Genomic DNA, 72089 nt, shown 5'->3' with positions numbered 1-72089 from the left:
GCAAATCACATTAAAGATGGAGGAAATCTATTTAATGTTGGAAACAAAGTTAGTAAAAAGTGCACAGAATGTGAAAAATAACTTCCAGTTCGCGGCATGACATTAGTTTTTTATTGTTACAATTAGGCATGTTACGTGCTTAATTAGCACTACAAAATTATCACCGGTTGCTATTTACGCCGACTGTAAATTCTAACATTCATTATTAATTTAGCGCCTTTTTCTTAAATGTAGGGCTAGGAATTAGGTTTTCGCATTTCGGGACATGTATAAGGCATTCATGGAACCCTAAAACTAGTGCACGTGTTCCCAAGAGGTCAGAGGTGTTAAAGAACCCCTTTTGTAGTTTTATTTATACGCGTAGATGTTTCTGTAAATATACTTGCGTTGCAGGTTTATTTCAGCCTGAACGGGGCATCGTACACTCTCATGTCCTATGGAAAGTCTTATACGTAAGTGGACTTCTTCATTTTATTTATTTCGTCCAGCCTTCATTTATGAACCAGGGCAAGCGGACTCGGGACTCGAGTAAGACTACCTGAGTTCTCAGTCCGACGTGTGCGCATGCGCAGTACCAAATTTCGAAACTGATAAGGTACCAAACTGTAAATTGTAAAGGTGCAATAACATGTATGGTGTCGTCTTTACCAACCACGTGTTGTGGCTGGATGACATATATGGCAACCCTATAAGTGGAATGCTGAAAATCCATTGTATTTTAGTTACCTAAATTGGTTGAATATGTGCTGCAAAGTCGAAGCAGGAGTCGGATCTTGGGAGTTGGACTCGGGTTTATTGTTAACCGACTCCGCAGCTGTGGCATAAACGAAATCATTTCTATCATTTTTTCCAGCTGCTTCATTTTATATGCTGGTGCATTTTGTTTTACAATTACTATGATTTGTTTTTAGAGATTCTATGACTTACCACATCAGCAGTCTTGCCATGCAACCGTTCGTCACTCTCGCTTCAATTAACACCGTGTATAGACGCCCATCTTCATTCAAGTTAAAAGTAAGGTTTTCCACACATAGCGAGAAACACCAAACAGGTACTTTACTTACCCATTTAAAAAGTCAAGCCACAAATGTATTTTAAACAAACAGATTGGCAGGCTAATGCAACTTTTACTATTTATTTAAAAAGGTTATCTTCTATCAATGTCAAAGTTACTCCTTACAAATAAACCCCAAGATTAAGAAACACTACGTTAAGTGTTTGCGGAACGCAGACCTTTTATCGACAAAAACGTTCAGATCTGAAACACAAAAAAAAACAGTTTAATTACCTCATTTAAAAGTTAAGCTACAACAAATTAATCAAAACGAATCAAAAGTAAAACTTTGAAAAATGTTGGACTGCTGCTTTTTCTTTGTCTAAGTACCTCACCCAATATGTCTAAACTTCTACTGAAATTACCTCTAACTACTTTACTGGTGTCCAGGTTGAGTCAACACTTTCATCAAACGTTAGTGGATTGTACCATAATGTGTACGCAAGTTCCACGTACAAAGAGGTATATTACTACGCACGTGGATATCAAGTTTACAACCAACCATCGCCCCACCCAACAGTGTGCCTTGTTATGTTTAGTATCGCGCCTAACAAGGTAAGTGGGATATTTACAACGTTTTGGGCTGATTTACCCGAACAATAACCGAATCTGAACCGTTCTTGACTTGTCAGGATGAACCAAAACTAAACAAAAAATATTTCGGTTCGACTTCTTGAATAAAAAACTTTCCGTACGTTATATCTTTATATTAGTTTTTTAAGCTTTGCGAAATATTGCTTGCAATGGAGTTTGAGGCTTTTTTAATTTTGAATGCAAATGACCAGTTTGGACCTGTTTTTTAAACTGATTTTTTAATGACTTTACTAAGAACTCTTTGTTTTAGTAAACTGTTCACGTTGAACATGTTGCGTTTCCTGATCGCATTGAAATGTTACGCAATTATACCTTAAACAGGCAATTTGGATAGTTTGTAAAACTTTATGTTCTCATTATATGTTTTGTTCGCAGATTTGGAATTCAGCTTCTGTGGGCTACTCTCTAACAAGAAATTACAATTCACCAAACATCACGTTTGAAATGACTGTGAACAGTCAAACAAAGAATGGCCTAGTGGGATACACCCTTTTAACCAAGTATGTTTACATATATTCCTCTTGCTCTACAACTCCGGCTCTCTAACAAATGTTGTTTTTAAATATTATGTAAAATATCAGTCGGATTTCTTTGTAAGGGAACAAATTAGTTTATTAAATTAGGTTATTTCTTTAACTCTAATATAATACTGATTATCAGATAAAAAAGGTACTTTTTGTTCGCAGACAAAACGGATATTCCTTTACGACGACTGATTTGGATAACTTTGTGAAAGCAATCGTGGATACAATAGGTTTGTTAAAAGCTAACTGAATTAATATAAAGCTAGCCAAGCAATAACCCGTGCTATTTTAGGTTACAATCTAAACCTAAGGGTGAGGTTATGGTTTAAGAAATATGAATTTTAAAATTAAAATAGCACCAAAATAACCTCAGTCGATTATGCCCGTAACTTCAATTCTACGAAGTACCCTACTGCAACATTTAAACACAAGTATGTACAACTGCCATCCGACCCAGAAGTTGTACTGACCAACGATACCGACATGCATATCGTAGTAGGGGAGATGTGGGACTGAGTGGATCATTCGACTCTTTTTTTGCCCTTTTCATTTAAAATAGATATTTGGCTTTTTTCCCCTTTCCATTTAAAATAGTAATTTGGCTTTTTTCCCCTTTCCATTTAAAATAGATATTTGGCTTTTTTCCCCTTTCCATTTAAAATAGATATTTGGCTTTTTTCCCCTTTTCATTTAAAATAGATATTTGGCTTTTTTCCCCTTTCCATTTAAAATAGATATTTGGCTTTTTTCCCCTTTCCATTTAAAATAGATATTTGGCTTTTTTCCCTTTTCCATTTAAAATAGATATTTGGCTTTTTTCCCCTTTCCATTTAAAATAGATATTTGGCTTTTTTCCCCTTTCCATTTAAAATAGATATTTGGCTTTTTTCCCTTTTCCATTTAAAATAGATATTTGGCTTTTTTCCCCTTTCCATTTAAAATAGATATTTGAAATTTTGGCTGTGGTATCAAAATAAAACCCCATCTTTGTCAACGAGTTTTCGAACACGACGGAAATAAGTGTAAGATTTGAGACAATAAAACAAATTTAGAGGCAAGAAAGTAAAGTTTTCACATAATAGAACTTGCATTTTGTTCTAGAGCAAAGTGCTTATGGAATGTGGTTTAATAGGAACAATTCACCTAGAATTTAGTTAGGTAATGGTAAATAGTACACCTGAAAATCTAGTCTAAGTTTCAACTCAGGCCAAGGTTTTTTCAACTTCGCCTACCAAGTAAACAAATCACAGAGAAAAGCAAATTTTCTACGGCATCTCTAAACTTTAAAGTTGGTGGTAGCCTTAAACGTATTAACTGACACACAGACGAAAGTGATGATGTCAAAATCGTTTTTTAAGGGACATAACAAGGAAATATGAATTACAAGACCATGTATATAGGCCTAGTAATAAATATAAATTAGCGAATATTGCAGATAAAAATTGCAATTGTAATGGAAGGTGTTTGAGTTCTTTTTCAACAAGATGTTCTAAAATTAATGGTCCCCAACCCTTGAACCAATAGTCCCCACGGGTAGGGACCAATGGTTCACTTGAGTAGCATTTTTTGCATGCAAAATAACTTTACTGTTCTTACATTTTAAGTTAAATGTTGTGATATGTTAAAGGTTAGATTAAAGTTCATGTTAAGACTTTTAAATCCCATTTTACGGGGCAAATAAATCCTACAGATGCAAAAAACATTCAAAAATTAGCCCACTGGTCCCACATCTTCCCTACACATGGAACCTTCATAGGAGTAGGCCTACCTGAAATCAGCTGGGTGCAGCATGCAATGTTGCTATGGTAATTTTAAAATTACTTTCCTCTTAGCATGTGTAAAGCTTACTTGGTGAGCCTATAGAGCGACGATGCCGGTATGCCTAAGGTCGTGAGTTTAAACATCATCTCAGGTTAGATTTGCAAACAGCATGCAGTAGACAATGATGCTATGGTTTTTATCGACTTGCTCTCCTTTGAGCCTGTGTAGCTCAGTTAGTAGGGCGATGGTCCATCTTAAATTTTTCCGCCTATCATGATATGTGCGTCGTTATCGTTGGTCAGTTCGATTTTTTCAATGATCACTACTGCTGAACATTTAGGCTGTAAGTTGCATCCACATAAAAAATACCACGCAAAAGGCATAAAATGTCGTAAAAACACAATAAAACATCTAAACATTATCTAAGCAGATCACTCAGACATGAAGGACCTTCGGAACTTCCACAAACCACCGCCATCTTTACTCACCCCCGTCAACATAATAAAGGGGAACATCTCCTACTCTCATCATAGCGGAGTCACCCCTGGTTATATACAGTTTCGAGCATATGACACTCTTGGGTATCCCTATGCAATGTGCCCTGGCATTAAGTAAGTTAAGAACCGCATTGTTTTGTGTATAGTTTGGTGTATATTCATTGTTGTAAGTATTGGTTGCATAACCTTTATCATATACGTGATTTGATAGAAATTAATATTACGCTAATAAAAGCTCCTCTTCTAGGCAAGTGGTGCACTACGATTTAATTGGCGTGCATCTCTTTGACCTTTTTTGCCAGGTTTTGACCTGTTTTGTAATGCCCGGCCTAATCCATCACAATTTTGAGTTTACCTTACACACAATTCAAATATCCTACGCTCGTGCCCTCCGAAGACGTATTTTGCCCCCTAGGGGGGCTACAGGGCCACCATTATAAAACCCTGTAATAGCAATTGATGACTTTGGAAACTCAGGTTTATCTTTTATCTTATTTAACTCCTGGTATAGTTATAATTGATATATTTTCCAGATATAGCAAATCCTATTTTTGGATTTACATTTTACAAATATGCTTTACTGGTTTGGTGCAGGATTGTAATTTAGCCTGAACATGAATAGCACACAAGTTATTAGTTTATACAAAGAGACATCGAGTCCATTACGCAACAAATATAATTACGTCACATGCTAAAACGTCGCAATGATGTGGTTTAACTGCAGCAAGTTATTACTTTGATGAAAAACAAACACTATTTCTTCGCGATTTATTCAGCACAATATGATAAAGCACAAGGAAATATACATTTAAAATCGACGTCCGTTTTTTCAGTTTTAAATTAAATAAATCACGTGGGTGTTGTACACAAATGTTAACGCGAAATGTTAATAAACGTGATTCAAAATGACGATTTTACATTTTTGTTTAGAATTGACGCAAAAGTTGACCCTTCAAAATTCTGTATTGGATCTGCCAATATTCAACATTACAACAACGAACGCTGTGGCGATTTTTCTGGTAAGTGTCATTGGCCAACCCTTTAAAATATTAAGCGACAGTTTGGATTACCTTTTTGTTTGATTCATGTTGAAAATAGCTATGGTAAAGGTAGACAATCTTGGTGATTCTAAACTTGCTTCATAAAGCGGTAATTTTACCATTATTTTCAACGGTGCAGCATGGGATAGTTTGGACGACCACGTGTTCATTGACCGACTTCCGAATCAAAAAAGATTCGTCAATGATCTCAACACTGCGATTCTAATCTTCACCAGGAACGACGACGATTTAAACAAGACACAAAGCAACCATTAATAAATACAAACTCAACAAGCTTCAAACAAATTTAAGAAAAATGCATCGAATAGCATAAATCTTGTTTTTTTTGCCTTTTCCAAAGACACGGATTTAAAGTTTAAAACATATCGAAAAAATAGAATAAAGGAAGTGACCTAAACAAAAACACTACAAAACGTTTTTAGTATTTTGTGAGCATATTTTCTGCATTTTTTGTGACAGTTTTAAATATTTAAATGAAAATCATATACACAAAAAGGAAAACCGCGGTGTACCAGATTAAAATAAATTGTATAAATGTGAAGCTCGCATTACATTTCCTAACAAAATAATAAAAAACTGTTCTTAAAAACGCGGCTAGATCTAGTCCATAGTAGCTTTGACAAGCTCAAATATAACGTTTTATTGATGTATATTTTGAACTAAAAGTGTTGTGTTTTTATTAGTGCTGTCGAAAGTAACATTAAGATGTTTTTTAATTCTATTATAAACTAATATTTCCAACGTACAATATCAGTGATTCTCAAACTGGCGGAGGCCTTAGGGATTAGTGAAGAAATTTTAAAACAACTCATCTTTTCTTAAATTGAATTCCTAAAACAAATGCACCAGGTCGCACCAGTTTCATAAATTTAAAACCTAGAGCAATTATTGTGTACCGCATGTATTATTGTTTTTTTATTTTCATTATAAACTGTTTTTTTCACTCGTTGTAAAATTATTGAGCTCTTTAAAACCTTCGCAAAGTTGCTCACCCTGGTGAAATCATTTAAGAAACAAAATTGACTTATAACCCAATATTAGAACTGCTTCACGTAATGATTTTTTTTTGCCCAGAAAGTTATTAGATTTTTCAATTTTTGTATAATTAGATTATTTCTTGGATTGTTATTAATTGTTGTATTTTAATCCACTCTTAACATGATATCCTCTTTCATAAAATTAAAAATAGTAAATATTGTTTTTTAAAATATTTTTATTTGATAAAACTCTAAACACATTGGATAGTAAACAACATGGTTTCATTTTAGACTACAGGACTCACTGTGTATTATATTGCTATTATAACATGTTCTATGTTATGTTTTTTGCTCTGAAATCAAAATACTTTTAAAACGCAAACTTTTATATTAACTAAACGTTTATGCAAAATTAGATTTTAAGTTTTTGTCAGACCCATACCGGACATTGCTTTGAAACATGAACCAAATGGTAAATTTACTATGTTCAGACCATAATTGCTTGCCTGACTTAATTCTGCTGCGTCTTAAGTTTTTGCTATTTAATCTTTTAAAATTGCAATACTTTGTGTAAATAATATGTTATGTTAAATCACCAAAAATGTACTTAAACCTAAATAAATTTGTGTTTAAAAATAGCTATTTAGGCCTATTTGAACAAGTTAACAAGTATTTTTCTTTGCCAATAATGACTTAGTTATTTCCCCAAAAGTAATAAGTAAGACAGATTGCATGTATTCTCGTCGAACTTTATAACAATAGAAAAAACAAAACTAATTCAATAACAATAGAAAAAAAAGAACAAAAACAGGCGATGAACAAAAATTAAACATATGCTTGAAAGACTTTTTAGTTTCCCCCCAAAAAAACAATATTTTTTCAGCTATGCTCCAAACGAAAAAAAGAAAAAAAACACCAAACAATTTTTTATTTAAAATAGCATTTGACAAAAGTATGTGTAGTGAACACGTAACTGTTGCCATAAAAAGTGTTTGCATTTGTTGCTAGACTCAAGTATGAAACATTGATGGCAAGATAAACAATTACGACCGCTAGTTACACTAAACAAATACAAATTGCTACGTAACCCTTTATACACGTGCACTTGTGTACCAGTTTTAAAGCAGTCAGTTAAAAAAATTAAACGTACACGGAACACAATAATCTGTTTTTATTCACTCCGCAGATGTTGTACATTAATCACCGCAGAACAAGACGCACCTTTGACAGGACAAACGGAAACGTTTGTATTTCTGTAGTGTTAGGTCCTGTTTCATGTAGCCTTCTATTTTGGAATTCGTCCTTGTTTTCAAAAAATAAAATAAAACGGTCCACGAAGATACTAAAAATTCCAATTACTATTGGATATTTTGCGTTTTCTTCAATGACATTTGGATATTTTTGCGTTTGTATGTTTTTAACCAAATTACAATTCTGTCTAACGTTTCATAATGATACCCATGGCTCTTCGGCGACAGTATGAGGTGTAATATTTTTTTCCTATTATTCGTTCATGTTGAAATAAGTTAAGAAAATTAGCGAACCATCAAATGTTTATGGTCTAGATATGGCAAAAAAATTTTTTGAGGTTCAGTTACGGTTAAGGTTCTTTAAAAACTGTCGGTTAAGTTCCAGCTTGGTTCCTTAAAATTTTACGAAAACGGTTTACGATCGGTTACGGCTCGGAAAAGGTTACCACTAAACCTGTTCATGAATAACCAATTCTGGTTCGATTAAACTCTCTGTACAATAGTAACTATTTAAACGTGATTTCTTTTTACGTTTCCTTATTGTAAAGTTAATGGGTTTGTGGTTGCGAACCACAATGAAATGATATTTATTGCGAATGAACAAACAGTAAAACAATGCTTACAGGATTACTTACGGTAGGTTTAATAATTTCACCTCTGTAATGTTCTACGACCAAAACTTTACGATTGAACAGCATACGGATTTTGGCATAAAATGGCATCACTGAAATTACACATTCCAGATGGTTTTTGCGTTAGTTTTGCGTGTCACTACGTGTTTAACACAAAATACACAACAGGAAATTTTGGACAATGAAGAGGCACGGCCAGCAATATGCTGATAGCCTAAGCAACACACATAGGAAAGGCGTCTTGACGTCATAGCCGGCCATGCTGTTCCAACCGAAATTACCGGGTTTGACCGGATCATAATTCCAAGCCGTTACAGGATAATATCGGATCGGGAACGATAATAGCACTTTGCATCGGGTATCGGCTTCGATACGATATTATCGGACATACCTAGTTGGGCATAACGTTGCCGTTGTTTGTAAACTTAGCAACCACAAGGGTTCCGATAATAAGTGACGTCATTACTAAGGTAAACGAGAAAAAAAGGTGAAATTAAACCGTTGAGGTTTTTTTACTACGACCCAAAACTGAAATCAAAGACTTCCAAATCGGATAGACATCTAGCAGTTGTTGACAACAAAGTAATAAACATTCAGGAAACGGATCGGGAAATGATGAAAAGACTTCCAATCGGATAGACATCTAGACATAGAGGGAAAGTTCGTTAAGACGGATAAAATCATTCCGTTTTCCCTTGTATCCTGTGACGGTATAACGTTCTAATCACTGCTTTGTAATGTACTTGGTAAAATAGTAATTGAACAAAAGTGCACAAAAAAGTTTAGGTGGTCGCGGACTCACCTAGAACCTTTAACGGACTCAATTGAGTCCGTGGACTTGTGGTTCAAAAACACTGGAATATGCCTACATGATATTCTATCAAACGCCGATGTTGATAAACGGGACGGATGTGAGTAACATCCATTGTAAAATTGTTCTTCCGGCAAATAAACATACATTTTTTACCATGATTGTCCTGATAAAGATTTTCCGTATAAGTAATTGAACGCCGGTACATTTAATAAAAAAAATATTTCCTTAGGGAACAACTTTACAATTGAATTGATGCCTGGCAGAAACAGTACATTCATAAATTATATCTGTTTATAAACTGAAATTTGTAGCTTCAGGTTTCGCCAGGAAACAAAGTGCCAACGCCTTCTGATGAAATCATCTACGTGTTTACCACAAGGATTATAAGTAGGTTCATCTCCCCGACACCACTGTGATTTTTATATCTTGCATAGCTCGCCCCTTCAAAGATGGGCTTCCAACAGCGCAACTAAAATAGCTGGAATGTCGCAATATAGCGTAGGCAAGTTCTTTATAAACAGTCGAAATTCTCAAGACATTTATACCGCTATGTTTCACAGCGTAACTTGGTTCCAGGTTTCTTAACAGGGCGGGACGCAAAAATTTTTGCGGTTGAAGTTAAACGGTATCTTTAAACTTCAAGTAGGGTTGGCGGCACAAGCATGTCTCGTCCGAGTAACCCTTATACTCTCAAAGATGACCCCAGCGTTGGACCAAGTTACAACAACCCATCAATGGCGTACGATATGTCTCAAATACAGCAAAAGCCTACTAACGGAACTGACCCGGAACGGCAGAAAACTGACAAAGGTAAAATCTTGTATTTTTATATAAACTGTAGCTCCTCTGGTAATTACTAATGTTTAAGCCACCTATAAGACGCCTTTTCAGACCATAAAGGCGTTGATCGAAATGTTGGATAACAATCATACATGGCAGATGAGCTATTTTAAATCAGGGCTGCAAAGTCGGTTAAAAATAACCCGAGTCCGACTCCGACCAAAAAAATAAACCCGAGTCCCGAGTCCGACTCCGGTCAAATGTGCGATTTCGTCGAGTGACGAGTCCGGCCCGGACTCTACAGCCTGTATTCCGCCAATTTACGTAACTAAAATAACGTGGATTCAGTAATTCACGTATAGGGGTGTCAAATAATTCATTCACTCACAATACATGGTTGGAAAATATTCCACTTGGCGGCCATATCAGTTAAAAAAACTGGTACTGCGCAGGCGCACGTCGGACTCGGGACTCAGGACTCGGGTAGTTTTACGTGATATTCCTCGAGTCCCGAGTCCGACTCCGCAGCCCTGGTTTAAATAGGCATGATCTTATGAGTAATTATAACTTTGTAAGGGGGCACAAAATTATGCTGTGTGTGTTAGTTCTTAGTAGGGATGTCCGATAATAACGAATCGATTTTTTTATGAATTCAAAACTCTATTTTCGCTAACATTAACTATATATAGCCTATAATACTGTCTTGCGCTATGGTCTGTTTAGGCACCGTACAACCCGCCCCCTTGTAAGTTAACATTTATTAAATTTTAATAGTTTACTGAATGTATTCTAGTAAGCCACCTTAATTTGAGTCAATTTGTTTGCGTAAATAACTTAAGTCCAAGTCCAGGTCCTTCAGTTAAATTCATGTTTTGCCAAAAAGACTTAAGTCAGGTCATTTGAAAACAAAACTTAAGCCAAAGTTATTGAATGGTATTTCGGTATGAGTCCTGGGCACATACAAATCAAACTTTCAAGCTGTTAGAAAACGAAGTTTGGGCAACACGCGATTACTTGGCAAACTTATAAAAGCAAACCCCAACCAGCATTTGTTTCATTCTTAGATGGGAAAAAGGGCTTCCCTTTTACATCTATCTTCGCCGGATTCGCGATATTCCTCTTACTACTTGTTGTTCTTCTCTCCATCTTCATCTACGTGGTAAGTGTTCGCTTACCCATTTGCGTTAGGGGAGTCCGAGTCTTTTTATTTTAGCAAAAAAGCAACTTCGCAACTAATATCATCAAGCATCAAATTCGATCAAATTAAAACGTTTAAACCTATTTTTTCCAAAGTCGTTTAGCAAAAACCCTTATTTTTTTAAAACCTTTAAACTTAAAAAATCCAACGTCTCGGACTAATAAACAGGTCCTTATCTACAAACTATTCAGCAAAAAGTAACTTCAACTTTACTTGAATTTTAATAGCAAACACATAATTTTACTGCACTATCCTTATATCAACATTCCCTAAACACATTTTCTCCCCTCCCTGGTTTGTGCGAAATCGAGTTTGCATGACTTTTGGCCACAAACGTTTTTCTATGACATTCTTTGTTCAGCAAACAAATATTGACGCTGGTATTTTCGTTAACGAGAAAAGTATAAGGGGTCTGTTTTGCCCAGCTTTTCCTTACTGAAATTACTTTCCATTAGTTTAAAAAATGAGAAGCAATATATAAAAATGTCGAAAAGGAAATGCAATTTACAAACAAAAAGTAACCACGAGATAATACGTTATGTCCTATTTGTACTTAGATGTGCAACTAAAATCCATTATACCTATATACGTTTAACAAAGATGGTTTAGAAATACTTTCAGAGCAATATTTAGCCGTTTATTTTGAATAGGCCAAAATGTTTTAAAATGTACGGCTGTTACGCGTCCCATAACTACAAGATAAAACTTTTCGTTAAAAAGTTGTTAAAAGGTTCACAATTAGCCCGAGGCCCACGCCGACATTGGTTTAACCCAATAATTTTATTACTTGAGTAAATGTAATTTTCAAGCTATGTCTTGGCTACGGAATGTCAGCTAAAGCAAACAATATCATTACCTTTGAACGATTTAATAAAAAGATCGCTTATTTGACCTCAGTGATGACGTAACTGGATCAGACTGCCGATTTTTAGTCAAAATATCGGTTTATCGATACAATGTTAGGTATCACCCCTATACTCAAAACGCCGGGATTTCTTGCACTATTTAGAATACAGCATAGTTCACTTGGATGCATGAAACATTATCAAAACAAGTCTTGCGTTAAAGCGGCTATAGGATGTTGTTTGCACACGGAAACAGGAAGTAACTCTTAACCCACCATTAAAACGATGGAATTGTTTTGCCACTTCTTATATTACTCATTTTTTTATTTAAACTGTGCATGAAGCAAGGGCGAATCCAGAATTTTTTTACGTATTTTTTTTTCTTTTCTTTTTTTTTGTCACTTCATCGCTTATCTTACGCTGTTTCTTTTTCTCTTTCTACCTTTTTGTTCTTTTGACCAGCTTTTCACTTTATTTCCATGGCTTCCGCCATTATTGCACGTAACAAACATTTGTTCGAAATAAATTTAAAAAAATGTCACACGATAAAGAAAATGCTGTAGTTTTTGGTCACTGCTTTGCTTAAGGCGGATTGTAAGGTTATTTTTTCTAGTTCTTTCTTATTTTTTCTAACGCTCAATATCTTCTTATTTTCCTCTTTATACTCGCATCCCCTCTCTCACTTCTTTGAACATATTATCTTTGAAATTATTGCGCAGAAACCAAATGCGACAAGTGATGCTGTCACTTCACAAGCTGGAACACCTTCAGAAAGTAAGTATTACAAAGTGACAACGTTTTTTTTTATTTAATAATGAAAACAAACTTAGGCTACAGATAATTATGTAAGTCAGCATTTCACTGTACAGTGAATCAATTTTTTTTGTGGTACCACAGTTTTCAGACAATTAGTTACATTTGATTATAACTAGCACTATATTGAAAGTAATTCTCCCACATCGCTGATGCTTGATGTAAAGAGTATTATCGAGAGTATTTCGTTAATTCGGTTGTAGGCTATAAGTATTGACACGCCAGTCATGCTTTTAGATTCAACACGCAATTTTGTTCAATGTAGATTTTTTTAGGAAAATGTTAATTAAAGTTAACTCATAGTATTAGCCTACTGTTGAGTCACATTTTGGCCTCGTACCGTAAAAAAATTGTTTTCTTAATTTATTGGAGTAATAAAATTAAATATATCGGTCCGAGTACATGTTTTGCCTAAAATATCTTGGTTTGGAATATAAATTTTAATAATTGGATAACCTCTTACTACTAAGAACAGCAGGGTTTCTTAGAATATTTCTGACGCTGACTCCTAAGAAAAGTTGTTTAGCGTCGACCAGGATGAACATCAGGTTATTCATAGTGGAGTAGACCTAATAAACCTGCTGTTTCCGGTCGCACTTGTTTACAAACGTTAAATTAAATCGCATTAAATATAATTACAGAAAAGACAAAGCGTTGATTTTTATTATTCTCTTTTCTAACGAAAAAATCATTCACTTTTGAGTTATACACTGAGATTTCATTAAAATTTCATGAACCTCTAGAAACCATTCAACGTACCCCTAAGGGGTCCATAAACCCCAGTTTAAGAACCCCTTGTTTTCCTAATGCTCGATATAAACCTAAAAATGTTACGCAGACAGAGTCGAGGAGAAAGTCCACAGTTTATGTTTGGACTTAAAGAATGGAGAGCATAACGTCTCTGGAATCTACAAGATCACCATATCTTCACTGACAGAAGTCGAAGTTAGTAGCTTTTATTATTTTAAAGTGTATAGCAGTGGTCATCAAACGTTTTTATAAAAAGCCGGGGGCTGGCTAACTGAAAAGATTAACGATGGCGGGCCGGGTATATAATTTTTTTTCAAAATCTGTGCAACAAAACTGTAGTGAGCTTTATTAAAATTTCATTAAAACTTAGTTTGTACTCGCATATTCGGCAACATTTCAACTGTATTTTGGCTTTATTTAGGAAATAAGCCGCTTGACGTAGTTTGGTGGCGCCTGGTTCATGAATTAGTTTGCCTTATTTTCCTATTCGTTGCATACAATAGAGTCTTATATCAACATCCCCAAACACTTTTTCTCCCCTCACTAGTTTGTGTACAATCAAATCTGCCAGCAATTTGGCCACAAACCTTTTTTCGACGACAGTCACTGTTCAGTAAATAAATATTGACGCTGGCAATTTTCGTTAACGAGAAAAGTAAAGGGTCCGTTTTACCCCGCCTTTCCCAACCGAAATTACTTCACACTAGTTTTAGAAATACGATAAGCAATATAGAAAAGATGTCGAGAAAATGAAATTCATGTAATACAAACTAACCATGAGAAACATAATGTTGTGTCGTACTTTTTTTTAGATGTGCAACTAAAATCGAGTATACCTTCATACGTTAAACATCAGCTAAGGCAAACTTTATCTTAACGAACTGGTGAACATTACCTTTGAACAGTTTATAAAAAAAAAAGCAGGAAGAGACTGATCAACCTACATTTCAAACACGCTGGCTATGTTTTGTCACTTCCTATATTAGTCAATTCTTTAGTTAAACTGCGTATGACATAAGGCAAGGGCGGATGGAGGATTTTTTTTATAGTTTGTTTTTTATTTTGGGTGATGGGGGTATAGACCACTGCTTCTTAAACTTTTTTAGTTTCGCCCTTATTCACCCTTTTTGGTTGGTTCACCCCTGCAAAAATTTTATTCACCCTGGGGTGAACCATTCACCACTTTAAGAAACACTGGTATAGAAGACGGTATAGTATTTATTTCAAAGAGATGTGAGCATACTGACACGTTATGGGTCAACATAATATGAAAGAGTGATACAGGGAAACAGGAAACATTTAATGGCCAACCGAAAACGATTTGGCACTGGGATTATATTTGTTTTAAGTATCACGCCAATCGAATATTTTCCGCCTTCACATAGGCCGTTTCAAAGTGCTACCACTTAAAGTTTTACGTTTGCAAGCAGTTCTGGACCGATAAATGCCACGGGTTTTCGTCACCTAATAGTTGTGACACGCTTAGTCAAGTGTTGTGTGATACAGTGGAGTATTGTGCCGTACCATTACAAAAACAACACACAACGCTGCACTTTGTTTGCATGTCAAACTGTCACAATATTTGTTAAACCATCGGCTGTAACATGCGGCTTAAGCAAACTTTTGTACCACGCCAGTCGAGAAATCATTGAGTACCCTTCTAGTCACAATCATTGGTCAATAGTCAAGGGACAATTATAGCCTTTTCTGTTTTACAATTTACGTTACATGTTCTCCGATCACAGCGGAATAATACACATCAAATATATTATGAAATTCATATTTATAGTCTTATTGGAAAGCATTAAGTGAAACCGTTTGAGACACAATCAGCGGCAAACAGTCAAGGAACGACCAACGCCTTTGATGTTTTACAATAGGCTACACGTAAACGCAAAAAAACATCACGTGTTCTGAAATTTATTATTACCGATGTAGTGCAACGTTCCAAGTAACGTAATCAATTTATATTCTAAACGGGTTACGGGTTTGTCTGACGTTGGTTTAGTATGGAGTTTAGTGCAGAGGTTTAGCAATTTTCACTTTTAAACACGACAAGGATTTTTTCTTGCGAATGACGTACACGTCATTTGAAACCGGGATTGCGTGGTTGCTTGAATATTACACAAGTCAAACAAAACTGCTACTACACAAGAAGAGCGATTTTCATCTATTGATATGTTGGCTGGTGAAGCTAACACTAGTTTCTATTTTAATTTTTAAATCAGGGTGGTCCAAACCCAGGCCCACGGGCCACATGTGGCCCTCGACATCATTGTTTATGGCCCGCGAAGCACTTAGAATTATTGTAATGCGTATAGTTAAGTTTTATCAAAGAAATATAAGTGACCGGCGATCAGCAAGCATACTGCAATTGTTTGGTTATGATTACATTTTTCCGGTTACACTATTAAAGAAACCAGATTACTATCGCTTATCAAGTTCGAATCCAGAGGGTGACAAAGAACGCCTAATTTTTGTGATGTATTAGACCGGTTTGAAAGTCGCACTACGTCCTATATGGGACTTTTTAAAGTGGCTGTTTTGCGAACTTATATAAGTTATATTTGCTTTTCGTTTTCCGTCTTTAATATGAGCATAACATAAAAATACAGCCCAATATAAATTACTATTTCTGCCACTTCAAAGTAAATAAACGATAAAATATGCCGCGCTTCTGGAAAGTATTGTTTTACAGCAGTGGTTCTTAACCGGGGAGCCCTGGCACTCTATAGGTTGCCATTTTTGACGCTCAAGGGTGCCAACATATATTTCAAATTCTTTAGGATTTACATTTTTGCTCTAATAGTAAGCTACTTAAAACAATTTTTTGTGTACGATAAAAATTCCAAAAATGCGTTTTGTCAACCTTGTTGCAAAGGTGCTGTTGCAATCTCGTTTATTGTAACGTTACAATTAACCACTCAGCAAAAATACGAGCAAGGGTGTCGCGAACTATTTAAACTTTCCGTAGTGTGCCGCAAGCCAAAAAAGGTTGCGAAACACTGTTTTACAGGTTTTCACTATGACTAAAAGCTGACGCTCTCCGTGATGCAATTTTAGCCAAATTAATCTACGCTTATAAATGCAGTAAGCTTCTTCTAAATTGAAATTTTATCAAATACGCAATTTTTTTCGCGCTTCGCGCACACGTTTTGCCAGTCTGGTAGTCACTCCATACCATTTGCGCACAAGTTCAACGATAGTAGCAAGTTTGTGGACCTTATATGTCCTTCGACGTCACTTTTTGACGATGCTTTGCGGCGTCATCGTTAAACTTTTCATACCCGACCAAACGAAAATATAGCCTGCTTTATGTGCCCGCCAAGAGTATGCAACAAATATTGTGGCCCGCGATGTTGTCAAACTTGGACCACCCTGATTTAAATCATCGGCCAAATGCCGATGGCTAAATTAGGCTCGTACTAGGCCAATTAGTGTTTAAATAGTCACAGCGCGTTCGCGCCTTTTATGAGTGACCTGTTTCAGGCACAAAACTTATTTTTAGATTATATATTAATTTTGCATTTGCATACACCAGCGGTTCCCAAACTGGGGTCCGCGGACCAAAAGGGGTCCGTATAGCAGTTTCAGAGGGTCCGCAAGGAGAATTAGTCTTTTAAGTTTTTAAACATTAGTCTATGTTTTAAACATCATCTGTCATCTTTAGTGTCTTTAGTTATGCTTTATTATTCGATCATAGAGTGTTTTATGATGTCTATTGTGACATCATAAAGCTTCTATTATGCTGTACTATACCTGCTATTAGAGAATCGTTCGCATTAGTTAGAACAGGGTGGTCCAAACCCATTGGAATTTCAGCCAAATTGATCTGGTTAATTAAACCTTTTGCGCGAAATGATAACGTCTTTGTAATTTAGCGATTGGGGAGTATGCAACATCTTTTTTACGCGAACATTCTACGCTTCTAAAATGCAGTTTTCTAATTAAAATTTTTGTCAAATACGCAAATTTTTCGCGCTTCGCGCACACCAGTTTTCCCAGTCTCATAACATTCGATTTTATTTGCGCACAAGTTCGACGACAGAAGCACGTTTCTGGAGCGTATCGGTCAGGCAAAATTTTTAGAAAAGTTTGGGAACCGCTGGTGTACACGGTTTGAACCAAATGCAAAAATTAATGGGTAGGCTATTAACGGTTACAAATAATTAGATCTTTAGACTACGCAGATAAGTCACATAATAATTCAATACACCATCTATTAATGCCGCCTCCACACAGGCTGTAAGGTGTTACTCTGATTGTGGGAATGCATTAGGTTAACCGATTTCAGTCATACTTATAGTCAAATAGAATATAGGGACGACCAGCGACGTTTTTTACAGTTTAGGCCTAACGCCTTTCGATCTCCGCGTAAAGCATAAAAACAAGCAGGGCAAAAAGTGGTTATATGTTGATTGCCCCTTCAGTTTTCATATGAGGCTGGCAGTTAACTTACACATTATAGGCTATTTAAACAAAAAATATGTTAGAGAAGTAATTTTGTGGGGCTCATAAATAGCAAAGAGCGGTTTTCTCTCTATTTTTTCTCCCTTTTCATCGCTCTCTCGCTTTCTCTCTTTTTTTGCGACATGCTCTTTCTCTATCGATCTTTTCCCTTTCTGTTTTTACTCTCTCGTTCGTTGAATCGGTGATCTTTTTTCTCTTTATATTTTAGGCTTCTTATTACCCCCCTCTCGCTCTCTCTGTTTCTCGTTTTGTTCCTCCGCCCAGCTTTTTACTTTATTTCTACTGCTTTCACATTCCCACCTTATATTTCTCTCATTATCTTATCTTTTTTAACGCCAACTCTTTTATTATTTTACTCTTTCTTCTCACTTTTTTGACAAATAACCTTATTGCGCAGAAACCAAATGAAATCATTCCGCAGAAACGAAATGATACAAGTGCTAACGTTCCTTCACAAGTTGGAACACCTTCAGAAAGTAAGTGTTACAAAGTGACCGTGTGTTTTTCAGGGAGTCGAACCGGAACCGAACCTGAACCGATTTTTGTAAGATTGTAAGGAGTTGAACCGGAATTGAACCTATTAATTTAAAAGAACCTGAACCTTAACCGAACCTGTAAAAAAAGCGGTTTACTCCATCATGACGTCCGAACTTGTATTTTACAGAGTCAAATTACGCCATGTTCGATATTTTATGAAAAAATATGACTATTAATTGAACCAAACGTGTTTTTTTTCCGATATTTTTTAATAATGAATTGCTGTTTTTTTAATATGTCACACAACTTAGATTAAATGACTTACAATCCAAAGTTTATTCTCTACATTTATCGACCCACATTTTGAGATTTAACGCAACTTATATTGTATCCGAACCGGAACTTTATGAACCGGTTTTAAAATAACGATGGTCGAACCGGAGCTAAACCGAAACTTTTAAATTGCTCGAAACCCAAAACCGGAACTGAACCGGATTCCGAAAAAAATCCTTGAACCCGAACCGAACCTGAACCGGAAAAGTCAAACGGTTCGACTCCCTGGTTTTTTTCATAATGAAAATAAACCTACAGAAAATTGTGTAAGTCAACATCATAGTATAAATTATTTTTTTAAGTTGCCTGTACGACAGTTTTGATACAATTAGTAACGTTCGTTTATAATTAGCATTACATTCAAAGCAATCCTCTCCAACATTGGGAGACCTAATAAATGCAAGAATACCTAATAAACCTGCTGTTTCCGGCCATAGTTAAATGTTAAACGTAAAACGCAGCTAAATACTTTAAAGGAAAACACAAGGCGTTGTTTTTTAATAATCTTTTTGCTTTAAAAAATCATTCGATATTAAGTTGTATACAGATTCCATCAAGCCTTCGTGGACCCTCAAAAAACTATTCAACGTACCCCTAAGTGGTCAATGAACTTCGGTTTAAAAACTCCCGTCTTAGTATGGTTGTCCTACTGCACGATAACGACCTTCAAATAATTTGCAGATATGTGCTGCTCAGTAGACAAAATGGAGAAGAAAATTTACAAATCCTGTTTGGACTTGAAGAATGGGGGACATATCGTTTCTGGAATCTACAAGATAAGCATATCTGCATGGAAAGAAATCGAAGTTCGTGTCTTAAAAAAAAAACGAAATCGAAGAGGAAGGGCAAATACCTATTTTACTTTGGGCACCTAGACCTATAATAACATTTTGCGAGCGAAATAATCGCGAAATCTTTTTGGTATAGGAGCAATGAGGCATTTTACCTAAATCGCTCGACGTTAATTACACGGGCCTTATATAATTGCATATCTTGAAGTGCAGTAGTAAAAAGCAGCTCCTAAAAGTAAAAACTGATAAAAATACACGCACTTGGCAACCTGCCGTGGTGCAACAGTATGTAACCGTTTCCTGACATTTGTAGCCTGTTCTATAGTGCCTTCGTTGTGATATCGTAGCAGGTTTATGTTATATTAACTGGAGTGTTTCATTAATTGTATCGTGCAAAGCCTACAGAATTATTGGATGTATCAGAAAAACAAGTCAAACTTTACTAGGATTCAGACTATTGCGTCGTTTTTTAAGTAAAATTAAAAAATAATGTATTTTACAATTTTTGGATTCCAACGAAGCCGCTAAAAAGATAGCTGAGAGTCTTGGTTGAGACGAAACTACGGCCCTCAGGCCACATCCGGCCCGATAGGTCGATTAATCCGGCCCGCGGCTTGTTTCCTTACTGAAAATCAAGTCAAGTTGAAATATCGTGGAACGAAATTTAAAACTAAATTTTAATATCATTTTTAACTGTACGACTATTTATTAAGGCCTAATGCATCAGTTATTGCATAGTTTTTTATATTTCCTTCGCATAACAATAAGCTAGTTAGATCGAGTTCGACAATTTTTTTGGATCGCGGTCTTATATCCCAACAGAAGAAAAGAAAATCAGGTTTTCATGCGACAGGCAGTGTTGGGGCAAAACGGACCCCTCACAAGTTACTCCGTTATTACCAGCGTACAACTGATCTTGAAAGTAAACCGCTTGTTTTATTAATCAGCCTTTCAGTAAGACATTTTGGTACTGGAATAAAATTAGATGTTATATTATTATTTTATAATAGGTTTAGATCAGTTTTGCAGGAAGGCCAAACAATAAGAAATTTCACTAAGATCTGTTGTAAAATACTCGATTGCTGTTTGTTTTAATACTTATGAGTTGGTATACATTAGGAGAAATATAAGGCAGTTTACGTACGGTACGGCCTATTTATAACCATGTAACTTATATATAATTGCAATGCTACTTAGTAAAGTGCTATTTTGTTTGCTTTTTGTATGTTTTGGCTTACTTTTGTAAAATATTTTCAACCCATAAGGCGCCATGTATACCATTAATTAGATTATAACGTCACGTTGTGACGTAACTTGTGACAATATCTCTGGAAATTTTTATGCGCCCCTTAAATACAAATCCTTGATCCGGCATTTTCACACAACAAGGAAATTAAATTATATTTTATTAGTAGGGTCCGTTTTGCCTCGTGTAAAATTCGACAACAAAGGTTAACTTATGCAGAAGGTATGCTTCTTTTAGTTGTTTTTTAGCATCGGAGTAACTTTCAGTAAGACCTTTCAGTTGATTCCCTACTCATCACAAAATATTTTGCGAAACTCGAAATATAACATTTATCCCTTAAGGGGTCCGTTTTGCCCCGCCTTCCCCTACAGTTTTCCAGCCCTTACGAAAAAGTTTGTTGACCCCGAATTAGAAAATAAATTAAAGAACTGTTTTAGGTTTATTGTGACATGATAACTTCAGGAGGTGGTTGGACCTTAGTGGCTTCAATCGTGAACGAAGATCCACAACAAAAATGTTCAAACTACGACAGCTGGTCGCACAATTCATACCACTATTATGGATTTACAAACGGAAAAGGTAAGACTTGTTAATTACTAGTTGTGAGTTCGATTGTTCAGTTGTTCACAAAGTATGGGTCGCCGAGGCCCGATTCGAATACGCCAATAATTGGACTTTTATAAATGTATCTATGAACTTTTTGTTCAAATTAAGTTCGTTGCATCCCAACATAGATTGAATTATTGCGTCAAACCCATTTTCTTAATTTCGTCTTATTGATGTGAATTATTGTATCATGAGCACTATGAGCAGTTTTGGCGGCTAAAGTTCAAGCCAAGTGTGGTTGATTTACGGAACATTAAATAACTTTTACTATTTACATGAAATTAGATACAGTGACATGTTTCACAGTGTAATTTTTAAGATGGGTTATTATATAACTTTTAATGTAACTTTGTGACGTCATCCCTGAACGCTTTTTTATACTTTCAGGAAAAGATAATGAAAAATAATCTAAAACAAATCTCATTTCAAAAAAGGTAAAAATTCTAAAATAAAAAATTGGAAAATGCATTCAAGTGTTTAACGTGGGCGACAATAAAAAAGCGTTGTACATCCTCGACTTGCACAACCAACATAGTGTTGTTGTTTTTAGTTGTAGGAAAAACATTTTGGTTAATATTTTCAAATAACCTACATCTATTTGAAAAATTCGTTCCATTTTTGAACTATACTAGAGTACGTAACTTTCGTCTTCACGGACACCCAAATAATTATTCCACGTACCCCCAAGGGGACCCCGTACCCTGTTCAAAAATCCCTGTTATATTGCAATTTTATTGCAAATTTTTGTTACATTGCCTTTATTGCTTTTTAAAAAAAGGTTTAAGTAGCTGGGAAAGTGTGAGCTCTTTTGGAGATGTTTACACTGCAAAACTTTCGGACTACAAAAGCAGAGCATACAGCGGTTTAAAGGTGATATTCCTAAGTCATGTTTTAGAGCAAATAGATATATGAAAAATAACTATTGAGTTAGAAAATTTAGTGAAAAGCGCCCCAAAAGGCATTCCGGTAAAGTAATTTTGCAGATACTCCGTAGAGATAAACATTTCAAAAATGTTTAGTTATCTCCAACAATTTTCATGCGTTTTGGTCGAAAAATTATTTTACTTTTACCCCTGGTGAGTCGTAATTATGTTAAGAAAATATATCGAACATGAAATGGGTTTAATTCGAGACTTGTAGTAAAATAAGTGGAATATTGGTTTTAAGATTCATGCCAACAACATGCAAATCTGGATAATTATTTAGAGTTCCATTAACCCAGGGGTTCTTAAACTTTTTTTACCGCGGACCCCTAAATTTGTTTTTCCTTTGCATGGACCCCGGTAAACAAGAAATGCTCCAAAATGACGTCGCAAATTGACGTCACAATACAAATAGACTTCATGACTCTGTTATTTCGGTCCGAAAAATCTGAAAGTTAAATGGAGTCTAACTATAAATTCAGTGCAAAACCGTTTAATTTTTAATTAAAGTGTTTTCTTTTAAAAATTCATTACTTTAAGTATACACTAGTTCTTTAATTAGGCCTTCATGGACCCCCTAATATCAGTTTACGGACCCCCAAGGGGTCCATGAACCCCAGTTTAAGAACCCCTGCGATTAACCATAGCATATCTACCACGGAATAAAAAATAAGGTGTTATGGTTGGTGTTGTTATGGGAGTTAGTGATGAAGTTAGGGTGGTGATTGGGTAAAATAAAAAAGGCATGAGCCTTATGCTGGCAGTGTGGGTTATATTTCAACAGTTACAGGTCCTATTCCGATTTAGGCCTTATTCCGGCTATAGGTATTATTTTTGTAGTATCCGAAGTGTGTTTTATTCCGACAGTATGATGTTATTCTATATTTTTATAACTGGAGTCCATTTCAACACAAATATACATTCTTAGGCAACTGATATTATGGTGTCGCATGTGCCGAACTCAGGCCTTATGGACAATCTTGACCAAATCACATTGGAACAATATTACACATCCAACAAATTCCTCAAGAATTACGGATACAAACTGTCATCAATGTTCTTTAACCACGCAAAACTCCAAAGCCTAAGCATTGTCGGTCAGTATATAATTTTTTAAATGCGATTTTTTTAAACAACAAAACATAACTTTAGCAAAATTTACAAAGGGCTGTTCGCGTGATTTGCAAGTTAATGTGTTTTTAGGCATTGACGAGGTCATACTGGAAATACTGCAAAAAAGTCTCTCCATATCTTTGTTGGTGCCCAACTGGGTAGGATATCATTATGACGCTGGAATCAGTGCAAATCACATTAAAGATGGAGGCAATCTTTTTAATGTTGGAAACAAAGTTAGTAGAAGTGCACAGAATCAAAAAAATAGCTTCCAGTTCGTGGCATGACATTTTTAGAGCTGACGTCATGAATTGACGTAATAAAAGTAGTCACAAGAAACCATCTGTTTCCAGGCCAAATAATGTAAAATTTCAAAAGAGGTTAAGTGCATTGAAGGAGAACACGCCATAGCGTTTCTTAATTTAAAAGTTTTTTTACAAATTCATTACGTTTTTTTATTTTTACAATAACATTTTAATTAGGCATTCATGGACCCCTAAAACTAGTCCACGTACATTCAAAAGGTCAATAGTGTTAAAAAAAAACCTTTATAGTTGTATTTATACCCTTAGCTGTATAATTGAAATGTACTAATGTAACAACTGGTTATTTCCGATTGGGTTACCGATGTTTTAGATAAAAAGAAGCGTCGTAACTATGTACAAATAAGCAATAAAATTCCGATATCAATTTGGTATAGGATGGACACTGATGATACTACCTTTGTGTAAGACGAGTACTGATACTACCACTTGGCATCGGGTATCGGCTGCGATCCGATATTATCGGACGAGCACCGATACTACCACTTGGTATCGGGTATCGGCTACGATCCGATATTATCGGAACTTCCTATTAGTGATGTAGGCGATCGTCGTTAAAACTTTCTACAAGATGACAGTTTTGATTCCTGATAACCGTTTTTGCTAAAAGTTGAACGTCATTTACTTCGTAGCTGAATAATGTACGTATTTACGTTGCAGGTATATTTCAGCTTGGACGGGGCATCGTACACTCTCATGTCCTATGGAAAGTCTTATACGTAAGTGGACTTCTTTTGCTTGTTCCTTTAGGTAACCATACACGAATTAGGGCTGCGGAATCGGTTTATTTTGCTAGAGCCGGCTCGGAACTCGAGTAAGACTTCGTAAAAAAATGCCCGCATGCGCAGTACAAAATTTCGAAACTGATAAGGCCGAAAACTGTAAATTGTAAAGGCAGAAAACCACATAGGTTATCATCTTTACCAACCACGTGGCTTGTGTGTGGAGGAAATATATGACGCCCCTATAAGTGGATTGCGAAATATCCACTTTGTTTTAGTTACCGTGGAATACAGGCTGAAAAGTCGGAGCCAGACTTTGGACTGTCTGTTTCACGTTTATTTTCAACCGACTCCGCAGCTCTGGCATAAACGAAATCATTTCTGTGATTTTTTCCAGCTGCTTTAGTTTATGTTCGTGCATTTTGCTTTACAAAAACTTGTTTTTCAGCGACTCTATGTCTTACCACATCAGCAGTCTTGCCATGCAACCGTTCGTCACTCTCGCTTCAATTAACACCGTGTATCAACGTCCATCTACATTCAAGTTAAAAGTAAGGGTACCACACATAGCGAGAAACATCAATCAGGTATAGCCTAATTAACCTTTTTAAATTGTAAAACTAAAATCAATTAAACAAAAAACAATACTAAAAAGTCACCATCTAAGGTATTTTAAACTCTCATATTGGCAGGCTAATACTACTTTTATTATTTATTTAAAAATACTATATTCTATAAATGTCAAAGTTACTCCTTACAAATAAACCCAGAGTTTATGAAACACTACCAAATGTATTCGCGGAACTTAAGACTTTTATCTAAACAAAAATACTTAAAAAGCCTGAAACACCAAACAGGTAAATTGATTACCCCCAATTAAAACTCAAGGTACAATCAATTAATCAAAACGAAAAGTCATAAAAAAAATCAGATCAAAAGTACCGGTACATGAAAACTTTGAAAAATGTTGGGCTGATACTTTATCTATTCGTTTAAGGACCTCATCCAATATGTCGAAATTGTACTGAAATTAATTACATGAATGGTGTTTAGGTTGAGTCAACACTCTCATCAAACGTTAGTGGATATCACTCCACTGTGTACGCAAGTTCCACGTACAAAGAGGTATATTACTACGCACGTGGATTTCAAGTTTACAACCAACCATCGGCCCACCCCTCAGTGTGCCTTGTTATGTTTAGTATCGCGCCTAGAAAGGTAAGTGAAATAGCTCCAACCAGACTACCGAACTGAACCCGAACCGGAACTTTACAAACCAGTTTTGGGATAATTTTACCGAAACCGTAACCGAACCTGAAACGTTTTTGACTTCTGAAGTAAATTTGAACTAAAGCGAATAGTAATTCTGTCCGACTCGATAAATAAAATAGTTTTCATGCTTTGAAACATATGTACACACATATATGTGTGCTTACAACTGAGATCTAGCCCTTCTGAAGCTGCTTTTTTGACCAACGATAACGGCTTACGTATTATTAGTACACCGAAAAGCCATTGCAGACTCACCGAATCTGTCGATCAATGATGCAAGCAGAGCAGACTAGAAAAACAACTAGCCTGCAGTGAGGTTCGAACTCACGACCTCCGGTCAAGCCGGGACCGTCGCTCTACCAACTGAGCTATGCAGGCTCAGAAGGGAACGAGTCGAGAAACAACCATACGCCAATGCTTGCTCAATCTGTTAGTACAAGCAACTTCATAATGAAGGGGATCGCCAGTATCATATCATAATACAATGAAACATATGTACACACATATATGTGTGCTTACAACTGAGATCTAGCCCTTCTGAAACTGCTTTTTTGACCAACGATAACGGCTTACGTATTATTAGTACACCGAAAAGCCATTGCAGACTCACCGAATCTGTCGATCAATGATGCAAGCAGAGCAGACTAGAAAAACAACTAGCCTGCAGTGAGGTTCGAACTCACGACCTCCGGTCAAGCCGGGACCGTCGCTCTACCAACTGAGCTATGCAGGCTCAGAAGGGAACGAGTCGAGAAACAACCATACGCCAATGCTTGCTCAATCTGTTAGTACAAGCAACTTCATAATGAAGGGGATCGCCAGTATCATATCATAATACAATGAAACATATGTACACACATATATGTGTGCTTACAACTGAGATCTAGCCCTTCTGAAGCTGCTTTTTTGACCAACGATAACGGCTTACGTATTATTAGTACACCGAAAAGCCATTTTCATGCTTTATGTTTTTTTAAAGCTTTGCGAAACATTGCTTACAATAAAGTGTGTCGAGGCTTTTTTAATATTACTTGGAATTGTTTTTAATGATCTAAATATGATCACTTTGTTTTAATAAACGGTGCGAGTTCTAGAATCTAGATGTACGCAACTATAATGCCTAAAAGAGACAATTTGGATTATAAGTAAACCTTCATGTTCAGTTGTTCACATTATGCGCTTTGCTCGCAGATTTGGAATTCAGCATCACATGTGAACTTCCAGCGAACAAGCAATTACAAACACCCAAACCTCACGTTTGAAATATCTTTATACAGTGGAACAAAGAACGCCCTAGTGGGATACACCCTTTTAACCAAGTATGTTTACACATATTCCTATCTACTGTACAACTCGGTTCTCAAACTGTGTGTGTTTGCCACAACCTATTTGTGTTAGAAATAGGCATGCGTTACTATCTGTTATATATAACTGCTAAACTTGAGGCACCCATTTACCTTATGGCTTGTTTTAAAGGCGATTGTCAAGTTTTATTTAATGTTTTTGTAGAACCTGTGCCGCGATTTTTTTTGTTTTGTTAGTGTGCCGCAAATACGTTAGCAAAAAAAGATTTATTTGTAAAGTGGAGCAAACTATTGAAATATGACTTATGCAAAAGATGTGTTTACCATATGCTTACAAATTAATTCATTTACTTGGGTAATTTTTTCAACTTATGTATACTGTATACTGACTACCAGGTACTTTTTGTTCGCAGACGAAACGGTTATTCCTTTACGACGACTGATTTGGATAACTTTGTGAAAGCAATCGTGGACACAATAGGTTTGTTAAAAGCTAAATAAATCAATGCAAATATACTATCCAAGCTACAGCCCGTGTTATTTGTGATTAAAATCTTAACATATAAGGGTGAGGTTATGGCCGAACCAATATGAATATTTTAAATTAAAATAGCACCACAATAACCTTAGCCGGCTATGCCGTAACTTCAATTATACGAAATATCCTACTGAAACATTCATACAAAAACATGTACAACTGCAATTTGACCATTAAAAAGTTGTACTGACAAACGATAACAGAACGCATATCGTAGTACACCGGGAGCCTTTGAAGGGGCTGACATAAATCAGTTGGATGCAGCATACAACGGTGCTACGGTCGTTTCTCGACTTGCTCCTCTCTGAGCCTGTGTAGTTGGTAGAGCGACGGTCCCGGTATAACCGAGGTTGTGAGTTCGAACCTCACCACAGGCTAGTTATACCAACAGGATGCCGCAGACAACGGTGCAATTGGTTGTTTCTCGACTTGCTCCCGCTGAGCCTGTGGAGTTGGTAGAGCGACGGTCCCGGTATAACCGAGGTTGTGAGTTCGAACCTCACCACAGGCTAGTTATACCAACAGGATGCCGCAGACAACGGTGCAATTGGTTGTTTCTCGACTTGCTCCCGCTGAGCCTGTGGAGTTGGTAGAGCGACGGTCCCGGTATAACCGAGGTTGTGAGTTCGAACCTTACCACGGCTAGTTTTTATTGCACGAAATCCTCATTTGATTATCTGAAGTCTTCCTGTCTACCATCTCCTACAGTAAACTCAGACATCAAGGACATTCGAAACTTCCGCAAACCATCGCCATCTTTACTCACCCCCGTCAACATAATAAAGGGGAACATCTCCTACTCTCAGCATAGCGGAGTCACCCCTGGTTATATACAGTTCCGAGCATACGACACTCTTGGGTATCCCTATGCAATGTGCCCTGGCATTAAGTAAGTCAAGAACCGCTTAATTTGTGTCTTTTCAATTTGGTGCATATTATTTTTATATTACTCGTGTTGAGGCTCTAAATATTAGTTTTGTTTAAGCTTTAACTTATAAAAGATTGAGAACGATTAACGTGGTTTACTAACGGCAATTATCCTGCTAGCATTTTAACTTTATTTGTGCTTATTAGCGTAACCATTTGCCGAGGTTGTAAGCCCCATCCCCTCCCCTCTGCTTACGAATTGGTGTACGTAAACTAACGTTGCAAAGGATATGTCTTATAAGTAACAATGAAAATCTTAAATTCTGCTTTAACTGGTCAAATCAAAGGGTATATGCTTCTGAGCCCGATTACTTCTCCATGCCCTCCCCCTCCTATGGTATAGGGGTAAATCAACAGTTAACGACCGGTTAGCCCACTTGCAATTTAAGATAAACTTAAACTTTGTAGGATGGCCATTGAAGCACAAAGGCATAATGTAACATTCATTGCATCCAGGTTAGCTCCTTTGGTTAAATGTAACTACAACTGGTAAAGGCAAACCCCATTAGGCCTCAGGTTGGACACGATTTAAATCATTCACAGCGAACTGATTAGGCCTATCTTCCGTAGTTATACAATGTACTATATATATATACATATATATAAACATCCCAACGTTTACCACGCGGATATGGACTGTTTGTTTACATATATTAGATTAAGGCAGCAGTTCCTTAACTGATTTTCTTGCAGCGCCTTCATAAATATTTTGTTAGACTTGCGCATCAACAAGCGATCATATTGTTCATAACATTTTTAATTTTTGTTCGTTTTTAAATAAATCAAAATCAATAGCTGCATTTGTTTTTTACAGCAACGCTTTTAAAGGCATACACCAGGGGTTGATAAAATTTGCCAGCATTTTTTTCCCGCCTTTAAGTTAAAATACGAAATGTTATCTTTGTTCGTCACCCTTTATAAAGTAAAACGAGGCACCATGGCGTTGCGACGCACCGTTTAAGAACCTCAAAAGTTTATTTTCAAACGCGCTGCAAAATACCTGCTAATTTAGATTACTATTGTTTTCAAACCACAGTAAAGTTAACTACACATAGTTTAAATAGCCGTGCCCTTTTTCTTGTTCAGACAAAACAAAAGATTTAAACGCGCTGTACGAAATGTTAATAATATAAACGTGATTTCAGAATTGACGGAAAAGTTGACCCTTCCAAGTTCTGTATTGGATCCGCGACCACAAATTACTACGACAGGGAACGCTGTGGCGATTTTGCTGGTAAGTGTCCTTTAATCAAAAAACTTAATAAAGCGAGTAACAATATGAAGCTTCCCAAATCAATCAACTGATTCGGTTAAGGACTTACCGTGTACTATTATATGTAAGCTGTTATTGTTAATCACTTAAGAGCTAGACAACATAGTTGTACACGTATTTGTATGATTTGAGTAAACTATGCACAGATCTGTAGGCCTAATGTAGCTTAATAATGTACGGCAAACCAAAATGATTGCGTTCCACCTTTTATAAGTAACGCTTTGAGTTACTTATAAGTCAACTTGAATGTGTTGGTGTGCAACAAGTTCGTATCGAAAGGTCTTAATAAAGATGATTTCCATTTAGTCTAGTGCTCCGCAACCTTTTTTACTTGCGGCACACCAACAAAGCTAATACAATTGGGCGCACACCTACGAAACCTATGTCGATCGACACTAGACAACAAAAGCAAAATCCCAGACTGCCTAAACAAAAATGTTCGATTTAGGGTTAAACGCGCCGAAAATTTGACGTTATACATTATTTTATCTTCTGATTTTACGGTCTTACAAAAATATTTTAAGACGGCCAATGGGACTTCCACCAGCCAAAGGGAAGACCGAAAATCGAACACATCAACATTGGAATAAAACACAGTTCGGAATAAAACCAAAACAGGACTATTACCTATAGTCGTATAATAACCCCGACCATTAGCCACCACTAACCCCAAACACGGAAAACAACCCAATGCTAACACAGCGGTGCTCAAGGCGCCGTAATCGCCGATCCAACTAAAATGCGTTAGTTTAACACCAAAACATCCAATGTCAGATGACTCCCGATCATCCCTTACTCTCTCTTTACATTTGGGCATTATTTTGTCCATTTAGGCCTTATTTCCAACAACTTTAGCTCTTACTTCGACCGGTTTAGGTACTTTTAGACGATTCTGTTTACTTCATTAAGCGATAATTTCGCCATTGTCTTTAACTGTGCAGCATGGGATAGTTTGGACGACCACGTGTTCATTGACCGACTTCCGAACCAGAAAAGATTCGTCAATGATCTCAACACCGCAATTCTGATCTTCACAAGAAACGACGACGAAATTAAACAAAACACAAAGTAACCCTTCATAAAGAATACTGGACAAGTATTTGGCTTTACACAAACTCCAAAGACACGAGTTTAAAGTTTAGAACTTCTGAAAAAAAACAAAAATTAATAAAGTTTCCCATACAAAAACACTGTAACCCTTTATAAAGAATACTGGACAAGTATTAGCTGTACACAAACTTACAAAAATTGGAATAAAATAATTTAAATCGTTTTTTTTCTGCCTTTTTCAAAGACACGGGTTTAAAGAACAAAAGTGTCCCAAACAAAAACAGTGCAAAAAAAATCTTTCTATATTTGTGACATTTTAAACGTCCATTTGAAAATCATACACTATACGTCTACACAAAAATGTAAATCGCGCTTAAAAACGGGGTAATATCTAGTTCAAGTCCATAGTAGCTTTGACAAGGAAAAATATAACGAAATATTTTCAACATATTATATCAGTGATTCTCAAGCTGGCGGAGGCCTTGGGGATTAGTGAAGAAATTTTAAAGCAACGCATCTTTTCTTTAATTGATTTCCTAAAAAAATGTACCGACCGGGTAACACAAGTCTCCTAAATTAAAACCTCAGTTCAATTACAGTTTTTTATTTTTTATTTTCTTGGTATAAACAATTTGAGCTCCTTAAAATCTACAGGACGCAAAATGGGTCCGCAAGGTGAAAACGATTTAGAACAACTGTACTTTATTTTGTATTTTTATAACAGTGGTTATCGTATTTTCCATACTATCTTTGAACAAGACCGATTACAATTTACTGGATAGTTTGTGTATCGAAAGAATTGACTTATAACCTAATATAAGAAATACTTCTTCTAATGATTTTTTTTTTCTGTGTAGACAATTATTTGATTTTTTAACTTGTGTCTAATTTGATTGTAACTTTTGATTCACTGTTCAAGTCGTATTAATTGTTTTTTAATTAATTTTTCACTCTTAACCTGATATGCTCTATTATAAAACTTAAAATGATAAATAATCTTTTTTTAAATACATAGATTTTATAAAACTTTAAACAACACAATGGATAGTGAAAATCATGGTTACATTTTAAACTATAGGGTATATTGTGTTTTATTTTTTATAATAACATATTATATATTCTGTTTTTGTTTGTTATGAAATTTAACACTTCTAAAATGCTAAATTACATATTAACTAAACGTGAACGCTAAATTTGATTTTGAGTTTTTCTCAGACCCTTGTATTGGAAAAAACCTAACGGTGAATTTTCTATGTTCAGAACATTTAATATAATCATTAATGCTGGCTTGACGATTCTCTGCTTTTGTGTCCTAAGTTTTTGATATTTAACCATTTCACATTGCAATGCTTATGTGTAAATAAAATGGCATGTTAAAGCACCACAAACATACCCAATCCTAAATAAATTGTAATTCAAAATAGCTATGTGAACCTCTTCCCTAAACCCAACCAAAAAGGATTTTAGAAAGATCAGGAACATTTAGGCCTAGTTGAACAAATTGACAAGTAATGAATTGGTTATGTAGACATGAAGTAAGCAAGTAAGCCAGCTAACATTTATGCTCTTTAAACTTATTGACAAAAGATAAGAATAACAGGCGGCAAACAAAAATCAAACATAGGCTATACTTGAAACACATTTTTAGTTTTTCAAAAAAAAAAATTAACACGTATGCTTAGCAAAAAAGAATAAATCAAAAGAAAAAACATCAACCAACCCCCCAAAAAGCATTGAGTATCGGTGCAGTGAACACGTTACTGTTTTTAATTCCTGACAATGTTATAATACTGTCTCGCGTATAAAAAAATCATTATAAGATAAAAAACGACGAACGCTCTGTAAAGAAAGTTACGCGGTGGCCTAATTAGATTTTATAGATCAAAGTTCGACGAATGCCGATTTCATAGACAATTTCTACGTAAAGTCGTAAACCGTTATACACGTGCACTTTTGCGGGCACCGATACCGGTTTTTAACGATGTCACTTGTCCGTTAAAAAAAAAACGTGCACGGTACACAACAATCTGTTTTTTTTAATTTATCACCACAGAACATGATGTATCAGTAGCAGGATAAACTGCAACGTTTGTATTTCTTTAGTATTAGGTCCATTTTGAGAGGATTTGTTGTTGTTTCCAACGAAAAATTTGTCCCACAAAGACACTAAACATTCCAACTACCTTTTGGGTATTTTGCGTTTTCTTGCATATTTTTCAACCGAATTACATTGCTGTGTAACACACGTGCTTTTCATCCTAGGTTCGTAAACCCATGGAGTCCATGGGGAATTTTAAAGGATTGCGCGAAACATATTTCGCTTTTGTTTATACAGTTTTTTCCTGTACAGTAACTAGTTTGTATTAGTTTTTGTACTTGGATCCCAAAAACCAATCTTTGGAATAAGATGCAAAAATCCATTGACCGTAACCATTAATGCTAACTGGTTTGCTGATCTCATAAAATTTCGTGAGACGGTTCTATAAAACCGATGCGAACCGGCTGAATCCCACCACTGCTAGTAATTCAATACGTTTACCAATTTTAATCAATTAACATTTAATTTTGATAACAGGAAATTGACTTGGAATTACCTTATTTTTTTTAAATAATTTGACTTTACTCAAGTTAGTTTAAAAATGGCTTAAATTCCTTTAAAAATTGCTTGTTTACAACACTGAACATGTAAAAGTAGTTCAACAATATGACAAAACAACAAAACAAAGTCGATGATGACGTCATACACGACCATGGAAGACTCTAATTTAAATTCCACATAAACATAATACAGGTATTCATTGTTTATATTTTAGTATAAACCAAAAACATTCTTAATCAAATTGCATCTTGCTTTTACATTAGAGATAAGGAAATCTAGACACAAGAAACGTACTCACAAATTGTTAGGGATCCAGAATTAACTTGGATATAAACATACAAGGCTAAATTTCCGTTTCAGTTTATCAAATTGACTAAAAAAACAACTGTAATATTAACAGGCTCCCAAGTTTTTAATTTAATCTGACGCTTGTCTAGAATCCTACCACAAAACACATTTTTTGGGTTAGGTGGGTGAAGTGTTATTATTAAACAGTGAATACAATTGGCCCACTCACACCGAAACGCTAACTCGCACCTTAACCCAAATCTTGTGGGTTGATTTATTAACTGTGGTATGACTCTCGACCAGCGCCCTTAATCTGACTAATCAACAGAGATATCTAGCAAATGAATAACAAATTTACAATTAAAAACTTTAAGCTTAAATTTCTGTGCTTTCCTCTACCAATATTTTGCGAAATTAGAAGAAAAACAGTGACATTGTTACGTCATCAACATAGAAATTAAATATTTAAATCACATTTCTTGCTGTAAAATATCTATTGTCTTAAAGTTCGACGAGATTCAATGTATGATGTATTAAACGTGAAATCTAGCTGAATGCTTATGCATAAATTAGGATTTCCATAAGAAAATACAAAATTCATCTAAATTAGGCCTACTGGTTCTAACAGCCTTTATGAAAGCGGTTTATATGGAAGAGGTTATCAAATAGCATTTTCAAATATTCAGGTTTAAACAAGTTTCCCGGTGCTTTAACAGATCATTTTATTTACACAAAATCCTTACAATATTCGAGAGTTGAATATCAACAACGTAGCAAACCACGTAAAAGTAAAGATAGGTCGTGAAAGCCGTAATAAGAATAAAGTTCTGAAATAAGTGAAAACTTAATTACCACGGTGTCAGATTTATCGTATTGTTTATCTTTCGAAGCAATGGGCCACAAAGTCCTTAGAAAATTGTAATTTCCAGTTTGTTGTTTTGTTCACGCTTGAAATAACCATGTCATTTTGCAATTTTAAAAGTGATCAGTCAAAAATACATTCAATACACAACGGACAACATATAGGCCCTAGTTTAAAATTTAACCGCTCATGTTTTTGGTGTATAGTGTTGTTCAGTTTTGTAAAATAGGCCATTTCTATTTTTTTAAATATTACTATTTAATACTTAGTTTTATGAAATTAAAGGTATCGTATTAAGGGTTATTTAAACCCACAAAAACAACAAATACGAAAAAATTAATAATGCCTGGCAGCTACAGTATATTTAATAAATATGACTTGAACAAATATCAAATTTGTACAATCAAAAAAATGTAAATAAAATTGAAAATCTAATATTTCCATTGTGATAAAAGGAAATTACTGCGATAAAACATTTCTAGTAGGCTATTATAAGTTATAAGTCAATTCTCTCGATACATAAAACAACCGGCATAAGAGAATACAAATATAGGCTGGTAGCCTAGCCTACATGGTTCACAACCTTTTCTAACCGCGTTCTACGCAGTGGCGCTATATCAGTAGATTTTAGATTACTTAGGTGGAATGGTGGATATAATGTTTGAAAGGGAGAAACTGCTGGTCAAACAAAATTCACTGCAAAAAGTGCAAACCTTTGCGTATTTTCGTATTTAAAAAATACACATAGCCTACGGTTTCATTTCAATTTTGTTAAAAGCTACACTTTTAATAGTTTATTATAGCTTTCTTAAAAGCTATGGCTCCAGTTGAAGACCTGACCTTTAATATATCTCGTTTAGTCTATTGAAGCAAAGCAAATGATTTTTGCATAGGGATAAACTTTATTGAATATTGAATCGAATCGAGTTTCCAGCTAAACAAACCGACACCGCAGGTTTGTTTTAAATTAGTGATTTCAAAACTTTCGGTGGTTAAAGTCCACTATTAGAGATTTACCTGTTATGTTCACTAATATGGAATATTACAACATTTGACACAGGAAGACGCTGTTACTGTGATTAAAAATGTTCATTAAAGGACTTGGATTTTATTTGTTCTGATGTAGGTAGTCTGCAGGGCAGTATAGTAGTTTGTTCTTTTTATGCAAATGATATCTGAAATCTGTAAAAGAAGGAAAAATCAAACTTTTAAATTTTGCAGAAACAACACATTAATTATTTCGTGTTATGTTGTAACTCTAGTTTTACGCACCTTCATAATCAGCTGGCTCGATAACGATTTTATGTTTATTTTGTGGATTTTTTGACACTGTGTTTGCATTTTTGAATCACAGAACACATTCTTTTCTAGAAGTATTTGTCCCTGATACAAAAAAGATGTTGTTAAGCATAGTAATTTAATCAAATTGTTGAAACACTTAAAAAATCCTAAAGTTAATTTTAATATGCCTTTCGCCCCCCTATGAAAAGCAATTCGGCATTTTCAATTAAATATCACTGAGACAACTTGAAAATAGTGAAGCTTGTTGTCGGACGCGCGAAGCGCGAAAAAATTAAGTTTAATTGGTTAAATTGGCGCTAAACTGTAAATTCAGGCTTTTCGCATTGGGCACACAACAGATTGCTACAAATTGTTAAATAATTTTCCTGGAGGTATTTAGATCTAAAATAATAAAAATATATATTTTAGCACAACGTCACTAAAAAAATGTGACAAACTAATAACCGTTTATCTTCAATTTTACAGACCCGAAAAAAGTGAAAGTTGTTTACGTTTTTGTCGGTCAATTTTAAGGAATTCGTGAATTTGAAAAAACGACTATTTATTATTGCAGCATAATGTTTGGATGCTGTAGTAAAAAGTAGTAAGAATATCAAAACTAATAAAAAAAAAGAAAATAAATAAAGGGCTATTCGAAACGTTCAAAATGATACCTACTTCTGTATGGACTTTTTTCAGATTCCAAAAACGGATTGTTGTTCCACGTTTTATTTAAGGCTGTTCTAGAGACTCCTCATCTTCTCTAATCTAGACTCCATTTCTGCTGCGACCTCAGGAGAAATACCGCAATCTCCTTGGTAACTTATCTCCTCGATTTTGTGCAATGAAGGCATTAAGGCTCTTATTCCTTCGTCGCCAATCGGATTGCTACTGACGATAAGTCTCGCCATCTAAAAAAATACAAGCATTTAGTTAAAGCCAGGGGTCCTTAAACTGGGGTCCATGGAACCCTGGGGGTTCGTTAACTCGTTTAAGGGGGTCCATGAAGGTATAATTGAAATATTAGTGTGTATTTTAAAAGTAATATGTTTTTCAAAGAAAATAGTTTAATTAAAAATGAAACATTTTCTCACCGAATGTGTTTAGACTCCATTACACTTCTACTTTTTGGACCAGAAACAACAGATTTTGAAGTCTATTTGTATTGTGACGTAAATTTATGACGTCATCTTTAAAAATTTCCTTTGATACTGGTCCATGCGAATGCAAAACTTTTTTAAAGGTCCGCGGTAAAAAAAGTTTAAGAACCTTTGAGTTAAAGCGTTGTTTCTCAATATTTTACCGTTATGCGTAAATCCATTGCGGAAAGTTTACTCCAAACAGAGGGGTTCCCAAAATGTTTAAACGCGGACCCCTGAAATAATATTTCAGTTTGCGTGTTTCAAGGCCGGCATGAAATTTTGAGAGATGACGTTATAATGACGTCATAAAACAAGTTAAACCTAAAAAAACTGCTGTTTTTGGCTCAAAAATGTAAATTTAACATGGAGCCTAAATACATTTAAAAATGCGCCACAGCGTCCCTTTTTAAGTAAAATCTTTTCTTTAAAAAATTTTCCATTTTTAATATAACACGGATGTTTTAATAGGTCTTTACGGACCCCCTAAAAAGAGGTTCTCGGTAACAGACTCCAGTTTAAGATAACCTGCTTGGCCTCTAAAATGGCTTGATGCCCCCCTGATGAAAAAATTCCGTTAAAACAGTGTTTCTCAACCTTATTTCTCGGCAACTGAACTTCTAAAGGCAACCTCTTCACTGAACTTTATGAAAGGGAACGAAAAAATTAGCTTTAATCAGTGCGATTTTACATAATATGAGCCATGCCTTCGTGATGCTTCGCAGTATTCTTAAATTTTACATAAATCTTATTAATACCCAATTTATCTAATCTAATAATGTGAAACTACTGCAATCGGCGACCCTACTAGACTTGGGACAACTAGACAATTCTAGTTTTCTAATTCAATGAATTAGAACAAAATGGGGCTAATTCTAATTCTAATCTAATTTGTGAATTGCTTGTGTGCTCTAATTCTAGTTCTAATTCAATTTGGATTTGACTAAAAATGCTACTTTGTCTAACGACATTTTTAGTCTCTTAGTCAAAACAAATAATTTTGGTTGGAACGTAATTTTTCAGTCCAAAAAGCAAATGTTATGCTAAAAGTTATAAAAATTAGCACAAAAATGCTTACCATTTACATTCTCATTACAATACTTCTCGATTTAAATGAAATTGATTGCAAATAATCAAATGTAATTTTAGTTCAAATTCGTTGTTTTAATAATTCGGTAATTTTAATTCTAATCTAATTTGAAAAACTCAAAATGATCTAATTGTAATCTAATTTTGAAAAACTGAAATGCTCTAATTCTAATCTTAATTTAATTTTAAAAAGAATTTCGGGTTCGCGACCAATAGGTTAAAAAACATTGCGATAAAACAAAACCAAAATCACGCCTACCGGTTCCGGCATGGCAGTAATAGCACGGGCCAAGGCATCAACATTGCTTATGGAACAACTGCTCAACAGCAGATCTTTGATGTTGTGGACACACTTTTCTAAGGCCACAGCTCCCTGGTCACCAATTGGGTTCTGGTTGAGACTGAGACAAGTCATCTGGAAAATATTTATAAGGTTAGAGGTTTTAATCTTTTTTAGCGCACTAGAAAAATATATCAATTTACTACCTTGTGTGATTCACGGGTTAACCAAAAATTAATTCTTACATTTTTCAACGATTGGTATTTTATTGATTTAAAAAAAACACTATTTCTAGGTTTTAGTAAGACGTAGAACGAATACAAAGCCTGTACAGTGCAGAAGTAGGTTGCATTTTGAAACTTCTCGAATAAACCTTAAGATAATGGCTAAAGTAGCAGCGTTTTGTGAACGTTTTGAATAAATCTTAAAATAATAGCTTGGGGTTGTAGTACAGACGTAGTAAGAATATCAAAGCCCATACAGAAGTAGATTAAATATTCAGATAATGGCTGGAGGTCGCGTTAGACTTACAGGATGAATACCGAAGCGCATACAGAAGTAGGCAGCATTTTGTGAACGTTTCGAATAAGTCTAAGATAATAGCTGGAGGTTCTGCACAGGGATAGCGATACTATTTAAATTTAAATTTAAGAACAACTGGTTCAAATAGTGTTCAGCTGGAATTGAAGTTCTACCAGCTTAAAGCTCTGGCGCTCAACTCACCGCCTTGCGGAGACGCGACACGCTTTCGGCAAGCCGCGAGATGTCGCTGTCGCATTCGTCGATGTACAGTTCCTCGATGTTGTGAAGGCAAGTCGAAAGTTGATCAGCTCCGCTGTTTCCAATCTTGTTGCCGGATAAACTGAGGTAAGTCATCTGAGCAAAAGGCGTGGTTAGTGTGTGGCTTGCAAAATAAAGCAGATACATGTTAAGAATTAATAAAGATTTGTTCGAAACGTTCACAAAATGGAACCTATTTCTGTATGGGCTTTGATATTCTTTCTACGCCTAACTACAACCTCCCGCCATTACTTTAAGATTTTTTTGAAACAGTTAAAAATTGTGTTTACTTTTGTATGGGCTTTGATATTCTTACTACGTCAACTACAACCTCCCGCCATTATGCTCTAAAGCAGATACGGTGTTACAAAAAATGGGTTAACCCTCAGATCACCGACTACATAAGATTTATATGTTAAGTATTATTATAATAGGTACAAAGTGCAACGCAGGACTTCTTCAAATTCACGAAGACCGTTTTTTTTAATTTGCTATAGGTCGACACTGAACTTTACAAGGAACCCTTTTGATTTGTGTAACGTTGACCAACTTGCCTTTTAGTCAATCATCTACGATGCTGCCTTAAAAGCAATTTATATCTAAAAAACACAAAACTTTAACTTGGGGCCTGCACTGCTGGGCGTTCCGGAATACGCAGACATGGCTCAAACCTAATAAAATTCAAATTTATTTCATGCCGAGCGCCGAGGTCGAAGTCTTAAGTTCATTTAAAGAGAATATTTAAGGTCACCTAATCTACGCTTTTAAACCTGCGCTAAGCCGTGAAAACTGTCTAAACAAATACCGACTTACTGGTTGAACCAACGCCTCGATACTTTTCGTCAACGGTGAAATGTCAGTGATGTGGCAGTTGTCCAATTCCAATTCTTCTAGGTTATGGATGCAGTTGGCAAGGGGTAATACACTCGCGTTGGTGATGGGGTTGTTTTGTAGGCTTAAAAGACCCATCTGTGAAACAAGGAAATAACTTTAACCGGTGTCTCCAGTTTAAACTGCAGTGAATTTTGTTTTTAAAGCAAACTTGAACCATCTGTTTTGCTTAATGTTGACCAGTGCTGTAAACAAGTTGTTTTTACAACACTCTAGTCCATGTCAAGTCATTTTGAAAATACTCTAGTCCAAGTCAGGTCATTTTGAAAACACTCTAGTCCAAGTCAAGTCATTTTGAAAATACTCCAGTCCAAGTCAAGTCATTTTGAAAATACTGTAGCCCAAGTTAATTTTGAGTTCAAGTCTTGACTTAACTTGAAAGTCATTACAGGAATTTAAATTATTAGTTAGCTAATTCCAGTCTCAGACAAGCAACCGGCATTAAATAAGTATTAAACTTTTTAACTTCATACCGTTATTGAACTTGCTCCATGCTGAGAAATTTGCACAAAAAAGCAAAAAGTGAAAAGTAAATATTTCATGTAACAGTTGACTTAGATAACCCTTTTTATATAAAAATTATTCAATCGATCATGTCAAGTTACATAAACGACTTAGACTCTGGTTTTACGCAAAAAACTACATTGTAAAAATAAAACAGCACAGATAGCAGTTTTATTTAAAAGCAATTTTAATTACATTTATTACTAAGTTAAAATATATTATATGTTATGTGAAGGCCACCATATATTTTCTTTAAAAGCTATTACAGACTGTATTGTTTAAAATTAGGTTATAAACAAAATTGTGAATGTTACAATGGTAAACAGAAATAATGTACACATGATAAAAAATATCTTTTAGTTAAAAATTGGCCATAAAGTTAATCGCAATCCCAATTAAGGATACAAACTTTTATTTTATCCTTGTGATATTCTGAACAGGGACCGAGGTACAACCCTAAGTATAAAAAGTTTAATTAAAAACAAGTCCATAACTATTCTAGAGAATCTAACAAGGGGATGTATACTTTAATAGGGAGTACATTTCCATAATTTTGTAAATAGTCAAGTAAAAAATAATTTAAGATATTTCTTACACAAAAAGTTATGTAAATTTTTTTTTGAAGAGAAGAAAATAGAAGAGTCACTTTTTAATTTTTTTTTTACTTAATACAAGTATTTTTTAAACCCTCTCATAGTTCCAAGCTTTTGCCTAAAACAGTTTGGTCGCAAAGTGTTTCAGTTATGAATAGCAATGTTCACCTGTTTTCCAAGACCTGCAATGTTTTCTGTTAGCGTCTCAAGGCCATCAGTTATACCGCATTCCAATAAGCGCAGTACCTCGAGCTTGTGAACACAACAGGCTAGCTCTTTTGCACCTTCGCTGCCAATGTTGTTATCACTGACTAGCAGTGTTATCTGAGTATTAAGAATACATTAGGTCGGTAATGGGAGAATTTGTCAGCCTTCTGGTGACAAGTATTTTTGGTCGAAATTCATTTGTTTATTGGTTGTGCACTGTAGCCAATAGCCATGTTTAGGTTATTAACAAGTAAATTAGTACACAATTTATTTGTGACATTACCAAATACATAAAGCAAAAGGGGTCGGGATGTCTGATAATATCTGATCAGAGCCGATACCTGATACCAAGTGTTAGTATCAGTAATTGTGGTTAAATAAAATTGTTTTTTGCACAAATTTCTTTGTTTTTCTGGCTGATTTCTTCGACAAGTCTCCAGCATTCTGCCATACTGGATACTAGGGTATAGTTCTTGCAAAAATATTAGGTTCAGTTAGGTCAGTGATTCCTGAATCACACATCTTTAAATATATTGAATAATGGGTTGTATTGGCCTGGAACATCTTTCTAATTGAGTCTTTACAAAAAAAAAGTAAAAAAAATATTTTTACAATTTACATACTCAGTAGTTGTATGAGAAGATATTTTAATGATGGAGTAATGATTGTACTTCCTTTATTATTTTATTTTTTTTTAATGATTGATATATTTTTAAAGAAACAAAGAATTGCAAATTTTGAACGCCACTATTCTAGTGTTCTACAATTTCATCCTAGCCTGATTTTAAGGGTTACACCAAGACACACAACTAAGCCCACAAGCAATAGACACACAACTAAGCCCACAAGGAATTTGAAGGAGCCTAGAGCTGTGTTTTGTCAATTTTAAGGCAGTAAAAGCATAAAATACTTGACAATTACAATTACTACACTGCAAATCATTTAAAAAAAACGCCACAAAATAAACCTTTGTCTAATAAAACAGTGATAATTTAGGTGTCAAATATTTGCAATAGATATTTGTAATTGAAATAGGATATCTGCAATTGTAATGAGATAATTTAAAAAAATTACATGAACTTCTATGACACATTTGATAATTTTGGAGGCACAAAGTAAAAAACCTTGCTTTATAGTAACGAACCGGTTTTGGAATCCTTGCAATGCTTTTGGCCAGCGGACCGATGTCAGTTATTTCACACTTGACAAGGTTCAACTCCAATATATTGTACACGCAAGTGGATAAGTTCTTCAAACCATCGTTCATAATTTTGTTCACAGAAATGTCGACCAGCTTTAACTGAAACAGAAAAAAATGTTTTGACCTGGCAGAGTGGCAGTGTTTATCTGCTTTTATCTGCTTTTTGTAAATCTAATATAGTTTGTGAATTTCTTATATGCTTTAATTCTGTTGCCAAACATGCAAGTTTGTCAAAAAGTGTTTTTCAGTTTCTAGATTGCAAAAATTTTGGGCCACCCAAACCCAGGTATATAGCCTTGTGCCAATCTTGGGGACTAGTTTGCATTATTCAATGTAAGGTTCATTCATTGAAGTGTAAAGCTAGTTCAGATTTTGGTTAAATATCGAGTTTTTAGGAATTTGGTAATTCTAGCAATAATTTGCGAAAATTGAAAAAAAAAAATTGGCAAAAAAAAAAATTGTTTGTTTACTAGAAACTGTAATTACACATGATTGTCTCATAAAAAATAGTCTTTTAAAAAATTAAAAACAATCCAGTGAAATCCCCTTTAACCCTTGTAGTAATTAAACTCCTTTGAATATACAATAAAATATATATTGGTGATTTTTTACAAAGATACTCACCGGCAGAGGCAAAGCTGCAATTTTCTTGCAAAGCAACTCTATGTCAGTTATACCACAGCTCATAACGACCAAACTTTCGATGCAATGCACAAAACGTGCCAGCGGTTCTGATGCTGCATTGCCGATCTTGGTATTGTTCAAATTGAAGTTCTTAATCTGCAAGTTCAGAAAAAATACAACCTAAATCACCAATTTTTTAACAAATAACAAGTTTTGTAAACTAGTCCTTTAGAAATGGCTGAAGTCCCAGTTAAGTCATTTGTGAAATAACTTATTTTTCTAGCTTAGTAACAAGAAAGTGTGAAATATAATACACCATTAACATTTATATATATATAATGTTTTTATCTAAAAACAAACACAAAAACTTACAAATTAAGATTGTAGATTGTTTTGATATATTATATGAACCTGACAAGTAAAAAATGTCATTTTATTTTTTGAAAATTACCTTTATTTCATTCTCGGCTATAAGTTGGGCCAATCTTTCAAAGCTTTCTCCACGAAATTCGCAAGAGGACAATTTAACATTGTGACGGTGAGAGGACGTTTGAAGGAAGAAGGCAAGATTGGAACTATCTGTCGGTAGAAACGATCCTCTCAGCTCAATATTATCCGGAAGAGCTGCGTCAAGCATCTGCGTTACCTCGTCGTCATGAGCTTCGTTGATCCAGCTCAAAATTTTGGACAAACTCTCGCTGTTAGCTTTTTTGCAAGTCGATAGGAGGCTTTTTGTCAGCATTTTCTTCCGTTCGAGACTTTTAAAGGTGAAAAACGGTCGGAGGGAGGACAGGACTTTGGGATTGCATAAACCGAACGCGAAACGGGCAACCACTTCGTATCGGTCCTCTGAAAGCAGAGAGACATGTTGGGAAAAATCTTCATCTGACATTAGGAGCATTAAATAAGCTGCTGCAAAAAACTCGTGTATGACTAGATGGGAGAAGTAACTCAGCCTGTCTCCATCCAAGATGGTCACCCTTAGATCAGTGGAATCGACAACTGCAAAGTGCAAAAAAGCATGAATGGTTTCGTCGCTTAAACCGGCTTCTTTAAGCTCGCTGAACATAAATCTGTATCTCTTTATTTTGTACCTTTCCCAGGCAAAATTGGCGAGCTTGGTTAAATCTGGAGAGCTGCCATGAAGGTGGTCGGACCTCGCATATCGACCACAAGTAAATGCAAGAACTCGAGTAAAGGAGACAAAATCTAGATCATCTTTAACCTCAAGAAGAAAAGCAATTGAAAGAATGCAGTTAACTGGAACGTAGCACATCGCTCTCAGGTTGTCATTTCTGTCAAGTACGGCTTTGATCTCTGGATACCTGCATCCGCAGATCTGTTTTCCAAGAGCAATCTGATTTACTGAATCTAAACCAAGAATTTCAGCAAGGAAAAGCGGTCGTTTGGACAAATGCAGTGAGTAAATCTGGCTTGGTCGAGAAGTGATGATTTTATAAGCAAGAGGAAGTAAATCACCGCCTATTAGGTTGACGAGAAAGGCCCAAGTACTGGATTCTTCATACATGTTAATATTGGGTACTTTCTCACCAAACCGCTGGACATCCGCTTCATCCAGGCCATCAAAAGCTATCAGTGTGTACGGATCTTCAGCAATTGCCATTAAAAGAGCTTCGTCCGTTTCTGACGAGTGCTTCCAACTGGGAAGAATGCTGCGGAGCAAAAAATGAAGAAGATTCTTCGGTTTGCTTGAAAAGTCCATTTTTCGAATCGGAATGTAAAACAGGTAGGAGACCGGGTGCTGAAACTCATTAGCGAGGATCTTGCAGTTTAAAGAGCGTAAAAAGGTTGTTTTGCCGATTCCGGCTTGGCCTACAACCCCAGCCACTTTACATTTTTTTTCCAGGAAAGCGTTTCGTGCTTCCTCGCTTTTGCAAGTTCTCTTTGCCTCTTTGGTGGCGCTTTTTTCAGCCTCAGTAAACAACTCGTCGACGGAGATGTCATGCTGATGCTCTTGGTCGAAGATCAGCGGCATTTCATTTCGTCGACTGAAATGACCACGACTGTCTTCTTCATCTGGGATTCTCGAGGGGGCGTTGGACATCCGAAGCGGAACCGGAACCAAGGCCCGCTCGAGCTTTACCGGAAACGATACTTCGCCAGCTTCGACTTTAGCTGCACTTCGAAGTGCGGTTTTTAGTTCTAAACAATTAATATCTATTAAAACAGAGTTGAGGTTTGGGGGTCTTTTGAATGGATTTGGACAACTAGATATTTTAGTTGTCCATTATAAAAAATTTGAGAAGAATGCTGCAATGGGAGTATGTGGAAGTGGACTAGTTAAGTTTTTTATTCAAAAAAATAAAATGGAGTTTAATACTCAAAAAAATAAATTGAAGTTTATTTTATTCAAAAATAAAATGAAAATTATCATTTAAAAATATTAAAATTAAAATAGAATAATTTTTTAAACCAGGGGATTATTTGGAAACAGGTCTTCTTCTTCTCTTTGAATGGGTTTAGACTTTTTATTTTATGACAATACTTTATGATGCCAGCTCTGAACATTTAATGTCAACAATTTAAGGGTAAAGTTGATTTACCTTCAGATATTTCCTCTACAGCTTTCTTTACTGGGTTGGACACAGGACATATCTTGATCTCTAAAGAAAAAGCAATGAATTCATAAATTATTATCAAGCTACATTACAGATCCGTGCACCAGATTGGAAACTTTGGATATTGCGCGGGGGAGATGTTTTGCAGCTGAAAAAATACGCGGCTGAAAATAAACCATCAGGCTAGCGAAAGTTGTAAATTGGGAATTTATATTAAACTTACAGCGTTCATAGAATACTTGAATCACTGCGCAATTTTTGGTTGGTGTGCGTGCGCAGTGCGCAGGTAAATATTTAAAAAGTTGGATAGTATAGCATTTAATATGCAAAATTACTCGAAATTGCCTAATTTGACGTTACTAAACACGTGACCGTTGTCCACTGATGCGTGACCAAATAGCCGAACTGTGCGTTTTTAGCGTTTCGCAAGTGATTCTATATGATGCATTATATTATATACGTCTTATAAACTAGCGTTAAAAAATGTTATGCAACTTCAGTATGCGGCCCGCCAATTTTTTTGTGCTTGTTAAGTTTCATACAGAAGTTTGCGCGGCTGAAGTTTTGCGCGTTTGCTCGAGTCAGATTTGCGCGGCTGAACACATTTTCTATAAAATGCGCGGCTGTGACCACGGCTGAAAGTGCTACTGCGCGGGGGATTTATCCCCCGCGGGCCAAACTTTCCAACCTGGTCCGTGCATAGTGTACCCAATTTGAAAAGTTGTGTGCATTATACCTGTTGTATTTATATTAACATCTCTGGCATTAGCATTGACCATCTCAGCATTGATCGGTCCCCTGAAGTCATTTTGAACCTACATAAAAAAATAGGCAATTATTAAAATGAATTGCTTATAATACAGACTTCACAGTGTTCATGTGTGTCAGGATTGGCCTGGAATTAAAATTGCACCCGCCAGTCAGGCCAGTGGAACAAAACCAAGCAGTACTCACTATCACTAGGTAGATTCAAAGTAGAATATATCCGATCCTTAGATTCAAGTTCAAACTGGGTTTCTATCCCAATTATGCTGTTGATATAGGGTAAATGGAATCAATATAATTTAATGTTTGCGCCTAATTGCACATACGCATACACATGTGACAATTTTAGATAAGGCCCATCGCTGTGGCGACACATGTATAGTGCTTGCTTGAAATCTAGCTAGGTAGTGCAGCAAAAGCATTTACTTTAAGATAACCTTTGCCGAACAATTAAGTGTCAATCAAGTGTTATTGGGCAAACGACAGTGATTAATATTTTATAAGATTTGCCAATTCCAGATAAACATAGCGCCTTACCTGATATGACGAATGGCTGGGTAAAGATAAGGCATTGGAAGTCTTTTTTTTAGCTAAAGGTTGCTCTTCTCTAGATGCCTTTCGCTTAACACAGCCTTCAGTGGTGCTAAGCTGTGCCTTCGATTTATCCATTTTTTAAAGGTTGATTGACAGAGATTGGTAATGTCGTTGTTTTAGAAACATTTCATGTTGGTCCCTTGAAACTTGAAATTTAGTTGGTTTTAAAAAACATTTTAGTAAGTTTCCAGGAATCAAACAGCGGCAAATCTATAGTTAGAAAAGTTATCATAAAAATCTCAAGTTAACTAAGTCTAGTTTAAACAGGCAAAACACAAGGTTAAGTTTTATTTTGAATATATCTAAATAAAAGACACATTTATTTTAAATACTCTATTAACTTAGAGATACAAAATACCATTTAATATATGCCTCAAATTACCAAAAACAATTACCTTTTGATAAATCTTTATTTAAAGTTACACTAAATGGTTATTAATTAGTCTGTTTGGATTAAGTAATGCATACAATATATTTATGTTTAATGTTTTTCAACTTTAAACACAATTAAAAAAGAAAAAAACATTTCAACAGTTAATAACTATATAGTTTTATTGGGCAAGATTTTATCAAAATTGTTTATTTAATACACCTCACCTACTTCGCTTGTCGCAAAGTTAATATTGAGCATTTATTTTTGGAGCCTAGATTTTCAAAGCTAATAGCCACATCAACGGTTGCTTAATCTGTAAATGATTAACATGGACCATGCACTGAAAGTCTGTGAGAGTGTTTTAATAGTATAAGCATCCTTTAAATAAATATTTACATTACATGATCCAACTGAAATTTGTTAACATAACCTATGAAACATACAGCTTTTATGTGAAGTTTTATATTTTTGTGATGGAAATATTTATTCATATATTCTCTTATACTAAAATTACAATCTTGGCATACTAGAAGCTTTACCTAAGCAATCTTTATAGATTTCCGCAATACTATCAATGACAGTATGTGTTCTTTTGAAACTCATGTTATATTGGGCGTCCAGGAGTTGATATTGCTACAATATTTTTTATTTTGGGTCGAGTATTATTACATTTGTGTTCATTTATTGCACTTTCGATTTTGATAACTTGTTTCGGCGCTGGTCTTGAATCCTACCACATTTGTCCGAGGGTTTATATTGCTAACAATATTTGGGTTGGGGTGAGAGTTAGCGTTTGGGTGGGCCAAGTATTATTATTATATGTATTATCACATATTTATGCCTTCTTTGCAATTTCAACTTTGACAACTAGTTTCGTTAGCGTTAAAATAAATGTGGTGAGATTCTAGAAGACGTATTAACAAAACATATTCGCAATGTTTTATTTGGACAATAAAAAGAACACGTGTTAATGTAAAAATGTAAACAACCTATAATATCAAAACAAAATACATAGAAATCAAACTTTTACTAGATCAGTGATTCTCAATCTTTTTTCTTTCGCGGCCCATTTTCGTTGCACAAAAATTCCGTGGCCCAATAATTTTTTATGAAAGAACAAACTATAAAAAGATTTAGAACAAAAAATAGCGGAGCATATAAAACAGATTATTTATTCAAACGTGCATTAGGTATTGCTTCTAAACAATAAATTTACGTTCATTTACATTCCTTCTCAATTCCTGTAAAACTAAGTGGTATAGTCACACGCCTTTTTAACTAGGTTCTGCGGCCCACCTAAAAAGTTTCCATGGCCCACCAGTGAGCCATGGCCCACTGGTTGAGAACCGCTGTACTAGACGTTCAGAAATCTGTGCTGCTGGAAAAGGGTGCAATGAGTTTGGAAGTCACGACCTCTCTAATTCCATGTTGTATTGTCAATAGTTAGATCACGGGTCCAGGAGCGCGCATATGGTTTCCCAAACCATATTTTTGGCAACTGTTATTATTCAAACAGATTTGTTTTGTATTTACATTGTATTTTATTTACACTCAAAGAACGAGTGTTGCTTTAACTAATTGCTTTAACTAAATAATTTTGGCAGCGAAAAGCGTAAAATTAAAATGTGCTTTTTATGTTAAAAAGTCGGTAAATATGGCACACAGTGCGGAAAACGCTTTACTACCGTTTTCTATGCACAAACTGTAGTTCTATTGGGCAAGAAGGTGTATATTTCAACAGGTGAGACATGACCACCGTGCTATCTGAACCACTTAATGGGCCACTTAATATCGAAAGTAAACAAACTGTCATAGCATTTCAAAGTGCATACTGTCAGGTCGCTGATAGATGTATTGTACATTCACATAATTTAGCATAGCTCGCTTTCAATAAAAGAGCTTACAGCGCAGTAAAAACACGTGTTGCCAGTAAGGAGCGCATCGTTGACTCTTTTGCAGTAGAAAGGACACGACTAACGTTGAAGTAAAAGCGAATGCGTTGAGGATTAAAACTGGCCAGTTAACTAGCAGGATGCAGCGCACAGGAAATACGCCAGAAAGACTTTAGCAAACGCACAACAAACGCAGTACTGTAAATAACAAATACAGACGCTGATTCGCTACAACAGCAACTTAATTTGGAATTGATTTGTTTTAAAAAAATAATTTTGACTTTTATTTTTTTTAAAAATGACTTGTTTACATCACTGAGCATTTTTAAAACAGACTGCACTAGTCTTTAAATGAGACAGTTATCTGTTTGTTAAACAGTATGATAATCAACAAAACAAAGTCGATTATGACGTCACAGACGGCCAATACTCGACTTTCAATTTCACATAAACATAATACAGGTATTCATTGTTTATATTTTAGTATAAACCAAAAACATTCTTAATCAATGGCATCTTGCTTTTACATTAGAGATAAGGAAATCCAGACACAAGAAACGTACTCACAAATTGTTAGGGATCCAGGATTAACTTCGACATAAACATACACGGCTAAATTTCAGTTTCAGTTTAAGGTTCATCAATAATTGACTAAACAAGCGACCACCATAATATATTGTAAGGGCGCTGGTCTAGAATCCTACCACAACGCATATAATTTGGGTTAGCGTTTGAGTTGGAGTAGGTAAACTATTATTATTAAATAATAAATATAATATTACTTAACCCACACACCCCCTAAGGTTAACTAGCTAGCACCCTAACCAAACTATAGTGCGTTAATTTAATATTTGTTTCAACGCTGTGGTAGGATTCCAGACCAGTGCCTTGATAAGCTCCCAAGTTCTTAACTTTGTCTGGCTAATCAACAGAGATATCGAGCAAATGAATATCCAATTTACAGTTAAAAATATCAAGCTGAAAATTTCTGTGTTTTTTGCTAGGAACATTTTGCGAAATTAGAAGAAAAACAGTGACATTGTTACGTCATCAACATAGAAATTAAATACTTAAATCACATTTCTTGCTGTGAAAAATATATTGTCTTAAAGTTCGACGAGATTCAATGTTTGGTATCTTACTGAATGCGTATGCCTAAATTAGTATTTCCATAAGAAAATACTAAATTCATCTAAGTTTAGGCCTACAGGTTCAAACAGCTTTTATTAAAGCGGTTTATATGGAAGAGGTTATCAAATAGCATTTTCAAATATTCAGGTTTAAGTAAGTTTCCTGGTGCTTCAACAGATCATATTATTTACACAAAATCCTTACAATATTCGAGAGTTGAATATCAAAAACGTAGCAAACCACGTAAAAGTAAAGATAGGTCGTGAAAGCCTTAATAACAATAAAGTTCTGAAATAAGTGAAAACCTAATTACCACGGTGTCAGATTTGTCGTATGGTTTGTTTCGAAGCAATGGGCAACATAGTTCTTAGAAAATCATAATTTCTAGCTTAGCGTTCATGTTTGGAATAAGCATGTAATTTTGCAATTTTAAAGTGATCAGTTTCAGAGCAAACAAAAACAAAAATACAATATTTAACAAGTTGTAAAATACATTTAATGCACAACGGACAACATATAGGGCCTAGTTTAAAATTTAACCGCTCATGTTTTCAGTGTATAGTGTTGTTCAGTTTTTAAAATAGGCCGTATCTATTTTTGAAAATGACTTTTATGAAATTAAAGGTATCATATTAAGGGTTATTTAAAACCCACGAAAAACAACAAATACGAAAAAATTAATAATGCCTGGAAATTGATAGCATGCCTGGCAGCAACAATATATATATTCAATAAAAAAGACCGTAACAAATATCAAATTTGTACAATCCGAAAAAATGTAAATAAAATTGAAAATCTAATATTTCCATTGTGATAAAAGGAAATTACTGCGATAAAACATTTCTAGTAGGCTATTATAAGTTATAAGTCAATTCTCTCGATACACAAAACAACCGGCATAAGTGAATACATACATTTTAGATTACATAGGTGGAATGGTGGATATAATGTTTGAAAGGGAGAAAACACTTGGTGAAACAAAATTCACTGCAAAAAGTGCAAACCTTTGCGTATTTTCGCATTTAAAAAATACACATACGGTAGCCTACGGTTTCATTTCAATTTTGTTAAAAGCTACACTTTTAATAGTTCATTATAGCTTTCTTAAAAGCTATGGCTCCAGTTGAAGACCTGACCTTTAATATATCTCGTTTAGTCTATTGAAGAGCAATTGATTTTTGCATAGGGATAAACTTTATTGAATATTGAAACGAATCCCGAGTTTCCAGCTAAACAAACCGACACCGCAGGTTTGTTTTAAATTAGTGATTTCAAAACTTTCGGTGGTCAAAGTTCACCATTAGAGATTTACCTGTTATGTTCACTAATATGAAATATTACAACATTTGACACAGCAAGACGATGTCACTGTGATTAAAAATGTTCATTAAAGGACTTGGATTTTATTTGTTCTGATGTAGGTAATCTGCAGGGCAGTATAGTAGTTTGTTCTTTTTGTGCAAATGATATCTAAAATCTGTAAAAGAAGGAAAAATCAAACTTTTAAATTTTGCAGAAACAACACATTAATTATTTCGTGTTATGTTGTAACTCTAGTTTTGCGTACCTTCATAATCAGCTGACTTGATAACGATTTTATGTTTTTTTTGTGGATTTTTGTCACAGTGTTTGCATTTTTGAATCACAGAATACATTCTTTTCTGGAAGTATTTGTCTCTGATACAAAAAAGATGTTGTTAAGCATAGTAATTTAATCAAATTGTTGAAACACTTAAAAAATCCCAAAGTTAATTTTAATATGCCTTTCACCCCCCCATGAAAAGCAATTTGGCATTTTCAATTAAATATCACTGAGACAACTTGAAAATAGTGAAGCTTGTTGTCGGACACGCGAAGCGCGAAAAAATTAAGTTTAATTGGTTAAATTGGCGCTAAACTGTAAATTCAGGCTTTTCGCATTGGGCACACAACAGATTGCTACAAATTGTTAAATAATTTTCCTGGAGGTATTTAGATCTAAAATAATAAAAATATATATTTTAGCACAACGTCACTAAACAATGTGACAAACTAATAACCGTTTACCTTCATTTTTACAGACCAGATAAAAGTGAAAGTTGTTTTTTCGCAATCTCCTTGGAAAACTATTTCCTTCAATTAGTACAATGGGATTAATGCTCATATACCGTCGTTGCCAATTGGGATTTTCACTGATGATAAGACGCGTCATCTAGGAAAAAATTAAAGCATTTTGTTAAAGCGGGGTTTCTTGGCCTGTTTTTTATCGTTTTGCATGATTTTTTTTTTAAACTTTAGCGTAAGTTTTTTTTGTTGGTGGCAAACTCTGTTCAAAAACAAATTTAAACACGAAAGATTTTTTGTTTTGTATATATATATATATTTGAGAGGGGGTTGCTACTGACGACAAGTCTCGTCATCTAAGAAAAATACAAGCATTTTGTTAAAGCGTTGTTTCTCAACCTTACACCATAACGCGTAACATAATTGCGTACAGTTAAGTCTAAGGTGGGAGTTTTTAAACATTTTTTAAACGCCGACCCCAAAAATAATAGTTTGCGTGGGCAACGGTCAGCATGAAATTTATAGAGATGACGTCATAAACTACCGTCGTAAAACAAGTTAAACCGAAAAAACCTTCTGTTTTTGGTTCAAAAAATGTAAAATTGACACGGAGCTTAAGTACATTACAAAAGCGGCAAAACGTGTTTTTTAACTAAACTCTTTTCTTTTAAAAAAATGTTTTATTTTTCATTATGCACGCGTATTTTAATAGGTCTTTATGGAGCCACTGAAAAGGGGTTTGCGGTAACGGTCTCCAGTTTAAGACAACCTTTTGGGCCTCTAAAATGGCTTGATGCCCCCCTGATGAAAAAATTCCGTTAAAACAGTGTTTCTCAACGTTTTTTTCTCGGCAATTGAACATCTAAAGCTGCAGAAAACAGCGGTCTTTGTCTTTGGCAACCTCTGCACTGAACTTTTTGTAAGTAAACGAAAAAGTTAGCTTTAATCAGTGCGAATTTAAATAATATGAGCCATGCCTTCGTGATGCTTCGCAATATCCTTAAATTTTACATAAATCTTATTAATACCCAATTCATCTAATCCAGGGGTTCCCAACCGTTTTGCGACCTCGTACCACTTGGATGCTCTGTACTGCCACGCGTACCACTTCGCGCAGAACAACTAATTTGATCGAATCGTATTTTATTCAGAAGAAGAATTTCGTCCTATTTTTAGCTTACAACTAGCATTATTCTAATGCTATATGTAGCTAAAGCTATAAAACAGTAGATGATATTTATGAAGAGCAATCAAAATATATCTATTTCTATATTTGACATAATTAACATCTACTGTCCCACAGCGTTGTACGGGGTTTAAAACAACTGTGCACAACTGACATGACCTGTATTTTAAAAATCGTATTGTTACTAAAACAACAGAAATAGTTCTAAACAATTAGAATAGGCTTCGGTATTATTTTTTTGTAAACGAAACCAGATAAACAAAGTATAAAGTTGTAAATCCATTTTTTGTGAAAAAAAACGGAAGCTGCTCGCGTACCACCTAAAAAACCTTCGCGTACCACTAGTGGTACGCGTACCATAGGTTGGGAATCCCTGATCTAATCTAACCATGTGAAACTACTGCAGTCGGCGACCCTACTACATCAAACTGTCACACAATTTTGAGTCGCGACCAATAGGTTAAGAAACACTGCGTTAAAACAAAAACAAAATAACGCCTACCGGTTTCGGCATCGCATTAATAGCACGGGTCAAGCCATCAAAATTGCTCATGGAACAACAATTCAACATCAGATATTTGATGTTGTGGACGCACTTTTCTAAGGCCAAAGCTCCTTGGTCACCAATCGGGTTATGGTCTAGACCGAGACAAGTCATCTGGAAAATATTTATTAGGTTAGAGGTTTTGATCTTATATTTCAAGCACACTAGAAAAATAATTTCATTTACTACCTTGTGTATTTCACGTTTTAACTGAAGATGAACAACGATGGGTATGTTATTGGTCTAAAAAAATTCTTAACCTTTTTAGCGCTCGTACCCTTTGAGTTTTCATGAAATTTTCCCGTACCACATGTCTACAATGGCCGACGAAAGATAAATCAAATTGTAATAATAGAAATAAAAATCAATGTATTTATAACTTATGTGATGAATGTATTAAATTAAAAACAGTCTTGTAAGTTCAACAATATTTACAACACAAACAATCAGTCAATTTAGTAATGTCTTTATGTTATTGCTTTCCGTAAATTACGTATTCTTTACAATTATGCCTAAAGAGAGCATAATTTCACACTGCATGTCGCACCCCCTGCTTTGGGGCTTCGTACCACCAAGGGGTACACGTACCCCTGGTTAAGAACCCTTGCTCTAGAGTCTAGGTTGTAGTTAACGTAGAATGAATATCAAAGCCCACACAGAAGTAGTTAGCATTTGGTGAACGTTTGGTGGACGTTTCGAATAAATCTCAAGTTAATGGTTGGAGGTTGTGGTTAGACGTATAGAATGAATTTCAAAGCCCATTCAGAAGTTATCCACAGGCATACCAATATTAATCTATTTTAAGAATCACTATTTCCAATTGTATTTAGCTGTAATTGTAATTCTACCGGCTTTAAGTTATCGCGCTCAACACACCGGCTTGCGGAGACGCGACACGCTTTCGGCCAGCCGCGAGATGTCGCTAATGTCGCATTCGTCGAGGTCTAGTTCCTCGATGTTGTGAAGGCAAGTCGAAAGTTGATCAGCTCCGCTGTTTCCAATCTCGTTGCCGGACAAACAGAGGTATGTCATCTGAGCAAAAGGCGTGGTTAGTATGACTTACAAAATAAAGCAGAAACATGTTGAAAATAAATAAAGATTTATTCGAAGCGTTTACAAAATGCTACCTACTTCTTTATAGACTTTGCTTTTAATTCTACGTCGAACTACAACCTCCAACCCATATGTTCCAAAGCAAATACAGTGTTACTCAAAAAAACATAAATATAAAATTATTAATTTTTTTGTTATGTTTCTTTGAGTGGTGTCATTGTTATGTTATGTTGCTTTGAGTGATGAGTAAAAATTTTGACTGAAAACCTTCTTTATTTCTCGAGTTAAGGGACTTTTGGTTTTTGGCCTGTTCAAAAACAAATTTAAACACGAAAGATTTTTTGTTTTGTATATATATATATATTTGAGAGGGGATTGCTACTGACGATAAGTCTCGTCATCTAAGAAAAATACAAGCATTTTGTTAAAGCGTTGTTACCCAGCCTTACACCATAACGCGTAACATAATTGCGTACAGTTAAGTCTAAGGTGAGAGTTTTTAAACATTTTTTAAACGCCGACCCCAAAAATAATAGTTTGCGTGGGAAACGGTCAGCATGAAATTTATAGAGATGACGTCATAAACTACCGTTGTAAAACAACTTAAACCGAAAAAACCTTCTGTTTTTGGTTCAAAAAATGTCAAATTGACACGGAGCTTAAGCACATTTAATAACCGGCAAAACGTGTTTTTTAACTAAACTCTTTTCTTTTAAAAAAATGTTTTATTTTTCATTATGCACGCGTATTTTAATAGGTCTTTATGGAGCCACAGAAAAGGGGTTTGCGGTAACGGTCTCCAGTTTAAGATAACCTGTTGGGCCTCTAAAATGGCTTGATGCCCCCCTGATGAAAAAATTCCGTTAAAACAGTGTTTCTCAACGTTTTTTTCTCGGCAATTGAACATCTAAAGCTGCAGAAAACAGCAATCTTCTTTGTCTTTGGCAACCTCTGCACTGAACCTTTTGTAAGTAAACGAAAAAATTAGCTTTAATCAGTGCGATTTTAAATAATATGAGCCATGCCTTCGTGTTGCTTCGCAATATCCTTAAATTTTACATAAATCTTATTAATACCCAATTCATCTAATCTAACCATGTGAAACTACTGCAGTCGGCGACCCTACTACATCAAACTGGCACACAATTTTGAGTCGCGACCAATAGGTTAAGAAACACTGCGTTAAAACAAAAACAAAATCACGCCTACCGGTTTCGGCATCGCTTTCATAGCACAGGCCAAGCCATAAACATTGCTAATGGAACAACAATTCAACATCAGATATTTGATGTTGTGAACACACTTTTCTAAGGCCACAGCTCCTTGGTCACCAATCGGGTTCTGGTTTAGACTGAGACAAGTCATCTGAAAAATATTTATTAGGTTAGAGGTTTTGATCTTATAATTTTAGCGCACTAGAAAAATAATTTCATTTACTACCTTGTGTATTTCACGTTTTAACTGAAGATGAACAACGATGGGAATTTTATTGGTCTAAAAAAATTCTTAACCTTTTTAGCGCTCGTACCCTTTGAGCTTTCATGAAATTTTCCCGTACCACATGTCTACAATGGCCGACGAAAGATAAATCAAATTGTAATAATAGAAATTAAAATCAATGTATTTATAACTTATGTGATGAATGCATGCATTAAAAACAGTCTTGTAAGTTCAACAATATTTACAACACAAACAATCAGTCAATTTAGTAATGTCTTTATGTTATTGCTTTCCGTAAATTACGTATTCTTTACAATTATGGCTAAAGAGCGCATAATTTCACACTACATGTCGCACCCCCTGCTTTGGGGCTTCGTACCACCAAGGGGTACACGTACCCCTGGTTAAGAACCCCTGCTCTAGAGTCTAGGTTGTAGTTAACGTAGAATGAATATCAAAGCCCACACAGAAGTAGTTAGCATTTGGTGAACGTTTGGTGGACGTTTCGAATGAATCTCAAGTTAATGGTTGGAGGTTGTGGTTAGACGTAGAATGAACTTCAAAGCCCATTCAGAAGTTCTCCACAGGGATACCAATATTAATCTATTTTAAGAATCGCTATTTCCAATTGTATTTAGCTGTAATTGTAATTCTACCGGCTTTAAGTTATCGCGCTCAACTCACCGCCTTGCGGAGACGCGACACGCTTTCGGCCAGCCGCGAGATGTCGCTAATGTCGCATTCGTCGATGTACAGTTCATCGATGTTGTGAAGGCAAGTCGAAATTTGATCAGCTCCTCTGTTTCCTATCTTGTTGCCGGACAAACAGAGGTAGGTCATCTGAGCAAAAGGCGTGGTTAGTTGCAAAATAAAGCAGATACATGTTGAAAATTAATAAAGATTTGTTCGAAACTTTCAAAACGCTACCTACTTCTTTATAGGCTTTGATATTCTTACGTTTAACTACAACCTCCAGCCAATATATTAACAATTATTCGAAGCGTTTACAAAATGATACCTACTTTTGCATAGGCTTTGATATTAATTCTACGTCGAACTACAACCTCCAACCAATATGTTCCAAAGCAAATACAGTGTTACTCAAAAAAACAAAAACACAAAATTATTATTTTTTTGTTATGTTTCTTTGAGTGGTGTGATTGTTATGTTATGTTGCTTTGAGTAATGAGTAAAAATTTTGACTGAAAACCTTCTTTATTTCTCGAGTTTTGGGACTTATGGTTTTTGGCCCGATTTGAAATTTTGTACGTTTATCAATTTTTGAAGGAATATTAATAACTTATCCCTGAATAATTGGCGGTTAAGTTATATTTCATTTTGACGAGTAGCTATCACCCTATTAGCCTTTCCACATGGCCGCTTCAAAGGTGGCTTTAAAGGTGGCCTGGCCACCTTTGCCTCCGAAAAAGCCACTTTTCCGCCAAAAAGGTGGCTTTTCGCTGGCCCTACTCCAGAGTAGGTCCAGGCCACTGTGGCTTTTGCGAAAGGTGGCTTTTGGGTGTGTGTATCGTAAGGTTTTCGGTTTGCCCAGTTCACCTTCTAACTAATTTCGGGTTATGTGTTGTTAAGTGACGATTTTTACGCAGCCATGTGTTCCATAGCGAAGGCAAGGTACATTTTAGTGACAAAAGGTGTATTGTAATTAAAATTTAGGCGCTCGTCTAGAATCCTACCACAACGAACATTATTTGGGTTAGGGTGCCGGTTAGCGTTTGGGTGAGTCCAGTAATAGTGTTAAACAATATTACTTGACCTACCCACACCCAAACACTAACCGACACCCTAACCCACATATTATGCATTGCTTAATAATCATTTCAACGTTGTGGTAGGATTCTAGACCAGCGCCAAAATTTATTGTATAGTTAACGGTTTTAGAATACTGTGTGCTAGGTTCACCTTATTTTGTACTTTGCAACACACGTTGCTGTGATTTAAACGATCAGTTTTTTTGCGCGACAAAGCTATTTGCAGCTGCCACAACGTGTTTGGAGAGGTCAGCAGCACATGCCTTGTTATGGAAAAAATAATTTTGCTGAAGAACCCGCAGTGGCTTTAGAGATAAATTGCAGTATGTTTATCTGTTTTTTGGGGGGGTATTGTATATTTTCTAAATCACTTCGGTAAGTGTGTGATGCTATATTTTGCAATATTTTTTGGTTGTTTTAGCAACTGCTCTGTATTTTAATTATCTTGTTACAAAACAAAAGTGTTTTATTTCCTAACTTTAATTCTCTTTAATAGCTTGCCATGAATTCTAGGGCAAAATGGTCAGAACAAGCAACCTGTAATCTTATAATTGTATTCAATAGAATAATTTGTTGGAAAAATGAATTTGAAAAATGTCCGATTTTTTGTTTCACGCAATTACAAAGGATATTCCTCCTCAAAGTAAGTGCATGAAGATTTTTCAATTTGTTTGCTTACTTATTCTAATGACAGTTCATCAAACAGGTTACGAACAAAATAACAAATGGAAACAAAATCAAGAAACTTGCAATGACCTTTGTGGTGGTCTAAATAACTTTGTCCTCATCAACCAAAGCAATGTCTCGACCATATTTCCAACTATTAAACAGAATATTAGCATCCTGTCCTAGCAGTATGGTACGTTTTATTGCAATTTTAATTATCAGGTATTATATTGCTAAATTATTTTCATCCTGCTGTTTTTTTGACAACTTTTGGGTATTTAAATATGTTCTATAATGTGAAAAGTTTAGCAGTGTCTTGCTGTCTTTAGGCATCCGCCAGTGAGGGTGTTGAATTCATACCAATTCAAACTCAGGAACATCAATTCTCATCTCAAGCTGTTGACAACTGATGAACCAGCACACCACAGCAGTCGCTGAGTCAGTTGGGGTAACAGGTAAAATTTGAGTTTTATTTTGTTTATTTAGTAAAACTCTTAGTTTTGTCCGCAACGTCAAATTTACTTACTACTGAACTTCAAATCATTGTTTTTATATTGTATAGAAAATGAATCAGAAAAGTCTTTGGACGAAATGATAAAATTAATTGCTGATGAGGGTGAAAGGGATAGAGCAAAGATTTCACAAGAAAATGGAAAGATGATTAATGCAATGGGAGAACAAAAACATTATTGATGCCCTCCCTTAAAGTAAATAACTTCCCTTACTTTGGTAGCTTTAACTGAATTTGTTTATACCTTTCTTTTTAAATGGTTTTTAAAATCACTGTATGTCAACATATTAAAGAAATGTTTTTTCTTGTTCGTTTTTGTCATTCTGTTTTTTAAATGCACTGTACACGTTTTTTTTTGTAATTTATTATCTTGCTATATCATTTTTGTTATTAACATTTGCTATACATCTTGAGTTTTTATTTGAATAAACATTTAAAAATATCAAAATTGATAACTTGTTATCATTGCACAATTGTCAGCAAGATATTGACAGATGATGTTCCTCACTAAACTATTCACTGTTGAGCCTGTACCTTGTGGTATAATGGCAGGTAACCTTGTGGTATAATGGCAGGCTTAGATATATCTCTATAAAATATGGAAGGTCTGGGGTTCTTTTATGTTCACAAATATTATGCAAAATAACAAATTGTGAAAATCCTTTGTGCATCTGAAACTTTGACAGCAATCCGCTTTTGCAAAATCATCTTTAATAGGAAAAAATGAGGATATAACAATTTGTAGTCAGCAACCGCCGTCTCTTTCTTACTTTTGGTTTCCAAATAAACTTGTCTCTTTTAGCTACTATTTCATATATCTCCAAAATGCTACATCTTGGCAATAATTTTTCGGTCTGTTATCGCTTGTATACCCAAAGACAACCGTACGAATGATAGAAAACTCTGGCACAAACAGCGTTCACTTTATCTAAACGGCCATGTGAATTGACCGCTAAAAGTGGCCAAAAAAGCCACCTTTTTCAGCCGGCCACCTTTGAAAAAGCCACCTTTCAAGTTGGCCATGTGGAAAGGCTATATGTAAGTCACTTAGGGCACATTTTAATTTTAAGGCCGAATATGACTAAATATTAATAGTCATAAATATGAATATCAATATTCATAAATATATTAATATTCATAATTTCATATTTATGAATATTAATACTTTAATGTTTTTTTTTATGTTTTATTGCTGGCTAAATTAGGTCGCTTTGAGTAATGTATAGAAATTTCTGATTGATATCTTGTTTACTTTGTGGTAAGATTTATTATAATAGGTTCAGAGCTTTCAATTTTGACTTTTTCAAATTTACGAAACTGCTTTTTGTTTTAGAATTTGCTATAGGTAGACACTGAACTTTACAAGGAACCCTTTTGATTTGTCTAACAATGACCAACTTGCCTTTTAGTCAATCATCTACGATGCCTTAAAAGCAATTTATATCTAAAATACAATTTTTAACTTGGGGCTGCACTGCTGGCGCTTGAGCAATACGCAGACTTGGCTTAAACTTTATAAAATTCCATTTTTTTCATGCGATGGTCTAACTCAGAATTTTCTTTCGAATAACAGAATCTGCCTGAATTCAAATGGTAAAAACAAACAATTCTGGTTACACGTCAATGATAAAGTACAGAACTTAGTAAACCGAAAATCAGTTTGTTTAGATCTTATATTATGATAAATATATTTCGCTGTTAAAAGCATCACCAGTATCCTAATTCGAAAGAATCTATATGGTCTAACTCTAAAGATTTTTGTTTACAAAAATATCATTGGAAGAAAATAAATAAGGTCACCCAAGCTACGCTGTTAAACCTAAGGTAAGCCGTGAAAAACGACTAAACAAACACCGACTTACTGGCTGAGGCAATGTCTCAATACTTTTCGTAAGCGGTGAAATGTCACTGATGTGGCAGTTTTCTAATTCCAGTTCTTCCAGGTTATGGATGCAGTTGGCCAGTGGTAATACACTCGCATTGGTGATGGGGTTGTTTTTCAGGCTTAAAACACCCATCTGTAAATAGAGGAAATAAACTTCACATATCTTTGCGTTGAAATTTTTCTCTGCCAGGCAAAATAGAACCCCCTGTTTTGCTTTAATGTTGACCAGTGCTGTAAACAAGTCATTTTGACAATACTCCAGTCCAAGTCAAGTCATTCTGAAAATACTCTAGCCCAAGTAAAGTCATTTTGCAGAACTTTAAATTATTAGTTAGCCAATTCAAGTCCCAGTCAATGGCATAAACATAGGTATTAAACTGTCTAACTTTTATACCGTTATAGAACTTGTTCCATGCCGAGCAATTTACGTAAAAAAGCCAAAAAAGTAAATATTCATATAACAGTTGACTTAAACCATTTTAACTAAAATTTATTCAATCAAAGCCCTTAACATCAAGTCAAGTTGCATAAACGACTTTGACTCTGGTTTTACACAAAAAACTACTTTGTAAAAATAAAACAGCACAGATAGCAGTTTTATTTAAAAGCAATTTTAATTACATTTATTACCAAGTTAAAATATATTATATGTTATGTGAGGGCCACCATATACTTTCTTCAGCTATTACAGACTGTATTGTTTAAAATTAGGTTATAAACAAAATTGTGAATGTTACAATGATAAACAGAACTAATGTACACATGATAAAAAATATCGTTTAGTTAAAAATTGGCCATAAAGTTAATTGTAATCCCAATCAAGGATACAAACTTTTATTTTATCATTGTGATATTCTGAACAGGGACCGAGGTACAACCCAAGTATAAAAGTTTAATTAAAAACAGGTCCATATAACTATTCTAGAGAATCTACCAAGGGGATGTATACTAAGGGTGGAGTGAAAAATCATTTTTCTTCCAAATCAAAATTGAGGGGGTCTAAAATGCTGACAAAACATCTAAAACCGTTAAAAAAATTGGATTTGGGAAATTACCTTCTAAACCGACTTGGCTACCTCCCCCCAAAGGTCATGCAGGGGTCAAAATTAGCCAAATCGGCCATAACTCTTTTATTTGATGTGCTAGAGAGTTGGTTAGTGGCTCAAAAGATGCAGAACATACATGTTTCTATTCAAAATAATATAATTTTTTCTTCTAAAAGGAGCAAAAATCCATGAAATTTACAAAAAACTAAATTTTGTCAAAAATTTCAAAATTTTTCATTTTTATCTAAAAAATTATAAAAAAATGACGAAGAAATGTGGCATTGAAAATCTAAATATACTGCATACATTACACATTGATAACCATCCAACCACAATACTGATATTGGACACTATACTGTTCTTAAACAAATTGGTTCTTTGTATTGAAATATGGGATGAGTATTTTCTATTTAAGTTTTTGCCGATTCATCCTCGTCTTGCAAATCCAGCAACAGATGATGGAGCTTGACATGACGCTTGAATGCTTGATTGAGACAAGGGTGGCCTAACCTGAGAGATGTTTTTGTTATTGCTTTAATATAAAAGACATAAGAGAGTTTTGATGACAGGAGGTTGCTGTAACGGTATATCCATTGAACTCCATGAAATCATCTGTTCGTATGACTTCGTCTTTTCGTTTATTTTGCAATGATAAAACGTGAAATATCACGACCAGTGTTAATGTCAGCTGATTTGGACTCATTTTCTGGTTCAATGAAACATTACCTGTACCTTCAAAATCCTCATCGACAGTCATCTTGAAACTGCCTGAACTACCCCGAATAGCTTGTATTTGGCTGACTCCAAAGTGACGACTGTCTTCCTGTCCATCCTCAACATCCCTATATGGATGTTTTTCGGCATGGGCAAAAGACATTTCTTTGCAATACTCTAAGCTATATGTATCTAACTTGTTTATTTGGAAATCGTTCTGCACCTATCATATTTAAAAAAGTTCCAATCTGCCAGTCTAGGTGGATAACACTGGTATTTAGAATCTAAAGATATCATGATTTAGAAAAAAAAACATTTTCTACACTTATTACTCTTTTTCTGTATAAAATGTTTAGTTTTATGAATTCTGTATAAAATGTTTAGTTAAATGGCTTCGAAATTAAAAAAGATGTGTAAGGTAACTGATGGATCAAAAATTATTTTCAATGTGATCGGTAGAGCACAACAGTTTCCAAATAAACGAGTCACATATCGCGGCAAGTATTGCAACATATCGCTGAGGGTATTGCAAACCAATGCCTTTTTGCTCATAACATAAACGAAAACATCCTTGTGGGGATGTTGAGGATGGACAGGAAGACAGTCGTCACTTTGGAGTTTTTCCTGATAATTGACCAAGTTTCCTATTTTTTGGCAAACAATTTTTTTTGTCTGGCGTCAGACCAAGTTAACTTAATTTTTGAACGAATATTAATAACTTATCCCTGAATAACTGGCGGTCGAGTCATGGCTCTTTTTGAGTAGACTTGTAGGTATCACCCTATGTATGACACTTTTATCACGCTTAAATTTTAAGGTCGAATGAATATATTTTAATATTTATAAATAAGAATAGTAATTACTTTTTGTTTGAGCATAATTTAAAAAGAGTACAATGTTGCCGTTTTACATTGTTAAATAGAGTTTTACATTGTGACACAAAGTATTTAGAAGTGTTTATAATTACATGTTTTTTTCTCAGGTATTTTTTCATATGTTGTTGTTGTTTAATGGTGAAAGTAATGCATTGAACAATAAGCACCACTAAGCTGTTAAAAATAGCCCAAGGGTGTTGTCCAATTGCTGGATAATTGGGTGTCCAGAAAAGACTTTGAAATGCGCCGCCACTTCAATTGTTTTATTGTGCTGTAATCGTTTTGCTAATTAAACAGTCAGGCGCGTTTTCATACCGGTGTTGAAAGATGATCGGCCAGTGGCGAAACATCAGTTATGCCACAGTTGTTGAGATCCAGTTCATCAATGAGATGAAGGCATTCGTTCCGGGTTAAATAAGTTTATCCGTATAATCATAAGATAATTTAATTTATTATAATAATTCTTTACAAATGAATATTCGACAGCTTTATTTACATTAACAAAAAATGACGATTAGAAAACCTAATAAAACCTCTACTTGCGCTCTTAACGTCTTCAGAATTTAAAAAAATTTGAACCAGTAATTCCATACTTGCATTACGTTTATCAGGAGCATTTTTTTTACAGCTCTGAACCTGTTCGTTAAACTTAAAACGTTGAGTGTTGGAATACATGTGAACCTAAATACAGCAGCTGAACTCGCTTAAAAATGGACTTTACCGGCGTTGAACGTTGTGAGATGTTGTCAGCCAACTGTGAGACATCGGTAATTCGGCAGCCGTCAATTATCAGCTTGTCAATCAGATGAACACACTTGGTTAACGGCTCCAAACCATGGTTGCCGATAGGAACACCACCAACATCGAGTCGCCCAATCTAAAAAAACATGTAAGTGAGTAATTATAATCAATAACATCTCATATGGTAATGGTAAATGTTAACCAACGTTACGACTAGGGATGTTCAAAGTAGAATCCCAAGGTATTCTAGAATAATAGGTTTCGAATTCTAGAATAACGAATCCAGAATAGCGAATCCTAGTATATTTTTATTAAATTATTTAACCTCGATTTTGTTTGGGGAAGGGATTAATCTTAATCTACCCTACAGGGCCCACAATCACAGCAATAAATCGCCCAAACAATTTTCTAACATGTGTACATTATAATAAAAAAACTCTCTCATATGTTTAACATTCTTAACAACTGTCATCTGAAGCCGTTCTGTAAACTGGAATATGTCAACTGTCCAGGTTGTGTCCAAAACTTATATTTTTGCCAATAGTGAGAAAATGCAACACTGCACACAGAAGTCTTAAGCAATTCGGTCCTGATTTTGAAAGCATTGTTAAGTCTTATTGCTTCTTTTTTGACTAACATGATCTGTTATGCAGTCAAATGATGTACTGCAAAGAATACAAAGTTATTATTGACATAACGAATTCTTGACAATTACGTTGTGCATAACTGCATAACTTCCCTGAATATTGGCCTAAAGTTGACCTTAAGTAACCCCATAGCGCATTTTGTGGACGGCCAGCACGTTTTGCAACGCTATGTTACTTTTGCAACTTAACGAATTTATGGAAATTGCGAACTCCAAACCAGACATTACACGTTAGTCGCTCGCCCAATAACGCTTGATTGACACTTAATTATTAGACGAACGTTATCGCGAGACGCAGTAATTGGTCGCCCGAAAAAATGCTGACACTGCACTACGGGGTTACATTTAAAGCAAGCACTATAAATTGGTCGCCGCAGCGCCAGGCCAACTTACCACACGCGTTTGTACAATTAGGCGCAACAATCGGCGGTAAAAACATTAAATTATATCGATTCCAATTACCCGAAATAAACGGCAGAATTGGATTCGAATCCCATCTGGATTTGAATCCAAGGATTCGATATTCTACTTTGAACATCCCTAGTTACGACTATTAGCCGTACCTATTAAATATATAAAGCAACTTGCTCACTTCTATAAACTGTTGCTACCAGCATCAGGCATAGTAATAATATTAATCAAATGCAGCTCCCCTGGTAATTGTAATTGTTAACCAACGGTTCGGCAACGTTTTTCAAATCGCCTTCTGCAGGGCGAATGACACCGTAAGCTTGTAGTATACAATAAATGGAAAAACACAAATTTGTACTACGAGGGTTCGGTGCATTTCACCCTGACGAAGGCGATTTGAAAAACGTTGCCGAAACGTTGGTTAACAATTACAATTACCAGGGTAGCTGCTTTTGATTATGATTACTATGCCTGATGCTGGTAGCAACAGTTTATAGAAGTGAGCAAGTTGCTTTTTATATTTAATAGGTACGGCTAAAGGCTCTGGGACCACTAAGAACCACAATGAACATCAAAATCTTACTGCTACTCTCTGTTTTATTTACAGAGCTGGGCTATAGTTATGAGACAGTTTCGGTATATGAAAACAAGTAACTAGTTTACGTTAATTTATTTATTAGGAATATCCATTTTTAAGGTTTGGATTTTGGTGAAAAGCTTTCCGAAAGCATGCGATGTACCAAGCTCTAATAATTAATTACTTAGAAGAAACGTATACATTCGATTATGATTTTTACTTGTCTTGTCAGTAAATAATGTAATCGTGAAGTTCGCTCAAGTAGTGCACCTTACCGAAGAATGATACTTTACCTTGATATTATGCTCCGCTACAAGCCAGGCAAATCTCTCAAAGCTTTCTCCGCGGAATTTGCATGGCGTCATAATAACGTCATGACGACGAGATGATGCTTGCATGACGTAGGCGAGACTGGAGCTGTCGGTCTGAAAGAACGAACCTACAAGAACGATCTGATCGGGAAGATTTGTGACGAATGATTTTGTGATGACGTCATCGTGTGCTTCGTGGATCCAGCTCAGGACTTTTAAGAAGCTTCTGCTGTTGGATTTGAGATGAGATATGGCGAGGTCTTTCAGCATTTCTTTCCTTTCAAGAAACTTGGAGGAAAATTTAAAAGGGAGGTGGGTGGAAATTGTATTGTGACATAAACCGAAGGCACAACGGACAACAACTTCGTACTGATCTACAAGTAGGAGTGGAAGATGACAGGAGAAGTCCTCATCCGACATTACCAGCATTAGAAAAGCTGCGGCGAAAAACTCGTGCATGACTAGATGGGAGAAGTAACTCAGCTGGTCTCCATCCAAGATGGTCACCCTTAGATCAGTGGAATCGACAACAGCAAAGTGCAAAAAAGCGTGAATGGTTTCGTCGCTTAAACCAGCTTCGGAGACAAAATCTAGATCTTCTTTAATATCTAGAAGAAAGGCAATTGAAAGAATGCAATTAACTGGAACATAGCACATTGCTCTCAGGTTGTCATTTCTGTCAAGTACGGCTTTGATCTCTGGATACCTGCATCCACAGATCTGTTTTCCGAGAGCAATCTGATTTGCTGAATCCAAACCAAGAATTTCAGCAAGGAAAAGCGGTCGTTTGGACGAATGCAGTGAGTAAATCTGGCTTGGTCGAGAAGTGATGATTTTATAAGCAAGAGGAAGTAAATTACCGCCTATTAGGTTGACGAGAAAGGCCCAAGTACTGGATTCTTCGTACATGTTAATATTGGGTACTTTCTCACCAAACCGCTGGACATCCGCTTCATCCAGGCCATCAAAAGCAATCAGTGTGTACGGATCTTCAGCAATTGCCGTCAGAAGAGCTTCGTCCGTTTCTGGCGAGTGCTTCCAACTGGGAAGAATGCTGCGGAGCAAAAAATGAAGAAGATTCTTCGGTTCGCTTGAAAAGTCCATTTGTCGAATCGGAATGTAAAACAGGTAGGAGACCGGGTGCTGAAACTCATTAGCGAGGATCTTGCAGTTTAAAGAGCGTAAAAAGGTTGTTTTGCCGATTCCGGCTTGGCCTACAACCCCAGCCACTTTACATTTTTTTTCCAGGAAAGCGTTTTGCGCTTCCTCGCTTTTGCAAGTTCTCTTTGCCTCTTTGGTGGCGCATTTTTCAGCCTCAGTAAACAACTCGTCGACGGAGATGTCATGCTGATGTTCTTGGTTGAAGATCAGCTGCATTTCGTTTCGTCGACTGAAATGACCACGACTGTCTTCTTCATCTGGGATTCTCGAGGGGGCGTTGGACATCCGAAGCGGAACCGGAACCAAGGCCCGCTCGAGCTTTACCAGAAACGATACTTCGCCAGCTTCGACTTTAGCTGCACTTCGAAGTGCGGTTTTTAGTTCTAAACAATTCATATCTATTAAAACAGAGTTGAGGTTTGGGGGTCTTTTGAATGGATTTGGACAACTAGATATTTTATTTGTCCATTATAAAAAATTTGAGAAAAATGCTGCTAATGGGAGTATGTGGAAGTGGACTAGTTAAGTTTTTTATTCAAAAAAATAAAATGGAGTTTAATACTCAAAAAAATAAAATGAAGTTTATTTTATTCAAAAATAAAATGAAAATTATCATTTAAAAATATTAAAATTAAAATAGAATAATTTTTTTAAACCAGGGGATTATTTGGAAACAGGTCTTCTTCTTCTTCTCTTTGAATGGGTTTAGACTTTTTATTTTATGACAATACTTTATGATGCCAGCTCTGAACATTTAATGTCAACAATTTAAGGGTAAAGTTGATTTACCTTCAGATATTTCCTCTACAGCTTTCTTTACTGGGTTGGACACAGGACATATCTTGATCTCTAAAGAAAAAGCAATGAATTCATAAATTATTATCAAGCTACATTACAGATCCGTGCATAGTGTACCCAATTTGAAAAGTTGTGTGCATAGTACCTGTTGTATTTATATTAACATCTCTGGCATTAGCATTGACCATCTCAGCATTGATCGGTCCCCTGAAGTCATTTTGAACCTACATAAAAAAATAGGCAATTATTAAAATGAATTGCTTATAATACAGACTTCACAGTGTTCATGTGTGTCAGGATTGGCCTGGAATTAAAATTGCACCCGCCAGTCAGGCCAGTGGAACAAAACCAAGCAGTACTCACTATCACTAGGTAGATTCAAAGTAGAATATATCTGATCCTTAGATTCAAGTTCAAACTGGGTTTCTATTCCAATTATGCTGTTGATGTAGGGTAATTGGAATCAATATAATTTAATGTTTGCGCCTAATTGCACATACGCATACACATGTGACAATTTTAGATAAGGCCCATCGCTGTGGCGACACATGCATGTATAGTGCTTGCTTTAAATCTAGCTAGGTAGTGCAGCAAAAGCATTTACTTTAAGATAACCTTTGCCCAACAATTAAGTGTCAATCAAGTGTTATTGGGCAAACGACAGTGATTAATATTTTATAAGATTTGCCAATTCCAGATAAACATAGCGCCTTACCTGATATGACGAATGGCTGGGTAAAGATAAGGCATTGGAAGTCTTTTTTTTAGCTAAAGGTTGCTCTTCTCTAGATGCCTTTCGCTTAAGACAACCTTCAGTGGTGCTAAGCTGTGCCTTCGATTTATCCATTTTTTAAAGGTATATTGACAGAGATTGGTAATGTCGTTGTTTTAGAAACATTTCATGTTGGTCCCTTGAAACTTGAAATTTAGCTTGGTTTTAAAAGACCTTTTAGTAAGTTTCCAGGAATCAAACAGCGGCAAATCCATAGTTAGAAAAGTTATCATAAAAATCTCAAGTTAACTAAGTCTAGTTTAAACAGGCAAAACACAAGGTTAAGTTTTATTTTGAATATATCTAAATAAAAGACACATTTATTTCAAATACTCTATTAACTTAGAGATACAAAATACCATTTAATATATGCCTCAAATTACCAAAAACAATTACCTTTTGATAAATCTTTATTTAAAGTTACACTAAATGGTTATTAGTCTGTTTGGATTAAGTAATGCATACAACATATTTATGTTTAATGTTTTTCAACTTTAAACACAATTAAAAAAGAAAAAAACATTACAACAGTTAATAACTATATAGTTTTATTGGGCAAGATTTTATCAAAATTGTTTATTTAATACACCTCACCTACTTCGCTTGTCGCAAAGTTAATATTGAGCATTTATTTTTGGAGCCTAGATTTTCTAAGCTAATAGCCACATCGACAATTGCTTAATCTGTAAATGATTAACATGGACCATGCACTGAAAGTATGTGAGAGTGTTTTAATAGTATAAGCATCCTTTAAATAAATATTTACATTACATGATCCAACTGAAATTTGTTAACATAACCTATGAAACATACAGCTTTTATGTGAAGTTTTATATTTTTGTGATGGAAATATTTATTCATATATTCTCTTATACTAAAATTACAATCTTGGCATACTGGAAGCTTTACCTAAGCAATCTTTATAGATTTCCGCAGTACTATCAATGACAGCATGTGTTCTTTTGAAACTCATGTTATATTGGGCGTCCAGGAGTTGATATTGCTAGGGTATTTTTTATTTTGGGTCCAGTATTATTACATTTTTATTCATTTATTGCACTTTCGATTTTGATAACTTGTTTCGGCGCTGGTCTTGAATCCTACCACATTTGTCCGAGGGTTTATATTGCTAACAATATTTGGGTTGGGGTGAGAGTTAGCGTTTGGGTGGGCCAAGTATTATTGTTATATGTATTATCACATATTTATGCCTTCTTTGCAATTTCAACTTTGACAACTAGTTTCGTTAGCGTTAAAATAAATGTGGTGAGATTCTAGAAGACGTATTAACAAAACATATTCGCAATGTTTTATTTGGACAATAAAAAGAACACGTGTTAATGTAAAAATGAAAACAACCAATAATATCAAAACAAAATACATAGAAATCAAACTTTTACTAGATCAGTTATTCTCAATCTTTTTTCTTTCGTGGCCCATTTTCGTTGCACAAAAAATCCGTGGCCCAACAATTTTTATGAAAGAAGAAACTATAAAAAGATTTAGAACAAAAAATAACGGAGCATATAAAACAGATTATTTATTCAAGCGTGCATTAGGTATTGATTCTAAACAATAAATTTACGTTCATTTACATTCCTTCTCAGTTCCTGTAAAACTAGGTGGTATAGTCACACGCCTTTTTAACTTGGTTCTGTGGCCCACCTAAAAAGTTTCCATGGCCCACCAGTGAGCCATGGCCCACTGGTTGAGAACCGCTGTACTAGACGTTCAGAAATCTGTGCTGCTGGAAAAAGGGTGCAATGAGTTTTGAACTCACGACCTCTCTAATTCCATGTTGTGTTGTCAATAGTTAGATCACGGGTCATCAATCCAGGAACGCGCATATGGTTTCCCAAACCATATTTTTGGCAACTGTTATTATTCAAACAGATTTGTTTTGTATTTACATTGTATTTTATTTACACTCAAAGAACGAGTGTTGCTTTAACTGATTGCTTTAACTAAATAATTTTGGCAGCGAAAAGCGTAAAATTAAAATGTGCTTTTTATGTTAAAAAGTCGGTAAATATGGCACACAGTGCGGAAAACGCTTTACTACCGTTTTCTTTGCACAAACTGTAGTTCTAATGGGCAAGAAGGTGTATATTTCAACAGGTGAGACATGACCACCGTGCTATCTGAACTCCAATTAATATCGAATCTAAACAAACTGTCATAGCATTTCAAAGTGCATACTGTCAGGTCGCTTATAGATTTATTGTGCATTCACATAATTTAGCATAGCTCGCTTTCAATAAAAGAGCTTTCAGCGCAGTAAAAACACGTGTTGCCAGTAAGGAGCGCATCGTTGACTGTTGTGCAGTAGAAAGGACACTTTGACTAACGT

General features: G+C 35.2%; 2 protein-coding genes, 1 long non-coding RNA gene and 2 other non-coding genes across 5 annotated transcripts; 1 reads left to right on the top strand and 4 right to left on the bottom strand.

The window, feature by feature from the left end:
• Positions 1-26129: 26129 nt before the first annotated feature.
• Positions 26130-26204, bottom strand: Trnaa-ggc (transfer RNA alanine (anticodon GGC)). Its single transcript has one exon. It is a non-coding gene; the product is annotated as a tRNA-Ala (tRNA).
• Positions 26205-26484: 280 nt separating this feature from the next.
• On the bottom strand, positions 26485-26559 carry Trnaa-ggc (transfer RNA alanine (anticodon GGC)). Its single transcript has one exon. It is a non-coding gene; the product is annotated as a tRNA-Ala (tRNA).
• A 10132-nt stretch (positions 26560-36691) lies between these two features.
• Positions 36692-47324, bottom strand: LOC146158086 (NACHT, LRR and PYD domains-containing protein 5-like). Its single transcript, XM_083383767.1, has 10 exons — positions 46572-47324; positions 45821-45880; positions 43708-45419; positions 43257-43412; positions 42576-42731; positions 41393-41548; positions 40050-40205; positions 39180-39332; positions 38436-38591; positions 36692-36859 (listed from the first exon to the last, which is right to left on the bottom strand). Exons 1-10 carry the CDS (start codon positions 46612-46614, stop codon positions 36692-36694), a joined length of 2916 nt encoding a protein of 971 aa, XP_083239893.1. The 5' UTR covers positions 46615-47324.
• Positions 47325-55230: 7906 nt separating this feature from the next.
• Positions 55231-69814, bottom strand: LOC146158084 (NACHT, LRR and PYD domains-containing protein 5-like). The gene is made up of 11 exons (XM_083383763.1): positions 69683-69814; positions 69113-69191; positions 68959-69018; positions 66991-68567; positions 65012-65199; positions 63460-63575; positions 63156-63238; positions 61665-61820; positions 57541-57696; positions 56626-56781; positions 55231-55395 (listed from the first exon to the last, which is right to left on the bottom strand). Exons 1-11 carry the CDS (start codon positions 69812-69814, stop codon positions 55231-55233), a joined length of 2868 nt encoding a protein of 955 aa, XP_083239889.1.
• Positions 59351-59951, top strand: LOC146158085 (uncharacterized). The gene is made up of 3 exons (XR_014494700.1): positions 59351-59484; positions 59621-59746; positions 59854-59951. It is a non-coding gene; the product is annotated as an uncharacterized LOC146158085 (long non-coding RNA).
• Positions 69815-72089: the final 2275 nt, after the last annotated feature.

The sequence above is a fragment of the Ascidiella aspersa genome, chromosome 3 (genome assembly GCF_963924565.1).
Source record: "Ascidiella aspersa chromosome 3, kaAscAspe10.2, whole genome shotgun sequence".
Classification (NCBI taxonomy): Eukaryota; Metazoa; Chordata; class Ascidiacea; order Phlebobranchia; family Ascidiidae; genus Ascidiella; species Ascidiella aspersa.
This window is presented reverse-complemented; position numbering and strand designations above follow the sequence as displayed.

Coding starts and splice junctions, on each gene's coding strand:
- LOC146158084 (XM_083383763.1), bottom strand. CDS start 69,814: ATGGATAAATCGAAGGCACAGCTTAGCACCACTGAAGGTTGTCTTAAG. Junction 65,200..66,990: donor TAGCGGAGCATAATATCAAG/GTAAAGTATCAT, acceptor ATGTTTTTTTAG/ATTGGGCGACTCGATGTTGG. Junction 61,821..63,155: donor TGCAAGACGAGGATGAATCG/GCAAAAACTTAA, acceptor CTCTATTTACAG/ATGGGTGTTTTAAGCCTGAA.
- LOC146158086 (XM_083383767.1), bottom strand. CDS start 46,614: ATGGTCAATGCTAATGCCAGAGATGTTAATATAAATACAACAG. Junction 45,420..45,820: donor TGTAGAGGAAATATCTGAAG/GTAAATCAACTT, acceptor TTAATTGTTTAG/AACTAAAAACCGCACTTCGA. Junction 42,732..43,256: donor TTGCAGCTTTGCCTCTGCCG/GTGAGTATCTTT, acceptor TTTCTGTTTCAG/TTAAAGCTGGTCGACATTTC.